Consider the following 71,698-nt stretch of genomic DNA (forward strand, 5'->3'; position numbering starts at 1 on the left):
GTTTCAAAGCTTCAAGGATTTGGGGAGTTCTCTTCCAATTTGGGAGTAGAGAAATGTATTTGTGAATTGGTTGATGCTTGATACCTTGATGGAGAAGCCTATTTATAGGCTTTGATCTTGAAGGAGGATTTGACGAAGAAACGAAGAGTGCTTTCTTGATCCTTCGGGATTTTCTTGAGAGCTTTAGGACTTTGAGGCTTCAAGGTTTTGGTGTGTAGAGAAATGTATTTGTGAATTGGTTTTGGTGTGTGTTGGCTTTTCTTGGGAATTTGGATGGTTGGAAGCTTTGGAGTTTCAAGGCTTCAAGGATTTGGGGAATTCTCTTCCAATTTGGGAGTAGAGAAATGTATTTGTGAATTGGTTGATGCTTGATACCTTGATGGAGAAGCCTATTTATAGGCTTTGAGAATGAATCACCACCACAAAATATTTTTTTCCTTTCCAAGCACCATTGCCTAATTTTCCCACTTAATGCAATATTGAAATTGAAGTGGTGTAACTTATGGCCTAATTTCCCACTTAATGCAATATTGAAATTGAAGTGGTGTAACTTATGGCCTAATTTCCCACTTAATACCATTTTAAACTTGAAGTGGTCTAACTTATGGCCTAATTTCCCACTTAACACCATTTTAAACTTGAAATGTGTATGCTTTGTCATTGCCCAAAATGAGAAGAACTTGCTTTGATCCGTAATGGATTGAAGTGTGCTTGCCTTGTCATTGCCCAACATGAGAAGAAAAACTTGTTTTGATCCTCAATGGATTGAAATGTACTTGCCTTGTCATTGCCCAAAATGAGAAGAAAAACTTGTTTAGTCCTTCAAGGGTATTTCTTCCTATTTTGTTGAGTCACACGCCATGTGTACAATTTGTACAACACGTGGCGTATGCCATGTATGCCTTGACACGTCAAAACTTTAATGCATTGGTGAGCATTTGTTTTACTGAAATTTCGATGTCTACAAATGCCCCCACTTCAAGGCGCGTCGTATACATGTGCTTGTCACGTGTAGAAGATGCGTTTTGAAGTCCCTTAATGTAGATGTCAACCCAAGGGCCGTCGAGGCTTGATCTTGAATTGGGCTGGAAATTTCTTCAAGGGCCATTGAGGCTTGATCTTGAGTTTGACTGGAAGATTTTCTGGTTTCCTTCAATCGTTGATTTTCCACAAGCTTAGTCTTGAACTGGGCTGGAAATTTCTTCAAAGGCCATCGAGGCTTGATCTTGAGTTCGACTGGAAGATTTTCTGGTTTCCTCCAATCGTTGATTTTCCTTTGTGCTACTCTTAAACTGGGCAGTAGGAAATTTCTTAAAGGGCCATCGAGGCTTGATCTTGAGTTCGACTGGAAGATTTTCTGGTTTCCTCCAATCGTTGATTTTCCTTTGTGCTACTCTTGAACTGGGCAGCAGGAAATTTCTTCAAGGGCCATCGAGGCTTGATCTTGAGTTCAACTGGAAGATATTCTGGTTTCCTCCAATCGTTGATTTTCCTTTGTGCTACTCTTGAACTGGGCAGCAGGAAATTTCTTCAAAGGCCATCGAGGCTTGATCTTGAGTTCGACTGGAAGATTTTCTGGTTTCCTCCAATCGTTGATTTTCCTTTGTGCTACTCTTAAACTGGGCAGTAGGAAATTTCTTCAAGGGCCATCGAGGCTTGATCTTGAGTTCGACTGGAAGATTTTCTGGTTTCCTCCAATCGTTGATTTTCCTTTGTGCTACTCTTGAACTGGGCAGCAGGAAATTTCTTCAAGGGCCATCGAGGCTTGATCTTGAGTTCAACTGGAAGATTTTCTGGTTTCCTCCAATCGTTGATTTTCCTTTGTGCTACTCTTGAACTGGGCAGCAGGAAATTTCTTCAAGGGCCATCGAGGCTTGATCTTGAGTTCGACTGGAAGATTTTCTGGTTTCCTCCAATAGTTGATTTTCCTTTGTGCTACTCTTGAACTGGGCAGCAAGATTCTTTTGGTCTCCCCCGAAGGTCTGAGCTTTACTCCTTTTTTCTGTTTCTTTGTTCAATCTCTCCAATTCGTATTGAAGAGGGTTAGAGGATAGCTCAGCATATGCAGTTGTTGCTTGTCTCCACATGCTTCAATGTATCATTTTCACTTGCCTTACTTGCTCCTCTTTGCATAAGTGGTCCCTTCTCTGGAAGTGTATCAACCGTTGAAGATGACTACTCGAGAGCAACGCTAAGTAAGCAACCAGGGAATAGATTCCAGGCAGTCGGTTCCAGATCGGAAGACTGACTCCAAGTGCCGGCTGATTGCTTCTTTCACTTTGCCATGCGAGTAAGAACAAGGACAAAGGAAAAGACAAGGAAAAAGCATGATATGAGATACCTTTGCTTTCGACCTTGATGATATGAGATACCTTTGCTTTTGAAGAAGCGGCGGAGGATCAGCACATGTATTTGTTGTGCTTGTCTCCACATACTTCAATCTACCGTTTCCTCCTGGGTCATATGTACTCCAGGCATCTGGTATCTTCTTTGGGGAAGAAGAAAAAATTGAGTATTTCGAAAGGCTTTGCTGGGAGTGCGCCCTCAGAGGTGAGGAAGAGTTGGGCATTTTTTTTTTTTCAGGTCTGCCTTGCCATAAAAGATGAAGGTCGACATATATAGGGATTTCCCAATAGCAAGTGGTGGTTATGTTCTTTTACCCTTGTCGACAAACGTCTCTTCGATTTTTTAACAAGCGTCTCTTCGATTTCTGAGCGAGCGCCTCTTCGAAAAAATAGTCACGGGTGCGGCTCTGTCACCACGCTTGTTGGCAAAGGCGCGTAGTTGGGATGATAAACTTCACGTGTTTTCAACTTTGTCAGAGATCTTTTGACAAAGTTGAACGCGTTATCTGAAAAGCCGCGAAAGCGTCGCCGAACTTCACGCAGGAAAATCCGATTTTTTGAATCGGTGGTCGTGTCGCCTTGGCTTTTTATAGAGGTATCGATTACCTCCAACATGCACACTTTGAAGATCGCCCGTTTGTGAAAATCGTCTTCGGCCCTTTCTGATTTTACTCCATCCACCTTTCTCTTTTAACCTTTTGACAATGGCTAACCCGTCTAACATTTGCTTAGATTTGAGTCTCAGCAGTGATCCGAGTGCGCCGCGTCAGGTAAATGTATGGTGCCCTTCTTTCTTATCTTCTAATGGCCCTTTGACAGGTGAAGATTCTGTGATGAAGGACGCAACAACAGCTACGATAGTAGCTAGGAACTTCCTCACTCCAAAAGATAGTAGGCTGCTTTCAGAACGGTCCGATGAGTTGGCCGTTCAAGAGTCCCTAACTCTCAGTGTTCAGTGCGCAGGCTCTGTATCCAACATGGGCCAACGCCTACTTGCTCGATCCCGCCAAGTGGAATCATTGATGGCGGAGGTGGAAACTCTTAAGCAAGAGATCAAACAGCTTAAGCACGAGAATAGAAGTTTGCATGTGCTTGCAAATAACTATTCGACGGGCATGAAGAGGAAGCTTGATGAGCTGCAAGAATCCAGTGGTCGAATTCAAAGTGACCGTCAAAGTGACCGTCAAAGGCTTGCTGCTTTTTTCCAGAGGCACCTTTTTCCTGGCTCATCTAGCGTTCCACCAAGTATTGAGGCCTCTTCTTTGATGCCTCCCGCTTCTGTAGTTTTCCCAAGTAGTGGGGCTTCACGTGAACAACCTTTATGAAAGCTCCATCTCTTTTTTTTTTTTTTTTTTTTTTTTTTTTTTGTACGCACTTGTAATTTCTCGGAGATCAATGAACATGCTTTACTTATTTAGTGTATTGTGCTAAATACAGATAAAACATATACATCACCAAGATGTGTTATTTCCTCTTTTTTTTTTTTTTTTTTTTTTTTTTTTTTTTTTTTTGATGATGTGACTGTACTTGAAGTTTTGAAGTTTCAAGTTGCCTACGTACCCTTGGTTGAGGAGGGATCAAGTCATGACGTAGTTCAAAATGAGTGATGATTTTTTTTTTTTTTTTTTTTTTTTGATGATTTTGCCGTACACAGTTTATGCTCTTGCGGGCCAGGAGCGTTTGGTGCCGTTTGCAGTTTCAGCTCGTGCAGGCAATGAGCGTTTTGGTGCCGTTTGCAGTTTCAGCTCGTGCAGGCAATGAGCGTTTTGGTGCCGTTTGCAGTTTCAGCTCGTGCAGGCAAGGAGCGTTTTGGTGCCGTTTGCAGTTTCAGCTCGTGCAGGCAAGGAGCGTTTGGTGTCACCTTTTAGGCTCGTGCGAACGAGGAGCTTGTGGTGTCGTTTGCAGTTTCAACTCGTGCAGACAAGGAGCTTTTGGTTGTCGCCTTTTAGGCTCGTGCGAACGAGGAGCATTGGTTGTCGCCTTTTATGCTCGTGCGAACGAGGAGCGTTGGTTGTCGCCTTTTATGCTCGTGCGAACGAGGAGCTTTTTTTTGAATTTGTCAAACGATCTTAGATAGGCATTCCTCACAATCTTCATAGGAAGGAGCCATGACCGAGTAATTGAAAAAGTCTTCTGGGAAGAGGTCGCACATTGTGATGGGGATGGACGATCTTTGTGTCGAAATTTCATCATCTCCAACACTTTCACATTGTTCTGGAGGTTGACAAGAGCTGTTTTGCCCCCTTTTCGACTGATAAACTTGTGGACAAGATGGTTGCTGCTTGTCCAATTTCTTCGAAGCGATCTTCGAACTGCATTCCTCACAATCTTCATAGCAAGGAGCCTTGATCGAGTAATTGAAGACGTCTTCGAGGAAGAAAAGATCCCGCATGAACGATCTTTGTGTTGTAATTTCATCATCCTCAACATTTTCATGTAGCTTTGAAGGTTGACAGTAGCTGCTTTGCTCCCTTTCCGATTGGTGCACTTGTGGAGAAGACATATGTTTCTCGTGCAGTTTCTTCGGAGTGACATGAGTCCATCCTTCAATTTCACTTGACTTGGAGCATGCCCCCAACAGTCGAGGTGAAGACTTTGAGTCGAAAGAGCCAGAAGTGACATCTTTCTTAGGGATTTCATCTTCAGTGCCGTTCTCTTGGGTTTGTTGGCATGAAGATTTGTCAGTGTGGACGATGATGCGCCTCTTTACCTTCAGTGGTCCTTTTGTGTCGACCTCCAGGATTGCTTGGCGCTTCATCCTTGAAGGAATCAAGCTTCGAACGTCGCCTTTTTCTGCTAACCCATCGAGCTTTTCTTCCTTTGGTGTTGTCTTCCTCTTTCCAAAAGGCTTCTCATTATCTTCAAATCTTTCCGAAGCTGATCGTCGCAGAGCAGAGATAGCTGTGTTGCTTTGTTTTTTAGGCTTTAACAACCTTTCAAAAACAGAGCTTTGGGATGTTGGCGCGTTAAGCCTCTTGAAGACGGAAGTTCGGTCTTGCCCACCAATACGATCAAGTGCCGAAATTCTGGGTTTTGAATGATTCAGCCTATCGAAGACTGACACTCGAATAGAAGGTTTAGGCTCCTCTTGATTTTGTTCAATGCTCACGCTGATGTGTTGAGCGCTAGCGTTTTTCGCTTTGCTTGAAATCTTCACGAGTGCATTTGGTGTGAAGCCAAGTCCAGCTTTGTTGTTGTCAACTCCGTAATCATGCTCCTTCAACTTCTTTTGAGTCTCGGTGAGGTCACGATCTTTGTCATTGACGGTGTTTGAAACCTTCTTTCCAAGATTTGAAGAGGAAGCAAAGTCATGCCTAGCCTTTGACATAAATTCGTAGGCATTTGGGTTAAAGCCTTCTTCGGTCTTCTTAGTTGGAAGAGAGCTTGGTTTCACTTTGACGCCATGCTGTGCCTCCAGACGGTTGATGAGTCCGGCGGTTTGCAAGTTTTTCTCCTCTGCAGTCTTTATCAGCCTTGCAACTGTTTCCTTCATCTGAACCAGCTGTTTTTCAATGGAGGTAGTGTCGATAGTCATGACTTGTTCTTTGTTTGAAGCCATGGACTGTGCTTGAATATCTTGAACGGAGACAGAGATGAGAGGTAGAGATTATCCCACCGGGCGTGCCAAATTTGTGAACACGAAAGATTCCTTGAAACAAGAAACCAGAATAACGTGTACAAAATAATATTTTTGTGTTTATTGATTTTGGGGTTACGATCTCTCTCAAATTTGGTCCTCTGATTCTATCTTCGTAGGGTGTAGGTTTGTGGATGAGTTGTTGATCCAAAGGGCCGTCGGGGCTTGATCTAAGGATGAACAGTTGATGAACGGATCTTCAAGGGGCGTTGGGCTTGATCTTGAAGAATGGGTGTATGGATTTCTTCAAGGGCTTTTGGGCTTGATCTTGAAGGTTGATGGATGAGCAGATCTTCAAGGGCTTTTGGGCTTAGTCTTGAAGAACGATTGGATGTGTGGATTTGTTTGTGCTGTTGATCCAAGGGGCCGTTAGGGCTTGATCTTAGGATGAACGATGAACACTTTCTTCAAGGGCCGTCGGGGCTTGATCTTGAATAATGGTTGTGTGGATTTCTTCAAGGGCTTTTGGGCTTGATCTTGAAGGTTGATGGATGAGCGGATCTTCAAGGGCTTTTGGGCTTAATCTTGAAGAACGATTGGATGTGTGGATTTGTTGAGGTTGTTGATCCAAAGGGCCGTTAGGGCTTGAGCTTAGGATGAACGGATGAACACTTTCTTCAAGGGCCGTCGGGGCTTGATCTTGAAAGAAGATTTAACGAAGAACGAAGAGAGCTTTCTTGATCCTTCGGGATTTGCTTGAAAGCTTTAGAGTTTCAAAGCTTCAAGGATTTGGGGAGTTCTCTTCCAATTTGGGAGTAGAGAAATGTATTTGTGAATTGGTTGATGCTTGATACCTTGATGGAGAAGCCTATTTATAGGCTTTGATCTTGAAGGAGGATTTGATGAAGAAACGAAGAGTGCTTTCTTGATCCTTCGGGATTTTCTTGAGAGCTTTAGGACTTTAAGGCTTCAAGGTTTTGGTGTGTAGAGAAATGTATTTGTGAATTGGTTTTGGTGTGTGTTGGCTTTTCTTGGGAATTTGGATGGTTGGAAGCTTTGGAGTTTCAAGGCTTCAAGGATTTGGGGAATTCTCTTCCAATTTGGGAGTAGAGAAATGTATTTGTGAATTGGTTGATGCTTGATACCTTGATGGAGAAGCCTATTTATAGGCTTTGAGAATGAATCACCACCACAAAATATTTTTTTCCTTTCCAAGCACCATTGCCTAATTTTCCCACTTAATGCAATATTGAAATTGAAGTGGTGTAACTTATGGCCTAATTTCCCACTTAATGCAATATTGAAATTGAAGTGGTGTAACTTATGGCCTAATTTCCCACTTAATACCATTTTAAACTTGAAGTGGTCTAACTTATGGCCTAATTTCCCACTTAACACCATTTTAAACTTGAAATGTGTATGCTTTGTCATTGCCCAAAATGAGAAGAACTTGCTTTGATCCGTAATGGATTGAAGTGTGCTTGCCTTGTCATTGCCCAACATGAGAAGAAAAACTTGTTTTGATCCTCAATGGATTGAAATGTACTTGCCTTGTCATTGCCCAAAATGAGAAGAAAAACTTGTTTAGTCCTTCAAGGGTATTTCTTCCTATTTTGTTGAGTCACACGCCATGTGTACAATTTGTACAACACGTGGCGTATGCCATGTATGCCTTGACACGTCAAAACTTTAATGCATTGGTGAGCATTTGTTTTACTGAAATTTCGATGTCTACACTAATCTTTGTAGGAACCATATTGTCGTCGTGATATATTGATCAATCGAGAAGTTTCCCTACCTCTACATCGCACAAAACGTCTTCTCGACATGTTCGAACCAAGCTTCAGCTAGTTCATGATCTCCATGTCATAGAAGTATTCTCGCTTAAAGACCAGTGGTGATATCCAAAGCATTCTTCCGAGAATGGTAGAAAGTCGTTTGGACGGCCTCAGCGATAGCTGCTCCGAGATGCCCAAATCAGGAAAAGCTAGCATGGTACATCCTCGGCAAGGTGGCATAGTTCTACATTTGACACCAAGAATGACTATCGCATAATATCACGTGTGTGATGATTGCAAGACTGCCTAAACCTATGCTTTGATACCAAACTAACACACTCCGACTCGGAAAGTCCACCTGAACATCCAACTCAATGTGTGTTAGTCAACACTTGAAAAGTAATGAAGGCATAAGTGAATGTGATATGAAAAAGTGCGAATAAATTAAAACCTAAAGGTCTAGAATTAATTTAACTAATAATGAGTCGGCAATAGTGGGAGGAACCATTATTATACATGTGATGTCAAAGCATAAGTAGTCAAACAGTAAAGTGAAGAATGTTTGTACATGAAGAAAACACTTCCTACGTTAACATCAGTGAATGTCAGCGTTGCCAATAATCTTCGTCGCCACAAGAGTACCATCACTAAGTTGTGGAGGGGCGAAAACAAAGGTGAGTGGACCAAAAAGTGAAGTTTGGTAAAAATCGTTGTTTTCGTAAAAGTTGTAACCCTTCGTTGAAAAACAAGTATAGTTTCCCAAACTAACTTATTATTCAAAAGTATATTGTATAGTACCCAATAGATGTAGTAATAAAAGAATACGGGTACAAAACATTAAAAGCAATAGTCATAACAGATTATCATTGCACATCAGGTCATGTAAGCACACAAATCATCCAAAAAGTTACTACACAAATAGGCTGGGTGTATAATTTACATTCTAATACTATAATCACGTGAAGCTGGCACTAAACGCTCACATACAAGTCTTAGTTGCCTAATGCAAAACTAGAGGCAGGCTAGCACCTACTCTAGATCCAAAGTGAATGTAAACGGTGCATGTGAACATACACATAAAGCTAGTCCTGGCCTACACAGTACAACTAAAAGTGACACCATGCATACATTTTAAAATGAGAAGATAAATGAGAAGTGTATACATGCCATAGTTTATACTCACAAAATAATAATAAAATAACCAAGTGTAGGTAATTATTATTTTCTAAGTTCAACATGACATGTCACACAAATAAACACAAGCACAAGTATAAAAACTAATATAATAATAATAAAAATACTTTTGAAGAAAAGATCCACTCCCAGTTATATTGTGGGGTCATAGTTGCCTTGCCTAGCTTATCCTTAGCATAAGTTTTTCTTAAATGAGAAATTATCGTACTGATTAATACTTTAATAGTAATGCAAAGAACCTAACTTTTTCCCTTTGTTTGCTTGTTTTGGGAATTAAAAGGGGTTGGAACGTGATTGGCATGATGTCACGTGACAAGACGTGTCACCATGCGGCGATCGAGGCCGCCACGCGCTGCTATGCGCAGGTCAAAGTCAGGCGAGTGTGCAAACATGCACCGGAGATGGAATATTTTGTCATTGGAGTGAATATTTCCTCATCGAGTAATATTTCACCGCCGGGCATAATATTCCATCACAATAACAATAACGTTAACTGTGACGTGAAGGGTTATAGTTAACGGAATTTACATTGGTTTGGCGGTATATGTTGACGTTGTTAACGTCATTAGGAACATTCCGTCAAGATTGATGAAATATTTTGCCTTCTTCTCTGGTGAGTCTAATTGTTGAGGCTGCTATGCACCGGAGGGAATCGCGCCAAATTTAAATTTTTTGCCTGGAAAAATCACAAAAGTATATCAGAGCCATTTTTCAACCAAAGTTCACATGAAATATAGGGTTGTGATTTTCACACACTCTTAACTACTTTTCCCACACCCTTCCATATTTTTTAATACTTAATTGGTATCCTATTATTTAATCTTCCATATATGCCCCTCTCTATTTAATCTTTCATTAATTACCATCAAAAAGTAGGAAGGGTATACATGGAAAATGGTCGAAAAACCATTGCCTGATTGGTTTCCTTCTCATCTGCCACATATTCAAGCATTCAAACTTCAAAGCTCGTATCTGAGTCTGGGGATGGTAAGGAGTTTGTTGGGGTTGGTAATCTCGTTCAGTTCGACCCCCATTGCCTTGGATATATTAATTTGGGTGCGTTAGGCTAATCTTTTTTTTTATTATTTTTTTTTATTTTTTTGTTTTGTTTTGTTTTTTTTTTATTTTTTTGATTTTTTTTTTATTTTTACATCTCTTCGATTTATTTTAAACTTAATGTTCTCTGATTGTTGAATGTTAATGCATAATGAAAATTTATAATAAACTTTATTGCACATGTGATATAATCTTATTAGGTGTTGGGTCCTACCTATGTTTTAGGAGGCGACCTATAAGTTCTAGGGAGAAGATATAGTACATAAGTCAAAGTGGAATAAATTTTTGAGTTTAGGGAGTAAACGGTAAAACGATGACTTTTGAGTTACAGGGGACAAAATGAGATCAAACTAGAGTTCCAAGGAGCGTAGCAAAAAATAAGCCTTTTTCTTTTATCAAAGTCACTTTTAGTTTGCTCGTCCAACAATCCCTTTAGAGCAACTCCATTGTTGCTTACTGCCTAGGGGGATAAGGCAACCCAATCCACTCCCCCTCCCCAAAACACTCTAGCCCCTTCGAGCAATTGGGTTCAAGGAGAGCCCGATGGAGAAGTTGGGCAATAATCACCTTGCCTAGCGTCCTGTCTGTGTGACGCAACACTGACGTCATCATGATGTCAGCCATAATTTAAATTATTAAAAAATTATTAAAAAACAATAAAAATTATTAAAAATTATTAAAAATTATAATTTTTTTTCTATAAACACCTAAATGTGTTCTTCCACTTTACACTACATTTCAATATATTCAAATATTTAAACCAATATTTTATTATTATCTGAAATTAAAAATAAAGTTATCTTTTATTATTTTATAAAGCAAAAAATGCTAATATTTTAATACGAATTGCTTGGACTATTCAGTTTAGGACTGGAGATGCACTTGAACAATTATTATTCATTACAAACAATTACTATTTATTTAAGGAGATTGAGTTGCCTATTGCTCCGAGAATCTTAGTACAGAGAAATTACAATCCAACCTCACAATTCAAAATGCAGGTCCGGCCCAATGCGAGAATTGATCGAAACTTGGGTCGTAAGCGCAAAGGAAACTGAAGTAGTCGTTGTTTCTACGTTCGCTTCCTGCCATCTGAAAATTCTGAACTCTTTCGAAGAGAAGTGGGAGAGAGAGAGAGCTGGTGGTAAGTACAGAGATTTTGTAGATCCGCAAAGAGGTGCATAGAATTCCAAGCGAAGAAGCACAGAGGAATCAGGAGAGAGAGATAGGAGAGAGAGAGAGAGAGAGAGAGAGAGGAAGATGTTGCCGACAACGTCGAGAGGGCGGTCGTCGTCCTCTTCATCTCGGACGAACCCCATGCCCATTCAGTACCTTCGGCGAATAATCAAGGTGCTTTCTTCGTCTCTAATTGTCTGGGCTTATACTTTTAGATCTGATCTGCGTACTAATTTGCTGCTTAAGCATTTCATAATTTGTGGGTTGGATCTAATTCGACGAATAATGTTGTAAAAACTCTGAATTCTGGAAGAATTAGTGCCTTTGATTGCTCTGGAATCTGGATGTGCAGCCGAATTTTGGGTTCTTTTTCGGTTTTCAAGTGGGTTCGGGGTTGTTGGTTGCTTAGAGGTTGTTAGGTAGGTGCTTTTATGGATTTAATCCTCATTTGTAATCAATTGTTTGAGCGGCTGGTAAGGTTTGTCGACATCGGTCTTGGAAGACTTTGAGAGTTCTTTGTTCAGTTGAATGTGGAGAACATCACATTTTTAGATGGGGAAGGTATTTTAGGGAAATGTGGTGCATTTGAGCTAGTTTCACGTGGAGAAGTTGCCCTAGGTTAAAACAGTGTGACTTTGGTATTCTTTTTTAAAAGAGATATCGGAGTGAAGTCGGTGTGATGCTTCGGTTCTGAAACATACAAAATGGCAAAACTAAAGTTTACACTGATGTTGCGAAATGGCTTAAGAAAGTAAGAGAACAGAGGAACTTTCCACCATGATGGGTTCAGAGCAACAATATAGAGATCCAGTAACTTAGCATTTTGGATAAAGCGGCTGATAGACCAAATAAATGATTTTATATGTTATTACTGGGAGGGGGTTGGAGATCGCGTCTATATATCTAATTCAATCATACTTTGAGCCTTTCATTTGATGTAACCCACACAACTTGATGTAAGTTTTTAGTCTCATTTGGAATCCTGGTTTTACAGTGCCTGCACATTAATTGAGACCCTGCTACATGTATATTAGTCTGCATTTTGTTAGGGCATCCAGATCTGCTAAATAAAGGCTGTGTACTGTGCAAATTACAAACTAAATATCAATATTGGCAACCAAGAAGTTTTCTTGGATGTGAAGCAAATTGAACATGAGTCGATGTATAATCATGTTATTTGGAATTCTAGTCCTATCTATTGCATAACCAGGTGTTGGGTATAGGTCTGAAATCTGGAGTTTTTTTCAGCACGTCTATGTCTGTTTTGTTGTCTCTTTGAAATCTCATTTAACTTTGGTTCTGGAAGCTAGAACATTTTCATCAGTAACAAGTTAGTATGCTACATCCAGTTTGTTATAATTTTGATTTTGTAGGCATGTACCAATGATGTTTCTTTTGATTTTTGTTGGTTTTTTAGTGGCAACAAATGGATGTTGAATATACTTTTTGGCAAATGCTTCACCTATGCACCTCACCGAAAGTTGTGTAAGTATTCACCTTTCCAGATCATCAGTATCCTCATTACTGTTGTGTTTTGTTGCTCATGATTTCCTTAATAATGAGTTTTGTATCTTGCATGTGGAACTGTGCGACTGATGCAGCTATCAGCACACTAAATATCACAAGCGTAAGTCCCTTTTCCATGAAAAATAAGAAGCAGATAATTTCTTTCCTTTTCCTTTTCTTTTGGAAAATATTCATAAGGTTGGCTTCTCCAAATTTTTTGATTTATTTGTGTGCCTTTGAAGTGATTACATGTCAAAATTGTGAAATATTTCTGCTACATCTGACGCAATTGAAAATTGGTTTACTTTCCTTTTGGTCTCAGAAACTAAGAATCAATGGGCACGCGATGATCCTGCTTTTGTTGTAATCTGCAGCGTTCTACTTGCAGTTGCAACTCTGGCTTATTGTGCTGCGTAAGTTTACTGTTCACTAATCCTACACTCTACATGTAATAGTTGCATTTTGGATTTAGTTGTTCATCTGAATTTGATATTGCTTTGCCTCAAAAGTTCTAGCCTAATTGCTGTTTATATTATTTATTTATTTATTTTTATAGCTTTAGACTGGTCTAAGAGTTCTGTGAGGAATCCTTTGCTGATTTATATATTATTTTTATTATTTCAGGTACGACCATAGTGCTGCACATGCTGTTTTTGTAGTTATTTCCGTTTTGCTTTTTCATTTTTTGTTCATCGGGATGCTTCTGGCTACATTTTGCTGGTAAGAACTAGTGCTCTCTAACACTAATGTGAACTCGTATTGTCCGATCCCTGAAATATGTTAGTTCTTAATTCTTATTCAGGCCCAATTGTTTCATGAAAAAATTTAAGGAACAGATAAGTTTTGTGGAACCAAATTTCTTGTGTTTTCTTACTCAATTTTTTAGATAAACAAAGCTATTTTCCATAGAAGTAGGAAAACATATTTGTTTGATATCACCTGTCGATGCCAAGCCACCTTGAGTTTCCTAGTCATTTAATCATTCAGTAAAAGGCTTCTATATAAGCTAATAGTGAGTATGAAATAATCTATCTAAAGACAAAGATCATGTTAGTTGCATGAACATATGAGAGTGAAATGTTTGATGATTTCATATGTTTTGGTGTAAACGTGAATCTGGGTCTTTTATAAATAGCTAGTTGCTGGTAACAACACGTTATTAATTTCTCAAAAGTCCAAGAAGGAAACTAATATTTGGAGAACTTTTAAATGTAAACATTTTAGTTCCGAGTCTCTTTTATAACTGTTTCAGTTCTCTGTCTCCTTATGTATAGAGTTCTCAATCTTCATTCATACTTAACACCTCAGTGTGAAGTATTGCTCGTCTAATGGCAAAGTCCACTTCTCAATGTTCATGCAGGTTTTTGACTAATTCTTACCTCCGTGAAGAGGCTCCGAATAGCCATGTTGTTGAGCAGCGTGTTGAATGGCGAGTCCATTATCCTTTATTTCCACTTTATTGGCAATATGATTGTTACTGAACAATTCAACTTAGTCTTTCTCCTGATCCTATATCATCAGCATGTACGTTCATGTGCATGTTATGTATGTGAATATGATTTTAGATTGATTGAATCTCCCAGAACTAGTAATTTAAATTATATAAGTGTATTTCTAACTTTTATTTCGATTCTTGTTTGATTACCTTCTGATCAATTATTTTGTTGTGATTTTGGTCAATTGAAGGCTGTACGCGTTTGATGTGCACTGCAACTCTTTCTTCCCGATGTTTGTTCTGCTTTATGGTAGTTAATACAAAAATATGTTTTCCTTATCATATTTTTATTCTCAAATGTGTGAACTAATGCTTTTGGTGTCTTGGTTCTGCAGTGATCCATTATTTTCTATCACCAATTTTGGTAGCTCATGGCTTCCTTCCTGTATTGCTATCAAATTTGATATTCATGGTGGCCACGTCATACTATCATTATCTCAACTTTTTAGGTTATGATGGTAAGCTAATGATTCTGTTCTGTGCTTGAAAATTTTCATTGAAATGTTTAGGTTCATTCGGTGTTTTGGATGTGGATACAAAGTAATGTTGCTTAAAGGCCAAGATTAATGAATTCAATCATATTTCTAAGGGAAATGTGCAATTGATTTGTCAAACAAAGACTAGTGAGTAGTAACCGTCTAAACGGTTCACCTATGCATTAATATGTAGAGCTTTCCACCACTTGCGGTGGAGATGAGAGGTGGCCAGCATTATAGATTTTTACATTTCAATTCTAGCATTCTCCTCTATAGTCAGTAATATTGAATTCTCTTCAAGTTCTGTTTTTCTTTTTGGAGTTCTCTTCCAATTAAGTTGGCTCATCAGCTTGTAATGTAACACAATGACTTTAGATTCGAATGCAACTTGTTGAGTTTTTTTCATTTCCATATACGAGAAGAACTCTATGAAACATACTTGTCAATGATATACTTCTTTGTTAGGAACTTGAGTTAGTTTGCCTTCGTGCGTCATACTGATTGCATGCCCTATGTTTTGCAGTACTGCCCTTTCTGGAGAGGACCACTTTCTTCTTATATCCAATCGGTGTTGTCATTGTCCTCTCTCCGATCTGTAAGTGTTGCATGAACTCTCTCTTTTGAGTTTGCTTTCCCATACACCTAGTGTCAAAATTGTTTGTTTCCCGTCTGCAGTGATTTTGAGTGGCTTCAGTCCTTCAAGATACTTTATGAACATGTACTTTAGTCAACGAGTATGGATTTAATTGAGGCAAACATTTAAGACAGCACATGTCATGCTTGGGTTACTAATTGAGAGGCCACAACTCGAGAAGGCATCAGTGGATTATTGAATGCTTATGCATGATATGATTATCAGCAGCAGGTCACATAGGAAAAAGCTTGTGTGGCTTCCCTTGTAGTCATTTTACCACTGTGAACGAAGATTGGACCAACAAAGATAGGGCATCAAGTGTGTTTTTTAGAGGTGAACATTGATCCCAGAGATGTATCGAATGCTACGATTTGTCTGCAAATCTATGCTTTTCATTTACATAAATTTTTGAAAAATTATAGTCGACTTGTTTTGAAGATTCTGTTCCCGTTGTACCAAAAAATGTTTTGGAGTCAATTGAATAGAATAGGTACGGTGAATTAGCAACTGAAGAGAGTTGAGCCATTTATTCCTTAATTATTTTTTGTTCTGCATACACTATAAAACAGATTCCTCAATAAACATGGACAGTGTTTCTTCATTTTATTGTTCGAAGCTTGCTACCGGCCACATCAACGACGAACCTGTACCTAACGTTGTTTTTCTCCAACCTCTCGAAAGCTGTGTTGATGTAGTCCATCTTAACCACTTGGATCATGGTTGTCAATCCTTTCTCTTCGCAGAACTGAAGCTCCCTGCGCATAATTGCACAGCACAGAGGTTATAACAATACATCAGTTACTAGTCTCGACTTGAAACCTAAAATCTAAACTCGTAAGATAATTATACACCTTAAAAATAAGCAACCCTACTGAGAGGGATTAAAGAGACGCTTTTCGCACACATTTTAATAAGGGCGTCCCATAAATAAGAGTGATGCACAAAGTGAAAAAAGGTGTGCAAATATCATTTCCCAACCGAAAATTTGATTAAACCGCTGCTGGTCGAAGGCGGTGACAGAAGATCGAACTCACCAAGCATGACCACTGGGGAGACGAATCGTAATGGGGCGTTAATAGCACCCATCAAGCTTCAACAAAGAGATGTACGGCTCGAGTGGGTGGCCAACAGGCACTGTGTCAATGATGTAAACCAAGGAGTCAGCGGCCTCCTGCATTTTTGTGGCATCTGAGCTGATCAAGTCTCGTCGGCCCCAATATGCTCCAAAGCCTCCTCTCTCTTCTTTTCTGAAGAGCTTATCACAGTCGCATGGTGCCCCATGTCCTTGGGCTATCTTCACTCCCATATGTCCTACACCTCCAAGTCCCAGTATTCCTCCTTTTAATCCACCCACATTCACGCCCAAGTGCCTCAGCGGGCTGTACACCGTCACCCCCGCGCAAAGCAGCGGCGCCGCCTGTTCTGGCACCATGCCCTCGGGTATCTTCACCGCAAACCTTAACCAAAATAAATAAATAAATACAAATCAGCTAAGATAACAAGGACAGAGATTCAAACTTTGGAATCTCTTTCAAAGGAAGAGAATTACAATCAGACAAAAATTAGTTAACAAGGTAATATTTGTTTAAACGTGCAGATTCTGGTTAACGGTGTGACGTAAAATATATGGCGAGGGCAAGACAACGTTATTTTAATGGATAATGCTTGCATTACCCTTGAAGACCATCTTTAACTCTTAGGTTAAAATCTAAACTTTTTAACCTAAAAAATTTAGATTTTAACCCAGAATACAATTTTGATCATTTTTTTTATTACTGTTAGATTTGATTATATTAAATCTTAGTCGTTAAATTCAATAAATTTACAAATATATATATAAAAAATATATTTGAATCTACACTGTGGGATGAACCAACAATCCAATGATCCAACACCGTCGGATGTAAGAAAAACCTGTTTGGCTCATAATGGTGGCATGCACCTCCACGTGCATCGGCCTTGCGCTGTAAGGCCATCTCTAACTGAGGGCTGGCCAGATGGCTCATTTTAGCCCTCTGGCTCTCCAAGATATTAATACTTTAATGAACAGTACATGACCATATTTGCCTCATTCTCCAACCAAGGGCCAAAGGACCATAGGGCCAAACATAATTTATTATTTAAAAACTACAACTTAAATTCAAATCTAATGGCTAAGTGACGTCAGCTAGCCGTTGGATTTGAATTTTTTTTTTTTTTTTGCTATAAATAGGGTGGATATTGGGCTATAATTCACACAACATTGAATTCAATCTATTTCAATTCAATCTTTTTCAATTCAAGTTTGCAATGAATTCCAACTTTGGATCCTCTTCGGATTCCAACTGGGGGTCCTTATCCAATTCCAAATTGGAAGCAAAATGGGCGCAAATGAGACAAGAAGATGAAAAGTATGATGAAGAAGTTCAAGTAAGGCGCAACAAACAAAACAGAGCAGCAGCCATGGTGTGTCAGCCAACTGAGGAACAACCTCAATGGGGTGGCTCTGTTGCTAGTCCCTCTTACAAACCACGAAACAAAGTGATGGCGCATGCCAATCTGATGAACAACTACTTCAACCCCAACTTGATGTACACAAAAGAGAATTTCAGACATCGCTTCCGGATGAGGCGTCATGTCTTTGAGTGTTTACCTCGTGATGTCCAGCAGGTCAATCCATACTTTCAATAGAAGCGGGACAGAGTAGGCCACCCTGGTTTCTCACCTCATTAGAAGGTTACTGTTGCACTCCGAATGATGGCCTATGGCTCCCCAGCTGATTCGATGGATGAAACCCATGATATGTCTGAGTCTACATGCCTTCATACTCGTGAATAATTCTGTGACACAATTGTTCAGGTTTACAAAGACGAGTACCTCTGCGAGCCAAATCAAGAAGATCTGAATCGGCTTCTTCGCAAAGCTAAAGACCGTAGGTTTCCAGGCATGATAGGGTTATTAGACTGCATGCATTGGGATTGGAAGAACTGTCTCACCGAATGGCAAGGAGGCCTTAGCAGAAGGTTGAGAAAGCCAACTGTTGTGTTAGACGCGGTTGCCTCATATGACACATGGATCTAGCATGCTTTCTTTGGAGTCCCTGGATCCCAAAATGACATTACAGTTCTTGGGTGTTCACCCCTTTTCAATAACTCGATGGAAGGTAAAGCACCTCAACTTGACTACTACATCAATAGCCGTCAATATAATATGGGGTATTACTTGGTAGATGACATCTACCCAAAGTGGGTGACACTTGTCCAAGCAATTCCAAACCCTAAGAATGACGCAGAAAAGTTGTTTACCTTACACCAAGAGGCATACCGAAAAGATGTTGAGAGAGCTTTCGGTATTTTACAAGCATGGTTGAAGATCATCAACGAACCGGTAAGAGGGTGGAGTCAAGAAAATTTGGACTCCATCATGATGTCTTGCATCATATTACACAATATGATAGTGGAGGATGAGCGAGATGGGTATACTGATGGAGAGTCCGATGATGACCAAGAAGATCCATATAGGTCAAGAATGGCTCGTGCAAAAATATATGATGGGCTTAATTTGCCTTTCAATCCAAGAACTGGTAGTTTCTCTATAAATGAGTACATGAGGCACTATAGAATGATACGTTCTCATGCCACAAATAAGTACCTACAACAGGATCTTGTTGCACATCTTTGGTCCAAAAGAAGCATGGAGTAGGCATTTAAGTTTTATGTTAAATGTTTTTTTTATGTTGTATAATTTGTATGTTGGTTAGTGTTATTTAATGTTGTTTCATATTATTTAATGTTGTTTTATGTTACTTAATTTAATTTAATGTTGTATAATGGCTTAGGAAGTTATAAGAAAAAAAATTAATTTAAAAAAAATATGAAACAAATTTTGTGAAATAGAAGTTATAGGAGACAAATTTTGTAAAATAAAAGTTATAGGAAAAAATGGAATTTAAAAAAAATATGAAACAAATTTTGTAAAATAAAAGTTATAGGAAAAAAATAGAATTTAAAAAAAAATATATATGAAAAATAGAAGTTATAGGAAAATTTTTGTAAATAAAAAATAATAATAAAACTGTAAAAAAAAAAAAAAAAAATTCAAATGCAACGGCTAGCTGATGTCAACTAGCCGTTGCATTTGATGCTTAATCAGCTAGCCGTTGCATTTGAAGCTTAAGCATTCTTGTCGGTTATAACCGACATGATTAATGTTTTTTTTTGGCCAGCCTCGCCCTGGCTGCATGCAGCTAGCCTTCCAACCCTTTGGCATTTTCAGATTCCGTGGGGCCCTCTTAGATTCCAAGAGCCCTCTGGCCTAGCCCTTGGTTGGAGACAGTTTTTGGGCTATTTTCAGCCCTCTAGACCCTTCGGTTGGTAATGGCCTAAGCGCCTCACACGTTGGTGGCATTGGGCGTGTTTGCGCTATGTGTGTGTTTGTGTAGGGCGTGTCCATACACACAAGTGAGCCAGGCCAACTAACCTAGTGTTGAATCCTGGCCCGAATATTCTCCAAAATTGAGTTTTGGGTTAAAACTCATTTTTTGGCCTAAGACTTGAAGCAACTTGAGTTGAGTTTAAAATCTAAAATTTGAATTTTATCCAACGGTTGGAGTAGGTCGAATAAGCTCATTTGTCCACTTAGTTATAATGAATCTCTAGAAAAAAAAAAAAAAGAAAAAAAAAAAGAAGAAGAATCAGATATGGGTAGTAATCTAAATGAATGAAATAAATCAATGGTTCATCATGAATATATTTCTTAGCACCTACATCTTTGATTTATTTGATATGTTGAATGATTAAGCAATATTAGATTTGAATGATTTTTCCTAGAGATGATCTTCAAATGAAGATTAAGAGATTAAACGGTTATGATTATAAATTTCTATGGTGAATATACATTATTTGTAAGTGAGGATAAGCTGATCCCATAAAATTAAGGGAGAATGCATGTATTACTTTTGGTCAACCACCATGGCACCGGAAAAGCCGCCTTGGGTAGGTTTGCCATAGGTGTAAACGTCAGCGTACGTCCAGATTTTCTTGTTGCAGTATTGCTCATTATCTGTGTTGCAAGGGTTGCAGTTTCTGCAGCAACCAACGAGACCAACTCCTACCACATCTCCTACTCTGAACTTGGTCACATCTGATCCAGCCTCCACCACCTTACCAACCACTTCATGCCTGTTCACGAGCAACACATTATAATTACTAAAATCATCAGTCGCACGTGTAGGCGAGCTGATTTTGACCATTCTTCATGCATGACTGTGGACCTCACAAAATAGGAATGGCCAGAATCGATCGTGTGGGGCTGATTTTAGCATTTCTCATGATAGAAACATATAGAAAAGGAAGAATGATTTATCATACCCAGGAACCGGGGGATAGTGTGACATGCCAAGTTGATTTTTTGCCTGGTGCGTATCAGTGTGGCAAACCCCACAGAATAGGACTTTGATGTAAACATCTTCTGGGCCTTGTTTCTGCATATGGTTTTAATAAAAAAGATTCAGCTACCACATAAAATAGATCACTACTACTCACTATCTTTATTTACCAAATTTAGTAGATAAACGAACATGTCGTAATACTTCAGTTCCAAATACGAGAGAGAACTGAGAAAATCATTTAGTAAACAAATTTAGCGAACATGTAGGTCGATCCCACAAGGATTGCTTTAACACAAATTTAACCGATTAATCACGCTAAAATTAATTAAACAAACAAATGACAGATTGAATTGAATAATTGATTAAGACTAAAATTAACAAGAAAATAAAAGACAATTAATTAAAACAAACACACGACACAAGAAGAAATTAAGAAACAATGGAAGTCTAAGGTTATGAATCCACCAACAACAATCCTATTTACTTTTCCTAGAGCCAACTACTATCTAATTACCATGCCAATGTTAAAGTTTGTTCTTTCTAAGGTATGAATTAATCCGTGGTCGGCATCAACTCTTGTATCTCTACATGATAGTTATATCCTATTGGTTAGACATACAATTAAACACATAAAAACCCATTAAGTGTAGAAGAATCATGTCAACCAAGTAGGACTAGCTTGATATTGGTCATCCTCACTAGTTTGTCTACTCTTCTTAATCTTAGTTCTAATAAACCTAATTGATTGGTCATCCTTACAGATTTATCTAAATATCTAGATGCAAAATTGCTAAAGGTGATCAGTCATTATAAACTCGAATCTAGAATAAATTACTCACAAAGATTAAGAATATAACATGACATATAATCGGATAATAATTAACAAAGTACTTCGCAAATATTCATGCCATGACTTCATCATAAACCATAGAAAATAACTTAGTTACACATATAAATAAAAATAAAAGAAAGATAGAACCCGAAATCCATGACAAAGCACGTCCCTAAGCTCTTCTTCACAAATTATGGAGATGGTGAATGGTGTATGGTGTGGTGGTATGGGTTATGCGGGGGTTGATGTTAGGGACCTTATTTATACTAGAAAAACCCTAAAAGGTCTGGGAGAAACTCTCCTAAAACAAAACAAACTCCTAAACAATTAATGACACAAACTAGGAAAGAATCCTTCTTGGCTTGGGAAACACGTCATCTATCTTGCACGCTAGTTTTGGGGTCAATTTATCTTCTGGAAAATTCTATAAAAATACGGGAAACGTAGCTTTATCTCTTATCTTTCCAAGCATATATCGCACGCCACTAGGAAAAATCAGAAAGTCTTCAAATCTTCATTCTCCCATTCTCCTACAGCCGCGCAATTCTGACGGGAAAACAACTTCTGGGGGATTGATTTGTGAAACTGGAATGAATGGCTTAATGGAAAATTATGAAATTTGGACACAATGATCTTCAGCCTCTGAGCTTCCTTTTTCAATTGGCCTTGCATCAAAACTCCTCCGGAAAGTCGAATTATCATTAGAAACGTCCTAAGTGCGCATATTGGCTGAAACTGAGAAAAGGAAAGTAATAAGGCTCTTTTAAGACCAATTCCTTAACAAAACTTGGGGATAATTAATATGAAAATATGGTAAATAATGCACCTATCATATGTCATACAGAAAGGAAGGGACATAAGGTTTTATTACCTAAGAGTGCAGGTCTAGGGTGAGAGAATGCCAGATGCGTCTCTTGCAGCCCATGCTGTGGTTGTTCTCTCTACTTCTAGGTTGCCCATTTGAATTTGTTTGAGAGAGAGAGAGAGAGAGAGAGAGAGAGAGAGAGAGAGAGAGAGAGAGAGAGAGAGAGAGAGAGAGGATGGGTTGGTGAGTCTTTGAGAGAAGAGAGGCCAAGTTTTTGGGTATTAAAAGAAGTACAAAGTAAGGTATTAAATAAAGATGGAAAGCCAAAGTTCGGTTAAGAAGATGGACACCTATGCTTGTCTACTGAAATGATGAGAAGAAAAGTTGGTTTTCTTTGGTATGGGGACATTTTTGAGGTCTATACTTTTGACACGTGCATTGCATTCTCCACGCTTTCATCCAACTGGCAAATAGAAATAGTAACACCTAGATTTTGGTACAATTTTTCAAACAAAACCAAATATGAAATTATTTTTTGGGTCAAATTATGAAATTGAATAAATGGTGAACCATGTTATTAAATTATACACTCAAATTTTGATGACGTTAATTGAAAGGTTGAAAGATTCTTGATTTGTTCAATTTTTTACAAAGTTAATATTCATAAGGTGAACTGTAAAAGAAGATCATAGTTATGTTCATATGCAACATTGCACAATTAGAGGAGGAATTGAGATGGTAGAACGAGAAGGTCCGACTGAGAATGTTCGTAACATCACCCATGAATATGTCAACACCAACTGATAGGAGCATATTCATGCGATTTAATTAGCTTGTTCTCGTGCATTTATGTTGTGTTTCCTTAGTTATTTTAGTGTTTAAAGTCACTTTTGTGTATTTTCAGATTATAAGGCCAAAGTGTGCAAGAAGATGCAAATTGGAGCCTTTTGGAGCAAAAGAGGAATGAATGAGTTGAAGACTTGAAGAAACGATGAATTCCTACCAAAACGAGGATTCCTACTCAAACAAGGATTCCTACTTGAAGTAGGAAAGTTAACCCTAGGTTTCCCGTTTTGGTAACCTTTCCTAATCTTAAACGTCCGTATTTTCTAGCCACTTTGAAGGCCTTGTAGGCACTTTAGGACACAAAACCAAGGCCTTAGCCCAATTACACAACCTTGCCGTGCCCTTTCGCTCTCTTCCCTTCCCTTGCCGTGCAAGGGGGGGGCAATTTTGTCCTAGGTTGTGCAATTAAACCCTAACCCTTTACCCTAGCCGCACCTATTAATCAAATCCCTTTTAATTTCTGAGTTTTTTCCTAATTCTAGCAGCCTTTAAATTAATTTGAGTTAATAAAAATAACTTAGGGTTTTATTTTCTTAAACCCTATATAAACCCTCTCTTTAGCCGTACCCTAGGTTCTCTTTTTTTCACTTTTTCATTCATTCTATTATTTCCTTCTCAGCCGCAAGCCCCATCACCCAAAAACCTATCAGCCACACCTTTTCCCATCAATTCCAGCAACCTCCCTTCTCAGCCGCAGCCACTCCACCCTTCCCCACTTCATTCCACACCTCCATACACCATCCACACTCCTTGCCGTGCCTCCACACCACCCAAAATCCATTCTACATCATCAAAACAGCCCAGAAACCATCATCATCCAATCTGCCGCAAGCAAAGGAAAGGAGACAGTTTCGCACAATTGTTTGGCTCTTCATTCTGAGTTGTTGAACAATTTTAGGTGTATTCTATCTTAAATTTCAATGTTTAATTCATGTAATCTTTGTTTTGCTTTGAGAGTGATTGGCTAAATTCGTTTTGGCTAAGGGTGTATTCGAAACCATGATTATATATGTGAATTAAGTTGATTACTTCCAGTTATCGTTGCATAAGTCTTGAATACAATTTGCTTAATCGTTTGATTTAGAACTTATTCTTGTATGTTGATTGAGAGTGCACGCTTAATTTGCATGCTTGAATTTGGTGCTAGGATATAAGTTTGTTTTACCTAATCGTTATGAATTTATATTCACAAGTAGTGAAGGTCGCTAGTCACGATCATGTTAAGTAGATTCCTGGCAAGAGTATCATGCTTTTCATAGTTACAAATGCCTTGTCGATGCTTATGATTTCCAAAGAACGTAATGATTCTAACTTATGTCTTTATCATGCTGTTCATATAGAGAATTTGTTAGGAATAATTTGTTTGCGATGCATATTCATCCAATTCCATGATTCTAGGGAAATCTGAAGGTTAATTTAAGCGGACCTAATTAACTCGGAGTGTCGAGGTTCATAACTTATTGAATTGATAATTGAAAATTGATTTACGTTGCATATATTTCATGTGTGGAGAAGAACCCCTTAGCTATTCCATCATCCATTGATTCATCACAATTTTGTCTTACAATCTGTTTTCTTTACAATCTGCCCATTTAGTTTAAATTCGTCCAACCACAATCCCCCCATATTTTGTTGAGTCTTAGTCATTCAAATCTGTTTTATTTTGTGTTTTTAAGCAATTGGAGTCATAAACACTTTCAAATTCGTCCAAATCAAGTTCTAGTTTCTGTTTGAGTTAATTTGATTGTTTTAGGCAGTTTTGAGTGTTTCAAATCTGTTTTGAGTCATAGTAGTCTTGTTAAGAGTCTTTAAGTTTAGTTTTTGTGTTTTTAAGTCAATTCAAATTAGATTAGCACCCCTAGTTAATCCCCGGTTAGAACGATCCCTACTTACATCATTACTACAATTGTCACAAATAGGGTTTAATTTGTGTGTCAACATAATTTACACATCAAATTTTGGCGCCGTTGCCGGGGATTAGCAAAGTTGCTAATCCCTTGTCTTGAATCTTGTTTACATTGTTTATTTTCTGTTTTGTTTTTTTTTTAAGTTTCCACCGTGTGTGTGTTTTGCTTTTGTGCCGTGTATAGGCACCTTATTTCCTTACTTGTGCCGAGTCTACTAGGTTGATTGCTAACCTTGTTTGCTCTTGTGTGGAGGTACTAGTTTATGACCCGTAGCTCACAACCTGTTCGTGAGCATATCTCCGACTTTGACGGTGATTTCGAGAGGACTTTGAGAAGGAAAAAGACATTGCAAGCGTCTAATCCTCCTAGTCCCGAACCTGAATTAGAAAAGCAAGAAGTTGAGGTTGAAGAGGAGGCCACGACAAGGTTTGAAGAGGAAGTACCAACCATGGCAGTGGACAATCGAACCATCAAGGAGCTTTCTGCCTCGGGTTTGGCCAATGCAGCCCCTCTTTGCATCCAATACCCTAGGGCAGACCCTGAGAAGACCGATGAATTTGAGTTGAAGTCCAGTTTGCTACATCATATACCCAAGTTCCATGGGTTATCAATGGAGGACCCCAATAAGCATTTAAAGGAGTTCGAAGTCGTATGCTCAAGTATGACACCGGTGAACGTGGACAGCAACATATTGAAGATGAAGGCTTTTCCTTTTTCTTTGTTGGAGAAGGCCAAGGATTGGTTGTATGAGTTGGCTCCCGGAACTGTCACATCATGGGAGAGTATGCAGCGAGCCTTCTTAGAGAAGTTCTTTCCGATATCACGAGTCATTCTTCTTCGCAAGAAGATTAGTGGAATTCAGCAAAGCCAAGGTGAATCTTTTCCAACTTATTATGAACGTTTTAAAACTCTTGTTGCTTCATGTCCACAGCACCAAATGAAGGAGGAGCTACTTCTTCAATATTTTTACGAAGGTCTTTTACCACTTGAACGGCAAATGTTGGATGCATCCGCAGGAGGAGCTCTAGTGGACAAGACACCTAGGGATGCCAAAACTCTCATTGCTAATCGAGCACTCAATGCACAACAATATGAAGATGTTGGGCAGAGAGACACCCCACGGCCACATCATGTAAATGAGGTAAGTTCTATTTCTGAGTTACAATCCCAAATGGCTAACCTTACGTCTATGTTATCGCAGTTTGTTGAAGGCCCCAAAACGTAAGGAACTACAATCTGTGGTGTATGCTCCATTCAAGGACACCAATCTGATCAATGCCCTCAATTAATTGAGAATGGAGGGTGGGTGATCCTTTCTCCAATACATACAATCAGGGATGGCGTGACCACCCCAATTTCAGATGGAGAGATGCACCACAATATGCCCAACAAAGTGGATTCCGACAACCCCCGGGTTTCTTTCCAAGGCCAATGGCACCACAACCACCTCCTCAAGCACAATCATCCCAAACCAACTCAGGTACGTCTATGAATGATGATAAAACATATCAGTTACTAACCATAATGGCGCAGGGAATGCAGAACCAAGCAAAGGAGGTTAATGAGCTAAAGAAGCAAATGGGCCAAATGGCCGAATTTTTGGGACAATTCCGTGAAAATGGTAAGTTACCAAGCACTACGGTGGTCAATCCCAAGGGTGGTTTCGAATCTGCAAAAGCTATCACACTAAGAAGTGGAAAAGAAGTGGGAAACAAGGAAGATGAGAAGATACAAATCGAAGAAGAGGAGCAAAATTACCCTACGGCAAGGGTGGCACCACCCATGCCGCAGCCATCTAAGACCTCCCATCCATCCACCTCAGGTAAGGTTGTCGCAAATGTTGTGATTTCGAACACTAATCTGCCCAATGTTCCTTTCCTTCGCAGATTTGCACAATCGAAGAAGGAAGAAAGCGAAAATGACATTTTGGATACCTTTCGAAAAGTCCAAGTAAACATTCCTTTACTTGATGCTATTAAGCAAGTGCCCAGGTATGCAAAGTTTTTAAAAGAGTTATGCACAACTAGGAAAAGAATTTCAAACAAAGAAGTTGTGAAAGTAAGTGAAAATGTATCCGCGGTTTTGCAACGAAAGTTACCTCCAAAGTGTAAGGATCCAGGGAGCTTTACTATCCCATGCATAATTGGAAACACTAGATTTGAGCAATGCATGTTAGATTTAGGTGCTTCTATTAATGTTATGCCATATTCCATTTATGCATCTATGAACCTTGGTGAGTTAAAACAAGATGGCGTTATAATTCAATTGGCCGATCGTTCTAACGCTTATCCCAAGGGAGTCCTTGAGGGTGTTTTAGAGCAGGTCAATCATCTTATCTTTCCTGCAGATTTTTATGTCTTAGAAATGGAGGATTCGAGCCATGCTCCATCATTGCCAATCTTGCTAGGCCGTCCATTCATGAAAACAGCGAGAACAAAGATAGATGTGTTTACGGGAACATTAACCATGGAATTTGATGGGGACATTATTCGTTTTAATCTTTTTGAAACCATTAAATATCCAATTGAGGACCATTCTTGTTTTGCTATTGACATTGTTGATTCTTTGGCACAAGTACATTTGAATCGAATGAATGAAGATGCACTTGAAGTAGCCTTAGTGCACGGCATAGGAGCAAGAAATGAGGGTGGGGGAATCCTTGCAATCCACGGCATGGAATCTGACCATATTGCCGTGCCCCCTTGTAGTGAAGTGTTTGAAATGGTCGCGGCCCTTGAGTCATTGCCCTCACACTCTGGTAAGTCTCCACTCTCAATTTTAGATTCGATTTTGACTAACAAGTTACTTCCATCAATTGTGCAGCCACCTACACTTGAGTTAAAGCCATTACCTAGTCACTTGAAGTATGTTTTCTTGGGAGAAGATCAGACACTACCTGTCATCATATCTAGCTCACTCATGACCCAAGAAGAAGACAAGTTGATAAGGGTGTTAAAGGAGCACAAATCTGCCATTGGATGGACCTTGGCGGATATCAAAGGCATTAGTCCCACCACGTGCATGCATCGCATCCTTTTGGAGGAGGGAGCCAAGCCATCTCGTGAAGCTCAACGTCGCCTTAATCCACCCATGTTGGAAGTAGTAAAAAAAGAGGTTATAAAATTGCTTGATTGTGGTGTTATATATCCTATTTCTGATAGTCGTTGGGTGTCACCCGTGCAGGTTGTTCCAAAGAAGTCCGGAGTCACGGTGGTGAAGAATGAAGAACAAGAGCTTGTACCCACTCGTGTTGTGACAGGTTGGCGTGTTTGTATTGATTACAGGAAGTTAAATGCCATGACAAGGAAGGATCACTTTCCATTGCCATTCCTGGACCAAATGCTAGAAAGGTTAGCCGGTTATAAATTTTATTGCTTTCTTGATGGATATTCCGGATATAACCAAATTGTGATAGCTCCGGAGGACCAAGAAAAGACAACCTTCACGTGCCCCTTTGGCACCTTTGCATATAGGCGTATGCCATTTGGTTTGTGCAATGCCCCTGCGACATTTCAACGATGCATGGTGAGTATATTTTCTGATTATGTGGAGAAGATTATTGAGATATTCATGGATGATTTTAGCGTGTTTGGTAATTCATTCGATCATTGCTTGAATAATCTGACCTTAATTTTGAAACGTTGTGTTGAAACGAATCTTGTGCTTAATTGGGAAAAATGTCACTTCATGGTTAAGCAAGGTATTGTTCTAGGACATTATTTCTGAAAAAGGCATTGAAGTGGATAAATCTAAGGTAGACCTTGTTCGTCACTTACCATCTCCAACTTCGGTTAGAGAGGTTTGTTCGTTTCTTGGTCACGTAGGTTTTTATAGGCGTTTCATAAAGGATTTCTCCAAGATTGCACAGCCACTATGCCGATTGCTTCAAAAAGAGGTGGCTTTCGAGTTTGATGATGCATGCTCCACGACATTCAAGCACTTAAAGGAGGCTCTCACTTCGGCTCCCATTATCACACCTCCAGATTGGAGCCTTCCATTCGAGTTGATGTGCGATGCTTCGGACTATGCGATTAGTGCTGTTTTGGGGCAGCGAACGAACAAACAACCTCATGTTATTTATTATGCATCTAGGACACTAAATGATGCTCAATTAAATTACTCAACCACTGAAAAAGAATTACTTGCTGTGGTATTTGCATTAGATAAGTTTCGGTCATACTTACTTGGTACTAAAGTTATTATTTTTACTGATCATGCAGCTCTCAAGTATTTGCTCACGAAAAAGGAGGCCAAGCCTAGACTAATTCGATGGCTGTTGCTTTTACAAGAGTTTGACATTGAGATTCGGGATAAGAAGGGCGTGGAGAATGTGGTGGCTAACCACCTAAGTCGAATGGTACATGAGGAAGCATCGCCAATTTCTGAAACCTTTCCCGATGAGCAATTAATGTCTATCCAGGTAAGTGAGCCTTGGTATGCAGATTTGGTGAACTTTTTGGTGTCTAAACATACCCCTAGCACACTTAATAGGAATCAACGTGATAAGCTTAAAAAGGATGCTAGGTTTTATGTTTGGGATGACCCATACCTTTGGAAATTTTGTCCTGATCAAATTGTACGACGTTGTGTGAATGAATCTGAGTTTCAATCTATTTTAACATTCTGCCATTCATATACATGTGGGGGACATTTTGGCACCCAACGCACTGCCCTTAAAGTCTTAGAATATGGGTTTTATTGGCCAACCATTTTTAGGGATGCTAGGACATTTTGCCTTACATGTGATCGTTGTCAACGAATGGGTAATATAAGTGTTAAGGATCAAATGCCACAAAACCCTATACTTTCTGTTGAAATATTTGATGTGTGGGGAATTGATTTTATGGGTCCCTTTCCTTCCTCACATGGTTTTCTCTATATCTTGTTGGCGGTGGATTATGTTTCCAAATGGGTGGAAGCAAAAGCCACCCGTACTAACGATTCCAAAGTGGTTGCAGATTTTGTGAAGTCTAACATTTTTGCTAGGTTTGGAATGCCTCGAGTCCTTATAAGTAATGGAGGTTCACATTTTTGTAATCGCACAATCGAGGCACTGCTCAAGAAGTACAACGTTACATATAGGGTTTCGACACCCTATCATCCTCAAACAAGCAGGCAAGCCGAGGTGTCAAATCGCGAGATAAAACAGATTCTTGAGAAGACGGTTGGCCCAACAAGAAAAGATTGGAGCTTGAGGTTAGAGGATGCATTGTGGGCTTATAGGACCGCTTACAAAACACCCATAGGAATGTCCCCCTTTCGGCTTGTGTATGGCAAACCCTGTCACTTACCTATGGAGTTGGAGCACAAGGCTCATTGGGCCGTGAGGAAGTTCAACATGGATGTAGATGAGGCGGGAATTCATCGTAAGCTTCAATTGAATGAACTTGAGGAAATACGAAATGAAGCTTACGAGAATGCTCGACTTTACAAGGAAAAGACAAAGGCCTTTCATGACAAGATGATTCGCACCAAGTCCTTCTCTGTTGGACAAAAAGTGTTGTTGTTTAATTCTCGTTTTCGTCTATTTCCGGGTAAGTTACGTTCACGTTGGATTGGACCCTTTGTTATTACTAATGTTTTTCCTCATGGTGCAGTCCAAGTTCGTAGTTTCAAAACAGGTCAAGAGTTCAAGGTGAATGGGCATCGCTTGAAGCCTTACTACGAGAGCTTTGTAGAACATGATGTGGAGGAGACAACCCACTATGCCGTGGGTTCCTATGAAGGTTGATCAATGTGGCATCGTCCGGCTGCAAGACGTAAAAGAAAGCGCTACTTGGGAGGTAACCCATGCAATCAACAAAGGAAGAACTTGGGAATCGCTCCACACTCAGATTTGCGTCCCTAAACCCTTTCCTTTGTTGCTTACTTTATGTTATGTGTAATGTGTTCAATTGTGTCTAAAACATTGAGGACAATGTTTAGTTTAAGTGTGGGGGGGGGGGGGGTAAAATTTTGTTTGAGATATTTTTGCATGAAATTCGTAGGGAATTACCACCTAACATGTCTAAACTTGTTTCCCACTGTTTTTGAGTGTTTTTAACATGTTTTGAAGTCTTTTTATGTGTTATTTTGAAAAATCCGAAAATCCCATAAAAATTTGAAAAAATTGTTTTGAAAAACCCAAAAAGAGTTGTTTTTGTGTGTTTGTTTGTGTCGTAGGTTACCTTCCAACACAATGATGAGGATTTGGTTTTTAATTGCATGATGGTTAAAGAAAGTTACAAACATGGATGGACGTTTGATATACTCTTTGGTTTATGCTTGTTTGTAGTTATAGTTTACGAATTCACATGAAATCATAAAGGAAAAATTAGTTTTTGTAACATGCTTGAAGGAATGAACTCAAACTAACGCTACATCCCTGTGAGACTTGTGCCTAAATGTTATTTGGAGAGTTAAAATCTGTGCATTATTGTTTTCTAAAGTCGTTGCATGATCTCATTATTCTTTGCTTGGTTACTACTTAGAAGGCGTTTCATCACTTAGTTCCAAATGCTAGAACTCATGCCCATTTCATTCAAAGCATGTTATTGATTTGCATAACACATAGTCAAGATGAAGTTGTGTAGTGACCACCATAAAAACCAAATAGCCGTGTGCCCTTCACTCATTTTGTGTTTAAGTTAACCCCATTGAGCCGTGTTAGCCATGTTCATTGTTAACCCATATCATCCTCACCTAGCCTAGATTAGGACCATCCGTACCCTTGTTCTTGAAGCATAGTAAGCATGAATGAATTCCTTTTGATTAATGTGTTGCAGAAAATAAGTGTGGGGGAAGGATTATTGATGTGAGTTATGTGCCATAGGCACGGCCAAAAAAAAAAAAACAAAAAAGAAAAAAGAAAAAAAAAAAAAAGAGAAAAAGAAGTGAAAAAGAGTTCCAAAGTATTGGTTGTTGAAGTAAGGGTCCAAAACAATGAATTAGGCCCTAAGAGTTGCTTGAATCCTCCCTATTTGTCTAAAAGTTGATTTCTGCATTCTAAGTGAATTCTAAGTCTTAACTTCATGACTTTGCTTGCTATTGCTTAAAGAACTTTTGTTTATCCCTATCTTTCCTTGTTAGCCAATACCCCAAGCCCCGTTACAACCCTTGACTTCTATCTTGAGTGTTGTGCATTTCAATTGTAGAGTTTGAATTTGGTATGAGCATATGGTGTCACTGGTTCTCGCATCTAAGTAGTAGCATTCCATTCATGAGATCATATCTAAACATGTTTAATTACTCCAGAAATTGCATTCTTTGTTATAACATATGTGAGTACTAGTCCTTCATGTTTACATCAATCTTCTCACATATAACTAGTGTAGGGTGTGTAGTCAGAAAATCTGAGTGAAAATTGAGTGCATAACTAGTGAGGAATTGAGGGAACTCTCTAAGGCATGTTACTACATTCAAAATGTGTTTTAATTGATTAAATGCGAACTAGTGAATGGTGACTATGATTAAGTATGTGCTCAAGGGGAAGGAAGACTAAAAGCTATGTGAGTAATGATCTTTGACATATCATGTTTCATTGGAAATCCCTGAGGCAAACGTTGGAAGGTTTAGGTTTTGTGTTGTTTGTTTTGCTTCGTCTTGTTTCTTTAGTTGTTTTGTTTTGCTCGAGGACTAGCAAAAGTTAAGTGTAGGGGAATTTGATAGGAGCATATTCATGCGATTTAATTAGCTTGTTCTCGTGCATTTATGTTGTGTTTCCTTAGTTATTTTAGTGTTTAAAGTCACTTTTGTGTATTTTCAGATTATAAGGCCAAAGTGTGCAAGAAGATGCAAATTGGAGCCTTTTGGAGCAAAAGAGGAATGAATGAGTTGAAGACTTGAAGAAACGATGAATTCCTACCAAAACGAGGATTCCTACTCAAACAAGGATTCCTACTTGAAGTAGGAAAGTTAACCCTAGGTTTCCCGTTTTGGTAACCTTTCCTAATCTTAAACGTCCGTATTTTCTAGCCACTTTGAAGGCCTTGTAGGCACTTTAGGACACAAAACCAAGGCCTTAGCCCAATTACACAACCTTGCCGTGCCCTTTCCCTCTCTTCCCTTCCCTTGCCGTGCAAGGGGGGGGGGCAATTTTGTCCTAGGTTGTGCAATTAAACCCTAACCCTTTACCCTAGCCGCACCTATTAATCAAATCCCTTTTAATTTCTGAGTTTTTTCCTAATTCTAGCAGCCTTTAAATTAATTTGAGTTAATAAAAATAACTTAGGGTTTTATTTTTTTAAACCCTATATAAACCCTCTCTTTAGCCGCACCCTAGGTTCTCTTTTTTTCACTTTTTCATTCATTCTATTATTTCCTTCTCAGCCGCAAGCCCCATCACCCAAAAACCTATCAGCCGCACCTTTTCCCATCAATTCCAGCAACCTCCCTTCTCAGCCGCAGCCACTCTACCCTTCCCCACTCCATTCCACACCTCCATACACCATCCACACTCCTTGCCGTGCCTCCACACGACCCAAAATCCATTCTACATCATCAAAACAGCCCAGAAACCATCATCATCCAATCTGCCGTAAGCAAAGGAAAAGAGACAGTTTCGCACAATTGTTTGGCTCTTCATTCTGAGTTGTTGAACAATTTTAGGTGTATTCTATCTTAAATTTCAATGTTTAATTCATTTAATCTTTGTTTTGCTTTGAGAATGATTGGCTAAATTCGTTTTGGCTAAGGGCGTATTCGAAACCATGATTATATATGTGAATTAAGTTGATTACTTCCAGTTATCGTTGCATAAGTCTTGAATACAATTTGCTTAATCGTTTGATTTAGAACTTATTCTTGTATGTTGATTGAGAGTGCACGCTTAATTTGCATGCTTGAATTTGGTGCTAGGATATAAGTTTGTTTCACCTAATCGTTATGAATTTATATTCACAAGTAGTGAAGGTCGCTAGTCACGATCATGTTAAGTAGATTCCTGGCAAGAGTATCATGCTTTTCATAGTTACAAATGCTTTGTCGATGCTTATGATTTCCAAAGAACGTAATGATTCTAACTTATGTCTTTATCATGCTGTTCATATAGAGAATTTGTTAGGAATAATTTGTTTGCGATGCATATTCATCCAATTCCATGATTCTAAGGAAATCTGAAGGTTAATTTAAGCGGACCTAATTAACTCGGAGTGTCGAGGTTCATAACTTATTGAATTGATAATTGGAAATTGATTTACGTTGCATATATTTCATGTGTGGAGAAGAACCCCTTATCTATTCCATCATCCATTGATTCATCACAATTTTGTCTTACAATCTGTTTTCTTTACAATCTGCCCATTTAGTTTAAATTCGTCCAACCACAATCCCCCCATATTTTGTTGAGTCTTAGTCATTCAAATCTGTTTTATTTTGTGTTTTTAAGCAATTGGAGTCATAAACACTTTCAAATTCGTCCAAATCAAGTTCTAGTTTCTGTTTGAGTTAATTTGATTGTTTTAGGCAGTTTTGAGTGTTTCAAATCTGTTTTGAGTCATAGTAGTCTTGTTAAGAGTCTTTAAGTTTAGTTTTTGTGTTTTTAAGTCAATTCAAATTAGATTAGCACCCCTAGTTAATCCCCGGTTAGAACGATCCCTACTTACATCATTACTACAATTGTCACAAATAGGGTTTAATTTGGGTGTCAACATAATTTACACATCACCAACAAAAGTAAAAAAGAAGAAACGAGGAAAAATAGTGACACTTAAACACAAATGAAAAGCCCGACTTCAATATTTTCCAGCCATATCGTTCATAAAATCCACGTTTTTGGAACGATCAACTCACAGGCTATTAGTTCTTGCTTTGAGGAGGGGCCCTTGGCACACGTATCATGCTTCTCTGATGCGATCTCATGCTCCCTTCCGCAGGCGGCACTGTTGGATTTCTTCCACTATCTTTTGGAAGCTTGCCCAAATTGAGTGTTTCTTTTGGATTAAACCAGTATGGCAGTTATACACCGTCGGTAGCTTCTTGTTATAAATAATTCAGGTCTCGAGCGAGTACGCTCAAATTTAAATGGAATTTTTCGCAGAGTAATTTTTACAATGGCATATAGCTCAAATAATCCATGTGATGAATTAATGGGTGGTTGGTTTACAAATAATATCCTTACCATCTAATTATGCTCCAATTTCATATCATATGACGTGGCAGGTGAGTTGGATAATCACCAATGTAGAATGGCTAGTAGAGACATTCATGGAGCAGCTTGACAATTCTTCATTTTATTGATCAAAGATTGCTACCGGCCACATCGACGACGAACCTGTACCTAACGTCGTTTTTCTCCAACCTCTCGAAAGCTGTGTTTATGTAGTCCATCTTAACCACTTCGATAATAGTTGTCAATCCTCTCTCTTTGCAGAACTGAAGCACCTCCTCTGTTTCCTTCATGCTCCCAACAAAGCTCCCTGTGATCGTCTTCCTCCCTATGCATAATTGCGAAGCAGAGAAAGTAAAACAATAGGTCAGTTAATAGTCTTAGAAACCTTAAGCAGTTAGGGAATAATATAACAATATACATACATATATATATATGAGTTCTTCATGTTTATCGCTTAGATTCTAAGTATACCACTTCTGAGTTCTAAAAGACCAAAAATCTCGACTTCAAAGCTAATTCTGCACCTTAAAAATAAGCAGCTCTCCTGAGAAAGGGATTAAAAAGAGAGACAATTTTTGCACACATTTTAACAAGGGTCATAAATAAGAGTGCTGCAGCAAGTGAAAAAAAGGTGTGCAAATATCATTTTCCGATCGAAATTTTGATTAAACTGCTGCCGGTTGAAGGCGGTGACAGAAGATCGGACTCACCAAGCATGACCATTGGGGAAAGAAATTGTAATGGGGTGTTAATAGCACCCATCAAGATCAATTTGCCATCAAGCTTCAACAAAGATAGGTACGGCTCGAGTGGGTGGCCGACGGGCACTGTGTCAATGATGTAGTCCAAGGAGTCAGCAGCCTCCTGCATTTTTGTGGAATCTGAGCTGATCAAGTACTCGTCGGCCCCAATATGCTCCAAAGCCTCCTCTCTCTTCTTTTCTGAAGAGCTTATCACAGTCACATGGTGCCCCATGGCTTTGGCTATCTTCACTCCCATGTGTCCTACACCCCCTAGTCCAAGTATTCCTCCTTTTAACCCACCCACATTCAGGCCAAAGTGCCTCAGCGGGCTGTACACCGTCACCCCCGCGCAAAGCAGCGGCGCCACCTGTTCTGGCACCATGCCCTCCGGTACCTTCACCACAAACCTTAACAAAAAAAATATAAATAAATAAATAAAATTAGCTAGGATAACAAGGACAATTTAGGTTTTAGCCAAGAAATAACATTTCTGTTCTAATCCTTTTGGCCTAAATTTTTTAGTTTGAGATTATTAAAAATTAAATTTAGGCTAATTTTTTCTTCTAAAGTAATTTAAAAAAAAATTATGTACACTATCATAATTTAATTTTATGAACATTTTAACCTAAAAATATTTAAATTCTGATAAATATTTAAAAAATCACAAAATTTGGGTGAATTTTGAGTTAAATCATTTTTAAAAATTATTTTAGCCATTGGATTTAAATTTGGGCTGTTAGATTTTTTATTTTTTTTTACCGTTAAATTTGATTATATTCAATTTCAGCCGTTGAATTCAATAAATCTTGGAGGACATGCCCATGTGGGTCTGCTGGTGGTGCCCACACCATTTTATGGGCTAAATCTTGGGGGGATTTTGACTTTTATTTGGCTTTTAGCTTTTAGCCCATACATTTAGCATGAGTTGGGTTGGGTTTGGGCCGGGGGGGGGGGAGGAATAAAACCTAAAAAATAGCATTTAGCCCAGGGTTAGGTTTGGTCTTAAGATCGTATCTAACTCTTGGATCAAAACTTAAAATTTTTAGCCTAAAATTATTAAAGAATGAATTTAGGTTAATATTTTTTTAAAGTAACTTTTTAAAAAATGTAGACTATCATAATTTAATTTTATGAACATTTTAACTTAAAAAATATTTAGATTCTGATAAATAGGTATTTATATATTTTTTGGGTGAATTTTGATTTATGGGCTCATAATGGTGGCCGACACACCCACGTGCGTGGGCCCCTGTGTTGTTAGTGCCTCACACATTGGTTATGTTGGGCCCGTCTGCGCTATGCATGTATGTTTGTGCTGGGCGCGTCCATGTGCATAGTTGGGCTAACGTACTAACCCAGTGTTAAATCCAAACAAAATTTGCCCCAAACTTGAGTTTTTCGGTTAAAACTCATTTTTGGCCCAAGGGTTGCAACAATTTAGGGTGAGTTTAAAACCTAAAATTTGATTTTTACTCCAAGAATTGGAGTAGGTCTAAGGATAAGCTTATTTCTCCACTTAGTTATAACAATTTTTACCATAAAATTTTCATAATCGGGACTGTTCTATCTTCTAATCTTCATTTGAAAATCATATCTACAAAAATAATAATTTGAATCAGATCGGTTAGTCATTTAAATGAATGAAATAAATCAACGGTCCATCATGAATATGCTACTTTGTAGCTACACCGTTTGATTTATTTAATATATTGAATGACTAAATGATAAATTTCTACGGTGAATATACGTTATTTGTATGTGAGAGAATAAGCTCATCCCATAAAATTAAGGGAGACTGCAAATATTATCCTATTTTTATTAGGCATATTATGCTTTGGTTCTTACTTTTGGTCAACCACCATGGCACCGGAAAAGCCGCCTTGGGTGGGTTTGCCATCGGTGTAAACGTCAGCGTATGTCCAGATTTTCTTGTTGCAGTATTGCTCATTGTCTGTGTTGCAAGGGTTGCAGTTTCTGCAGCAACCAACAACGAGGCCAACTCCTACCACATCTCCTACTCTGAACTTGGTCACATCTGATCCAGCCTCCACCACCTTACCAACCACTTCATGCCTGTTCATGAGCAACACACATTATAATTAATAAAATCGTAAGCTGCACGTGTACGCAAGCTGATTCCGACCATTCTTCATATGCGTGAATGTAGACCTCACAAAACAGGAGCGGCCAGAATCAGGTGTGAGCGTCTGGTTTTAGCACTTCGCGTGATAGAAACATAAAGAAAAGGAAGAATGATTTATCATACCCAGGAACCAGGGGATAGTGTGACATGCCAAGTTGATTTTTTGCCTGGTGCGTATCAGTGTGGCAAACTCCACAGAATAGGACTTTGATGTAAACATCTTCTGGGCCTGTGTTTCTGCATATGGTTTTAATAAAAAAGATTCAGCTGCCACATAAAATAGATCACTACTCCCCACTATCTTTATTTACCAAATTTAGTAGATAAACGAACATGTCGTACTACTTCAGTTTCAAATACGAGAGAGAACTAAGAAAATCATTTAGTAAACAAATTTAGCAAATCTGTATGTCATACAGAAAGGGAGGGACATAAGATTTTATTACCTAATAGTGTAGGTATAGGGTGAGAGAATGCCAGATGCGTCTCTTGCAGCCCATCCTGTGGTTGTTCTCTCCACTTCCGGGTTGCCCATTTGAATTTGTTTTGGAGAGAGAGAGAGAGAGAGGATGGGTTGGTTGGTGAGTCTTTGAGAGAAGAGAGGCCCAAGTTTTTGGGTATTAGAAGGAGCAAAGTAAGGTATTAAATAGAGAAGGAAAGCCAAAGTTAGGTTAAGAAGTTGGACACCTATGCTTTGTCTACTGAAATTAAGAGAAGAAAAAATTGGTTTCTTTGACATCGGGACATTTTTGACGTCTATACTTTTGACTCGTGCATTTCATCCTCATCGTTTTCATCCAACCGGCAAGTAGAAATAGTACCATTTAGATTTTGGTTCAATTCTCCAAACAAAACCCAACATGAAATTGTCTTTTGTTTTTGGTCAAAATATGAAATTGAATAAATGGTGAACCATGTTATTAAATTATACGTTCAAATTTTGATAACGTTAACTGAAAAGTTGTAAGATTCTTGATTTGGTCGATTTTTAACAAAGTTGATCTTCATAAGATGAACTGTAAAAGAAGATCATAGTTCTGATTATGTGCAACATTGCACAATTAGAGGTGGAAGTGAGATGGCAGAACGAGAAGGTCCGACTAAGAATGTTCGTAGCATCACCCATGAATACACCAACACCAACAAAAGTAAAAAAAAAAAAAAAAAACAGAAGAAACGAGGAAAAATAGTGACACTTGACACAAATGAAAAGCTCGACTTCAATATTTTCCTGCCATATCATAAAATCCACGTTTTTGTAACGATCAACTCACGGGCTATTAGTTCTTGCTTTTAGGAGGGGCCTTTGGCACATGTATCATGCTTCTCTGATGCGATCTCATGCTCCCTTCCGTGGGAGGCACTGTTGGATTTCTTTCACTATCTTTTGGAAACTTGCCCAACTTGAGTGTTTCTTTTGGATTCAACCAGTATGGCAGTAGTACACCATATCACATGATGTGGAAGGTGAGGTGAATAATCACTAATGTAGAACAGCTAGCAGACTTCAATCAACAACATGACTAGTCTCCAGTGTGTACAATCGATATGAAAATTTTCAAGTAACTTGATAATTTTTTGTTCGGAATTCAGACCCATATGCAAAGAGTGTTCTTTGTTTGTTTGTTATCTGGCTATTGAAGTAGTTGACTTCTCTCGTTTAGTTGCCGACTATTCTTATTTTATGGATGTGCTCGGGAAGCATATCGGGATTGGATATTGCTATTAAAGAGACAATGCTCGGCTCTGGAAGAGGAATTGGATGGGTTGTGTGGAACTCTGGCAGTCAATAAGCTCCAGTAAACTCTCCAAGTGAGTTTTAGAATTTAAGAAGAATTGGGAAAAAAAAAAAAATAATTTCAACTTCAATCATCCTTCTCGTAAGCTCCTAGTGACTCTATAATTAATACTAACTCTTTTAATATTATTCTAAACAAATAATTAATTCATATTGGCTAATAAGGGGCTCATAGTCATATTTAAAGTAGGGAGTATGTTTTTTTTTTTTTTTTTTTGTTTTGTTTTGTCAAGAAGTAAGGAGTATGTACGGTTTTAGAGCATCTTTAATCATGTTCTTTATCTTATAACAAAATTAAAAAGTAAGAAGTAAGGAGTATGTTTTATTTTATTTTAGAGAGCTTCTAAAATAACATTTTGATAGTTTTAGTTAAAATTTTGTTACAAGATAAAGAACATGATTAAAGATGCTCTAAAACCGCAACAGGTAAGATAATAAGAATAAAATTGCCCAACGGAAAAATAAGTCAATGGTGTAGAAGTATATGCGCAAGACGGAGAGAGAATGGATAGATTTAGACTTTAGAAACGTATAATCCCATCTCATTGGTGTCCACCAATTATCCCATTTCACTGGTGTCCACCAATTAATCCTCCACAAGTTACCAAAGCTAAGAAAAAAGGAATCCTCCACAAGTTGCCAAAGCTAAGAAAAAATGAAAAATTCCACAGAAGGAGGCCCCTGACGTACATATTGTGCTCTCTGTTACAGGAGGCCAATACAGTCAAAAGAAGAGCAGGTGGGGGTGAAGACTTGAGGGGGGTTTCACCGTTTCAGAAAAGCAACCATCTTGGGAGGACCATTGGCAAACGGGGCATGTCTTAATATTTTAGAGAACAGCTAAACTCACTCAATTGTCTTATTTTCTCACTCACGTCATATTTACATTTATTATAAAAAGTTAAAAAAATTAAAATGTTATTTCTTCACCCATTATTATTTTTTAAATAATCCTTATATATAAAATTATAAACTTGTCTCTTAAAAAAAGAATGGGTAAAGTACAAAAAGCTATCTTAATTATTAATGTCACGATACTTTCATACCTTATCTTTTAAAATTGACAATGTCATATCCTATCTTTAGAATTTGGTCCAATGTTATACCTTCCATTACTTGACTGTTTACTTTTCAGTTAAATGCTGACGTGGCTTGATTTGGAGCCCACTTTCTATTAAAAAATCATTAAAATATTATTAAAAACTAAAAAAAAATTATTTAATATTTTTTAAATATAAAAATAATAAAAAAAGTATTTTTTTTTTTAAAAAACCCTCATTTCGTCCGTCCCCTCCCCCTCCCCCTCCTCTCTCTTCTCCCCATCTTCATCTTCTTCCTCCACCTGCAAACCCCAAAAAAAGAAAATAAAAAAATAAAATAAAAAAATAAAAAATTCCAATTTGTCTTCCTCCACACCCACACTCAGTTTCCCCCCTCCCCACCCCCTCTTCTCCCTCCTACAACCCATAAAAAATAAAAAAAAATAAAAAAAATAAAAAAACCCAGATACTATCGGCGAGAAGATGGGTACGCAGAGAAGGTGGAGGATGGGTGCGGAAGAGGATGTGGAGAATGGATGAGAGGTGGATTTGGGGTTTGATGGGTTTTCAAATTTTTTTTTTTTTCTTCCTCCTCCTTTTTTTCCTCTTCTTCTTCTTCTACCTCCTTCTCCTTCTCCTTCTCCTTCTCCTTCTTCTTCTTCCGCAGAGGGGTTGATGGTTTTCAAATTTTTTTTTTCTTTTTTCTTCCTCCTTCTTCTTTTTTTTCCTCTTCTTCTTCTTCTTCCTCTGCAGGGGGGTTGATGGGTTTTCAAAATTTTATTTATTTATTTATTTTTTTTTTTTTTTTTGGGATTTGCAGGTGATGAGAAGAAGATGAAGATGGGGAGAAGAGAGAGATGAGGGGGGGAGGGGGAGGGGAGGGATGAACTGAGGGTTTTTTTTTATTTATTATTATTATTATTATTTTAATATTTTAAAAATATTAAATATTTTATATATATTTTTAATAATATTTTAATAGAAAGTGGGTTCCGAATTAAGCCACGTTAGCATTTAACTGAAAAGTGAATTGCCAAGTAACGGAAGGTATAACATTGGACCAAATTCTAAAGATGAGGTATGACATTGTCAATTTTAAAAGATGAGGTATGAAAGTGTCGTGACACCAATAGTTGAGGTAGTTTTTTGTACTTTCCCCAAAAAGAATATAAGTCACTTAATGCTACGGTCTAGTGGTATTCCTATTAACTTGTAAGTGAGAGGTCTTAGGTTCGATTCTTGCCAAGGACGATTTTGAACCACATTATTACTAGCCATTGTGAGGCTAAACCCAATCTCTCCCTTTAGTATAAATAATATTGTTTGTTAAACAAAAAAAAAAAGAATATAAACAAATAATATATATAAAAAAAAATTGTTTAATAGAGGGTGTGTCACGCCCCGATCCCGAAATATTTATTTTAGGGGATTATTTTTGTAATAGGCCCAAATTAAGATCATAGTCAATTTATTTTCTTAAATATCAAAAACATATCTTTAAAATGACAATTGAATTTCACTAACATTAGTCATCATTCTCCAAATAATTTCCTTCCTCCCAAGTGTAAATCATAAACATTATTCATTTACCAAAACCTACAATTTCACTTCCAATTTAGAACCATTTTCTTCTCTTAAGTCAAAATTCCATCTAAATATTAATTCTCTATCATTTAATCTCACTTATTTTATGGTTGCATCTAATGTCTTGTTAGACTGCCTACGTACCCTAAACAGGGATCAAGCCATTCGTAGTTCACAATTCCAAAATTCAAACCAAACCCAAATATATTCATTTAATCCAACATACACCACAATCGTATTAACATTCAACCCACAACAATGAGATCTCAAAAGCATAATTAGAATAACGAAAATTTGCATAAAAACACAATGTCGGCTCCCTGGCCGTGCACCGCTGCCACAGGTGGCGGTTGGCTGCCTGGGCTCGCCGGAAAACTCCATTATTTCTAAAAATTCTCAAAAATTACAGAAAGGAAGATATCAAAGAGTAGAGCAAAATTTATACCTGTGGCCAAGTCCAATTTGGCCTGGAAAGGCTCCAATTTGCCTCAAACCCGCCAGAAAACCCCATATGGGTGGCCTCAAAACCTCACCTCCGGTGCTCCGCTGCCCCTACCATTGTTTGAGCTTTGTTCTAGACCTCAAGTGAAGTCTAATGGTGGTGGAGATGGATGTATTTTGATTTAGATTTAGTCAATTCGAACCCACACCCGCCGCACCCCACCGTGTGGTTACTCCTGATTTAAAGTCCAAATCCCTATATTTTTGGGATGTAATAGGAAGAGGGAAGGCCGTGAAGAGGTTCCTAAGTGGTTGTTTGATGTAATTCACCGGAAAAAGGGGTGAAAACCCGTCGGAAATAGGTATGGATGCCGATCAAGTCGGGTCACCAAGACCCGGGTCCCGATCCTCCGTTTCTCTTTTCTCTCCTTTCTCCTCCCAGTTCTCTCTCCCCATTGGTCAAACCCAACCCCCCCGGGGGCCCAATCGCTTCCCCCTTTTTCCTAATTTCTATTCTTTTCTTTTAATCACAACCATCCATCATTTATTTTTCTCTTCAATCACAACCGCACATGTGGCACAACTCATGGCTCCAGATTTCTGGAGCCTTCTAAATATAAATAAAATTACCAAAATATCCCTGATTTTAAATGTCAATAACTTCTTCGTCATAACTCTGTTTCATGAACGGTTTGTGCCTACGCGTTTGTGAGATCGAGCTCTATTCAAAAATATAAATTGTGACCTTGAATAGTCTATTGATTTTAGATAATTAATTTCCAAACTTCAAACTTCTTAACTAGTTTAATTTAAAAACTAAACTCAAATGAATTAATATAAATTCTCAATTCTTTTCACATATTCATAATTATGAATATCCAATTCATATATTTAAATTTTCCAGGGTATTACAGGGTGAGAGTTATCACGCCAAAACTAAGTTCATTCTCGTTGCTTTCTCTGAATGAAAAGAGATGGGATGATGCGTTAGGGTTTAAAGGAGACAAATCGTCTAAACAGATTGTGAGAGTTATCATGCCCAAACTTGTTAGTCATTTTACAAATGGACAAATTTGTGATTAAAAAAATTCATTAAAAGGTAGGTAGGAAAATAACATATTGGGGTGGGAATAACAACACTCATATTTTAATGTAATAGCCATTGTCATCCATAAGATATCAGTTCAGAACTTTATAGATCTATTTCAATTATAAAAATTATTATTTGATGGTCAACTATAATTTATATGAATATATGTATTTAATACAATCATTATAATCATCATTTGACTGAGATGATGATTGTAATTGATTACATAGAGCCACATCTCAAAATTAAAACTGTGTTTCAACCAACTAAAGAATCATTAGCAAGGTCTACTGGTTTACTATTTACGCATCGTGCAGGGTTGATTGTAAATTATGCTAAACCCTTGAATCTTTAGAATTTCTTGTTAGGCCTAATTATAGAAATGATTCTTTAACTTTACCTCTAGTTTAATGTTGGTCCATCTCAAATTAGTTTCCTTAGTCCTTGAACTTAACTATATGTTGCACCATTGATCGTTTTTATAACACTGTCTTTCTTCCATTAAATTCAAGGATATATTAGGAACTTCAACTTAAAACTTCGAAGACAATAGAAGAAGCTAAAAAACAAATGAAAATTTACAAATTAAGATTTAAAACTTAAAGCAAAATGAAATTTGAACTATAAAAATACAAATTGAAAATGGTTAGATTTTAGCAACTTATAAATATTAGGCAGTGCGATTTCAAAACTTTTAAGAGATCGAACTATGGCTGGACTTAAACAACTAACAAATTACACATATTGAAAAACGAGAAAAAAAATTCCTATGTATTCAATTTTGTTACACATAAAAAAGAAAAAAAAAAAAAAAAAGAAAAAAAAAAAGGCCATGGTAGTGGCTAGGGTCGGTGGCAACCCCCTTCGTTTCTTTCCTTTTCTTCTACTTGCGCTTTCCCCTACTTTCCATCCCCAATCTCTTGTCCTCCATCCCTTCTTCCTGTCTTTTTTACCGGTCGATCTAGCCCCAATCTCCAGTTCCACTTCGATTCCTTCGTCTTCGTTTCCCACCACTTTGATTCCTCTATATTCATCTCCGACCACTTCGATTCCTCCTGTCCTCCATCCCTTCTTACCACTTTGATTCCTCCGACAATTTGCTCCATCATTTCACGATTCCACGATCTGCAACCACATTTCTTAAGCGCATTTTGTCTCAGATTTATAGGAAGGTGTTTAGAGCTCTGGCTCGGGCCTTCCACACCACCATCTTCCTCTTGTCTGCCTTTAATGGCTCTGTTGCTGGTGGGACGTGTTTTCCCATTGGTTTCTTGGTTTTATGGGTGTGGTTTTTGTGGTGTTGTTTGCAGGAAGATGGAGCACTGGTTTTCTTCATCCCTAGGGCTTTGATTGATTGGATTGCAGGCTGGATTGTGTTGTGGCTCTCGGGTTTTCCGACGACGGCGGGGGCTGCAAGTTTCTGGGTTTTCTTGTTTTGTCTTTTGTTTGTGCTGGGCTATGGTTTGTCACCTATTGCTCCATTTATTTGTTTGCTTTGTGTTTGAATTGTAATTGGGCCTATCCTTTTATACATTTTTTTTTTGTTGGTAATATATTTAATTTACGTTTCAGCCAAAATAAAATCTTTTTTTTTAAGGTTTTTTTTTTCTTTTTCATTACTTATTTTTTAAATTCGTATTTAGTGATGTAGGATTAAATTTCTAATATACCTCCAAATTTAACGAAACATTAGACATCGTTAGTGAAATGACCAATGGTACAACACATTATTTAGTTCGAAGATTAAAGAAACTAATATAAGAGTTGAATGACTAAAATTAAACTAAAGGTAAAATTCAAGACCATTGCTACAATTAAACCTTTCTTATTATACAATCCTTTCTGTTTTCACTACAAGCTCATTCTAGATGCTTGCGATGAAATTCGATTTTCTTGAACTAACCCAATTTCAAACCGTGCTTGTTGAGCAGAATTGACAAATAACTACTTCAATGACTTATTTAAATGGATGGAAAGCATCACGGTCATGGAGTGGATTAGACTTAAGTGTGAGAATGTGAGGATAAAGTTCCACATTCGTGAAAAACCAAATTATATAAGTACTTACAAGAAATTAGATTACTCTTCATATTGTCAATTAATTTTATAGTGAAACTTTATGGCCTGTTGGGTATCTAACTCAAAAAAGTTTATAATTCTTAAAAACAACCTGGATGAACTTCTCTCAAGAATAATTTTTTTTTTACAACCCAAAAACTTGTTTGGCATGAAATCATGTTGTCTTCAGATGGGTTTTGTTCACATATATGGTGGTGAGTTGCTAATTTTAAATGTTGCCATTGAAATTGAGCAAATTGGGGTTGAAATTAACCTTTGGTAATGGTGGAGAGGTGAGGTTGGGGCTTGTGGGTGATTAGAGTGTGAGGACGGTGGGTCGGGGATAGTGGGAAGAAAACATCTCAGTCGCTGGAATGGTCCATGTCACAGTCGTTGGAACATCTATTTCAGTTGTCGGAAACATATCTCTTATCACCGTCAGTTACTCTCAGTTGATGTTTGGTGTCATTGGCCTCGACGCCAAGGCCATGCAGATGTTGCAAAGAAGAAGAAAAAAAAGTAAAAACAGACTTTTGTTATGAGATTTTTGGCTAGTTTTTGAGTTGTTTTCAAGTTCAAGTTTCGCAAAACAAACGTACCAAATAAGTTTTTAAGTTGTGAATTGAGAAACAATTGTTTAGTTAAGAACCTTGAACTCAAATAGAATATTAAACGGCCTCTTACTTTTCTTCCTTTTGAGTTTTGAGAGTTCCACCAGCCAGAAGCCGAAAAGTCTTCGTTGGGAGGTCACGATTTTAGAAACTTTCAAACTAGATTGATATGGAGATGAAGTGGGACAAGTGACCCCTACCTAAACTCATGACAATGATTGAGTAAAAATATACCGACTAATTTTTTATTTTAAGAGAAAGAATGCATTATATATATTTTTTTTGAGTTTAGCGTACGATATTCATTTGTAAAGGAATTTGAAATTCATACATTACATGGAGGATATGGTGCAAAATAAAGGACCTCGATAAAAACCTGGAGCACACAAAGGGAATGGATTTCAGAAAAAAAATCTTATTCGGGTAAAATCGTATGAGAATTTCAACACCCAAGAAAAAAAAAAAAAATCATATGAGAAAAACACTGGTGAAGAAAAAAAACAAAGCATACGTGCCATAAAATACTTTCAACCCAACCAATTAAACTGAGGTTGCATAACAGATTGCGAGTTAGAATGGTCATTTCGTATTAACTCATAAGCCATGGATGTCCTTCCTCGATTCAAAATATATACTGAGCAATCCGATGTGCCATTTAATACTTTTGAATTCCAATCATATGACTTTTTCGAATTTTTCTACATAAGTTCATTAATATTCGATGGTGCCTATTTAATAATATCAAGAATTCCCAAATATTTTTCGTTTCTTCGGGGACATCCGATTAAACTCTCAATTATTTTTCAATTGCAGACTTATCAGGTATTTGCAAAATGATAATATTTGGTACTCATAAGTGAATACTCACCTTTTGGTTTTGTCCAATAATATTTAGCACGTGTTATTATGACCCGTACCTTAAATAATTATATTTAATTGCTAAAAGTGTGAAATGACTAAAATGCTCCGATAAGGCTTGTATTGAATAATTATGGACAATTGAGTTTAAATTCGTTTTTCTCGTGTTTTCTAATTTTTTTTCAATTAGTTTTCGTACCAACGAATGCATGGGTGAAAACATATTAAAAAAATGACTTATGAAAATACAAAGACAAAGTTTTGTTCTTGGTTAATGATGGGCAAACTAGTAAATTCACGCGGAAATTTTTTTTGAGTGGTTTAAGACCACTCTCGGTAACACACCCCGATCTGGAAGATCCACCTGGACTCCTAATCGAGCTGTGTTGGGTGACATCGGGAAGGTGACGAAGCCAATAATGTGTAGTGATCTGGAAAATGTGCATAAATTAAACCTAAAAGTGACTAAATACAATAGTGCGCATGTGAGCGGGATTGAACCCTAATGTCAGAGTATAAGTAAAGTACAATAAAATTGGAATAAGAATTAAACCATCATAAGTAATCTCCTATATCAACTTTTGTCATAAATCCTCGTCAACACAAGAGCTTTGCCACTAAAACCTGGAGGGATAAAAAACAAGGGTGAGTGGGCCTGAAAATAAAGTTTTGTAGAACTTTTTTGAAAATGTATAACCCCTCATCGTAAAACAAGTATAGTTTTCAAATATATATACTACATATAGTATGAAACACTTACCATAATCAGTAATATTTCAGAAATACAATAAATCACAATATTTCACACATAAAACATATAGCATCCGGTAATTACAATATCTTGCATAAACAAACATATCATATCGGGTGTTCATCGATAAATGCTGACACACAATCTCATGCACAGATATTCTGACATGAACAAGATTAGGTGTAATAATGATTTACGCTATAGTACTATAATCACGTTAAGACTGGCACTATGCGCATCACACACGAGTTCTAATTGCCTATAGCAATCTAGGACAGGACTGACACCTACAATAGATCCAAAGTGAGCGTATTGGTGAGATGTGAACATACACGTGAAGGCTGGCTTTGGCCTGGGCGAGTATTAACATCGGTGTAGCATACGATGAACAATTAACATAAATATGATCATACAATGGTAATTCGATAATTCTAGTAAATAAAATACTATTCATGGCCGTAAATATAATTAAGGTGTACCATAATATTACGCATACTTGTGCATCCCCTAGGACGTAGAATAATTTCATAAATTCCGTCAATACGCTAATTCTTATAAACATTATTCTAATCTAGGCCGGTGTAACGTAGAAAATATTTATCAATATATATATATATATATATATGGATGGAGACTAAATAAATATATAATATTTAAAAGTAAAGACCCACTCATAGTCATGTTCGTCGGGTCGAACCTACCTTGCGAGGATCGAAGATCCTTACGATGTGTTTCATCTAGAAACGAACCATTAACGTGGATATATAATGTATTAACACAACTACGCATTTTCGTAAAAAAATATGGCTAATAAAGAAACTATTTTAAAACAATCGAATTTCGAAAAACAGAGGGTGGATTCTGGTTTGTTACTTCAAGAAACATGAGAAGGGACCTTAGGTTCCTCCATGTGTTGCCGTATGCATCACCACAAGGTGGCTGCACAGGCAACTGTGCACTGCACGCGCTGGAGAAATTTGGCTTCCCACGCGGGCCTCACACGCCGTGAGTGCAATCGTACTCGCCATCTTCACGAAGGTCTGCGGATTTAAGGTTGCAGGTTCAACTTTCAGAGCTCCAACCGACCTCATTTCTCAACCAAAATCAATATTCAAAAACCTAAATAAAGTTAGAAATGCAGGGAATAGATCTATATCAAAGTGAGGCCGAGTTATGGTCGGCGTTGGCCGAAAAAATGATCAAAAAATGGCTTGGTGGCCACGGTTTTCCTCACCAGTTTTCTGGGAAATCTTGCCCAAGGTTTTTTTTCTGCACTACTTCACCCCCAATCACACTTTTAAGGTTAAAAACATTATTAGGAGTTCAAAATAAGAAGGATTTGAGGTTGAGGGGTCTCGAGGCTCACCATGGTGGAGTTATTGCGAATTTGCCAGAAAACATGGCGCTGGTGATCGTTACTGGGCTCTGGGAAGGACGTGTGAGACATGGTGATGATCTGAGTGGTATGAGATCGACGGTGAAACGGCGGCTCAGCCGCTCTAGTGCCTACATGGACAAAGAAGAAGGACGGGAGAGTGTGAAGTGAAGTAGCTCATCTTAGCGTCTCTATGATTCACAGAGAAAAATAGAGTTTAGAGAGAAAGTGCAGAGTTTGAGTGAGAAAGGAAGTGTGGAGAGAGAGGCCGAGAAAATGGGCAGAAAGAGAAGAGAAGGAGATAACTCAGAGGGAGACCAAGAGAGTTAGAGAGCTTGAGACAGTGAGGAAATCACCGAGGGGACACGGGAGAGAGGGAAAGAGTTGGGTGTGGGCCCCACTGGCTCACAAAAGAAGGCTACACATAGAAAGACAGAAAATATCTCCCGCGCAATGTAAAATTACCAAATTGCCCTAAATGTTCCATATTTCGTAAAATCTTCATTGTAAGTCTAAATTTGGTTCTACTTGCACCCACGCGCTCGTATCGTCAAGTACTACGATAATATGTGTGTGTGTCATTAGGTCATGACCAAATAATAATTAATTAGGCATGAGGCCTAATTAATAAAATACTAATGTAGATTGACCTACTTAGGTAACGAACCTAATAAATAAATCATTGATATTACAGTCCTCAACCAGCAATACCAATAACTCACTTCTGTCTTTATAAATAAGTAAAAAATTCCCAAGAGTGTAAATTACCATTTTGCTCCTCATTGGAAAACGTGTATAAATCGTCCGATTTACGCCTTGTTCATGCTACTCATGTGTTCGTAAGGAAACGTGCCACCTAGAAATATGTGCAAAGGAACAAGGAGTGATAAGGACTCGAATATCCACGAAGGATTTTCACCTGTCCAGGGCATTTTCATTGCACATATTTCTAGGTGCACGTGTTCTTACAAACATATGAGCACGAACAAAGCCTAAATCGGATGATTTATGCACGTTTTCCAATGAGAGGCAAAATGATAATTTCTCTGAGTTAAGGAATAAAATAATATTAAATTCGAGATGGGATGTCAACCTCACGCTCTCTTCTTCCTCATTTCCTCCCCAACACCCCTTTCTCACCTTTGCACCTCTCTCCCCCTCACTTTCCAACAAGAGCCAACCACCCACACCACCACTATCAATTCTGACCAAATCGCCACTCCAAACCACCATGATCCTAACCAGTATTGTTTCTGGAAAAAAAAAGAGGTTTTTTTTTTTGGTTTTTTCTTCCTTTTTTTTTTTTATCTTATTCACACAAAATCAATTCACCAGAATTATAGTAGCAGTAATATAATATAATTGCGAACAATAATTTGGGTAGAATATATAATTCGGCAATAAAAAATGAGGGTTCATGCTCAATATGAATGTTTCATGCAATCAAGCTGAAAAGCTATCGACAATTAAGACCGTGTTTAGAAGAACATGGATTGTGATGATGAGTCTTGTGAACCGGTTTGTAGTAGAAAAACCTTAAGTTCCTTAACGTAGCGACAAGAGTGTGCTGACATGTTGTGGCCTATTTTCTTTGAGTGGTGAGGTAAAGTAGAGAGAAAGAGAATTGAGGAACTTCAGGGATGTGTATTTCCCTTTGCTTGTGGGGTGTAGTCAAATTAGGATTTAATAGAATTTGATAGGATTTAATAAACTTTAAAATCAGAGTGTAGTCAGTTAGGTTTTTAAAAGAGGAATCAGTGTAGTCAAATTAGGATTTAAGAGGATTTTAAAAATACATCAAATTCATGAGTAGTCAATTGAGATTTTAACGGATATTTTTAGAGTGATCATAAATCAAGGTATACTAAAAAAAATCAAAGATTTGGCAGTATTGCATTAAGTTGTGTATTTTATTAGATTTGTGAGTCTAAATACATATAGCCAAGATAAAAAAGAATCCCACCTCAACTCATAGGATTTCAAATCCAGCTCATGTTCTCATTGTATCACTCCCTTCCTTCCTCGCTAGCTCGCTTCTCTTCCTAGCGGGTTGCTACAAAATCTCACAAAACTTTCGTCATCCATGTATATCAAGGAGGATGTCCGATTGTTACGACTTGATTCCACATAAGATAATGGGTTGTTAATCCATACGAAGCAAAGCCGGAAGTAGAGGATGAGAATAAGATGGAAGATAAAGGGAAGGAGAAGGAAATCCTGAATCCAGAAGAACAACATGATGACATGGAATTAGATAAGAAGAGGCACTTGAATGTTGTCTTATTGGCCATGTACACATTCAGGGCTTTTCAAGGTCCTTACCTCAAAGAGTTTAGGGCCGGGTCTTCAATTTGACCATAAGCATTCTTACGATTTTTAAAACGGAGAGCAGGTCTAACAACTCTTGTTTGACCATCAGTATCCTACCTCATATGAATATTCTTATTACTCGTGAGACAGATAATCTTCTGCTCAATGACATTCCCAATTTTTTTTTTTTTTTTTAATTCCCGATTCTCTCTCTTTTGTAATTTTCATCTTTTTACACAAAAACTATTTTGATTCCCTGCCAAAATTTATGTAGAACTGAAATCACTTGACTTGAAGATTTTTGAGTGATGCTTAATTGCCTTCCCTACTTGCCAAGTTCACAATGCAACAAGCTGGGACAGAGAATATGGAGTAGAATTTGTTTGATACATGTTCAAATATATAGCAGACATGAAAATAATTAAACATCCAAATATTCTTAGATCAAAACATTTGTAAAGCAGGACAAAAGATTTCATTTATTTCGCGAAGTATCTGTATATTTGGTTCGATTAAATATCTCAAAGAAATTCATTCTATGTTGATTTGGTCATGTTTGTATTGGTTTGGTGATGCTTAGAAATTCATAAAAAAAATCCATACAAATCCATTGAAATCTACAATAGAAATTCATATAAATTTGTCAAAATCCATATAAAATTGAAGAGTATTAAAATCCATTGAAATCTGTCACTTAAATTTTTTTTAGTAAAATCCTATGAAATCCAAATTGATTACACCCCCTAATAGTAAATGATGAGGAAAGAGAAATAAAGAGTAAACTAAATCAACCAAGGATTTACAGTGTTAGAATTTATGTCACCACTTATAAAATAGATTAATTACTAGAATAGGGCATTTTAGTAATCACATTGACTTTTATTCATATTTATATGGTTTAGTACTATTTCTACTCTGATTCCTCAAAATGTTAGTAAACAATTTCAATGAGAATCTGGTTTTGATTTCACCTCATTTCAATTCCTCCTTAATTCAATAACTCTCATTCTAATTACGAATTAGTAAACAAACTACAAACGTTATCATTTTTCAATTTGGTGACACACACTCTCACAAGGCCATCCATATTAGTGAAATCATGATTAGCCAAAACAGTTGACCAACCACATGTGTTTTGGTATATATGTGTGTGTATGTGTGTATGTGTGTGTGTGTGTATGTGTGTGTATAACATCTCTCTCGCCTAGGTTTGGTACCTTCAAAAGTCATCATCCACACCAAGTAAAATAAGCCCCATCACCTCAATCACAATGCACTAAAACATCTCGATTAAAAGTAAACTTAAAGACGAAACAAACATCCAATAATATGAAAATACTATATCGTATTTCATTATTTGTTATAATACAAAACAGCTAACTCATACAAAGTCATGATTCTGTGTTTTTTTTCTCCTTTCTTCTTTATTAAATAAGATTGCTGCCGGCCACATCGACGACGAACCTGTACCTAACATCGTTCTTCTCCAACCTCTCAAACGCTGTGTTGACGTAATCCATCTTAACCACTTCAATCATTGATGTTAATCCTTTCTCTTTGCAAAATTCAAGCATCTCCTCAGTTTCCTTCATGCTTCCCACAAAGCTCCCGGTGATTTTCTTCCTCCCTACATACAAAATTACGTACCCAATATGATCAGAAACAACAATCCAAGTTTTTTGAAGCCACAATTTCTAACTAATCCAGTAAAATGAACAACTTAAAGGAGAATCAACGAACGAGAGATGAAAAGGAGAACGCAGAAATCACTCCCCACTACACAAGGAGAGATTAGATAGTGATGGAAGTGAGTGGAGTGGGCTTACCAAGCATGACCATTGGGGAGACAAATTGTAATGGGGTGTTAATAACACCCATCAAGATCAATTTCCCATCAAGCTTCAACAAAGAGAGGTAAGGCTCAAGTGGGTGGCCAACAGGCACTGTGTCAATGATGTAATCCAATGAATCCGCAGCCTCCTGCATTTTTGTGGCATCTGAGCTGACCAAGAAAGCATCAGCCCCGACATGCTCCAAAGCCTCCTCTCTTTTCTTATCTGATGAGCTTATCACAGTCACATGGTGTCCCATGGCCTTGGCTATCTTCACCCCCATGTGTCCCACACCTCCAAGCCCTAATATTCCTCCTGTTAACCCACTCACATTCAGGCCGAAGTGCCTCAGCGGGCTGTATACTGTCACCCCGGCGCACAGCAGCGGCGCCGCCTGTTCCGGCACCATTCCCTCCGGTATCTTCACCACAAACCTTAACCAAACAAATCAACAAATCAGTAAAAAACAGGACTGGTTTAATTACTAGGTAATCTAAAATCAACAAATCAGTATATATATGGTGATAGCTAGTCTTCAGTTTGTCAGATGTAAGTTCTGAATTCAAATCTCATGAATCAAAGTTATTGAATAAAAAAGCATTCGCAAATGATCCGAAACTTGCAATTATTAAGAGTTGGCCAGAAAATGTACAAATTTTTGTGCTCGTGAATTCTATGTGAGAAAAGTTATTTAGGGTTTGGTGATCATTACTTTTGATCAGCGACGAGGGCACCGGCAAAGCCGCCTTGGGTGGTTTTGCCGTCGGTGTAAGTGTCGTTGTAAGACCAGATTTTCTTGTTGCAGTACTGTTCGTTGTCCGTTTTGCATGGGCTGCAGTTTCTGCAGCAACCAACAAGGAGGCCAACTCCAACCACGTCTCCTGCTCTGAACTTTGTCACATCTGATCCCACCTCCACCACCTCACCAACCACCTCATGCCTGGTTAATATTCGAAGATTTTGTAAACAATTAGTACAAACATATATAAGGAAATGACATTAAGAAAATAATTCGTGGGATTAGGTATGGAAAATCTTATATATTAATCGTACCCGGGAACCATGGGATAGTTTGACATGCCAAGGTCATTTTTGATCTGGTGAAGATCCGAGTGGCAAACTCCACAGCATAGAACCTTGACGTAAACGTCCTCTGGCCCTGTGTTCCTGCAATTTTTATTTTTTGTGTTAGGATTAAAAATCAGTAGACAAAAGGATAACTACATATATAATATAAACACTGATCCACTCGGCAAATTTATTTATCAAATGAACAATGTTTTTCGTGTTAATACGTGCGTATTGATGCGCTATTTGGTGAATAAATTTAGTGGTTGTAAACAATCAAAGATTTGAGATATAATGTTTTGGTTTACCTAATATTGTAGGTGTAGGGTGAGAGTATTCCAGATGAGTCTCTTGCAGCCCATCCTGTAGTCTTTCTCTCCACTTCAAGGCTGACCATTTTTCCTTCTGAATGTGTTTTGGGGAGAGGGAGCGAGAGAGAGGGAGGAGAAAATAAGTGGTGGTGGTGTGGGAGGAAGGGAGAGGATGAGTTGGTGAGAGTATTGGGTAAGTGGGTTTTGGCTTTGGGAAATCAGAAACGCAAATAAAGCATATAAATATACACAAGGAAAAACAAAGGCCAACTCAGAAGCTTGACACATCACCGGTATGTGGTAGGTGAACCTGGTATAGGATCCTATCCTCTTCGTCAGGGTTCTAAAAATCAATTCATCCTATTCGTTTATTAGTTATCCTATGGTCAGAAATTACTTTGAATTTTTTATTTAAAATTGAATGGGCACATGACACCTGGGTTTCTTCTTTTTATATTGCATATGTTGGCACTTGAGTTACCATCTTCCTATTTAGTCCCTAATACTCAACTTTTCAGAAAATAATAATAAAAAAAAACAGAAAAAGTTAAATAAAACACAGAACCCAGATTCTCATTCTGGCTCTTCAACCTCCACCACACCCCACCCATCTCTCCCTCACCTGTCTCTCTTTTTCCCTTCCTCTTCCTATTTTTAATTCTAATCCTCCCTTACGCCGGAGAAGGATCTTAGAAATTGCCAACGACACCCTTACACTTCGATCGGAGATCGGTGACTTAGATCTAAAGGTTGGAGTTGTTGTCAATCTGGGTACCATGTAAAGCTAAGAATGGAAGAGGAGAAAGGAAAAAGTAGGAAGCGAGAGAATTTGATGGGGTTTCTCCGATGAAAATATTTGCTTCGATGGAGGTGCGCGGTGGTTGGGTGAGTTCTTGGCGGCGCAGGGTGGGTTATGCTGTGAGAGAGGGTGATTATTTTTCAATTTTTGTTTCACTTAAGGGTAAATTAGGAGTTCTGATTGACAAAAAAGTATACTAGTTGACATTTTCTTAATTAAAAAACTAGGTAATTAGGTGTCTGGCTAACACCAACTCAACTGGTGTACTTGGTACCCAGAAAAATTTCTCGATCATTGACACCCTCCTAAATTTGGACAGTGTTGAAATGCTTGTGACCTATATTTTTGGTGAAAGAATATTTTGTAATCATTTGTTGCGTCATTTGTACGTCACAATCCAGAACCAATTATGGCGGAGTTGGTGAACTAGACGAGATGACTTTTTATGAAACTCTAAAGAGTAGACCTGGCAATTTCTAATACGACCCGTTAACACGATACGAAAATAACGGGTTTCGGGTCAACACGATTATGGCGGAGTTGGTGAACTAGACGAGATGACTTTTTATGAAACTCTAAAGAGTAGACCTGCCAATTTCTTACACGACTCGTTAACACGACACGTAAACGACACGAAAATAACGGGTTTCGGGTCAACACGATAACTAATCGGGTCATTATCGGGTCACACGATAATAACCCGTTAATAACGGGTCCTTAACAGGTTTACATGAGAGTGACACGCAGGTAACCTGTTTCGACACGATAAGAAAAATGCTATTTTGATGATTTTAATTTTTTAAACTACTAAAAAAAAACTTACTATAAAATGCAATAGATATAATGAATATGTATATATTGTTTATTAATTATTATTCTATTATTATCCATATAAATTTTAAATTTTAAGTTTTATTTATTTATTTATTTTTATAATATATTATATCAAAGATTGAGAATAAAAATCATAAAACACAATAAAAATAAAAATATCAAGTAATTTTAAAATACCAAACACATAAATAAATTATAATAATTAATTTCCCGCCTAATATTTCAAGAGTTTCATCCATTTCCCGCCTAATGTTTGGGAAATTTTGCAGCCTATATCCATCCATTTCCCGCCTAATATTTAACCCAAAGAAACTCTAAGTGTTAGTTAATGTATCGTTTTGATGGGATACGCATCCTATGAATATAATTTCAATGATCCAACCGTCAAACTTGTTTATATATGCTTCGAGATCGCATACGCCAAGATTTGCAAAAAACAAACATTCAGAGATCAAGTAACGAGACAAAACTTTTTGACGGTTATAAACGAAAAATCACAATTTAACGGTTATTTTAACTCTAATTTTGAAAATTTTTTACGGCTACACTCCTTGACCCTATATGAATACAATGAATGAATTCGATCTTCAATTTAAAATATTTACACTAGTGGATACCACAAAATCTTATGTTATTCTTGATGAAAGTATAAATAAACTCTTAAGTGTTAGTGAATCTATCATTTTGATGGGATACGCATCCTACAAAACTAATTTCAATGATCCAACCGTCAAACTTGTTTATATATGCTTCGAGATTGCATACAGTAAAAATTGCAAAAAACAAACATTCAAAGATCAAGTAACGAGACAAAACTTTTCGATGGTTATAAACGAAAAATCACGATTTAACGGTTATTTTAACTCCGATTTTGATGATTTTTTACAACTACACTCCTTGACCCTATATGAATACAATGAATGAATTTGATCTTCAATTTAAAATATTTACACTAGTGGATACCACAAAATCTTATGTTATACTTGATGAAAGTATAAATAAACTCTTTAAGTGTTAGTGAATCTATCGTTTTGATGGGATAGGCATCCTACGAAACTAATCGATCCAACCATCAAACTTGTTTATAAACGCTTCGAGATCACATACACCAAAAATTGCAAAAAACAAACATTCAGAGATCAAGTAATGAGATAAAACTTTTCAACGGTTATAAACGAAAAATCACAATTTAACGGTTATTTTAACTCCGATTTTGATGATTTTTTACAGCTACACTCCTTGACCTTATATGAATACAATGAATGAATTCGATCTTCAATTTAAAATATTTACACTAGTGAATACCACAAAATCTTAAGTTATACTTGATGAAAGTATAAATAAACTCTTAAGTGTTAGTGAATCTATCGTTTTGATGGGATACACATCCTATGAAACTAAATTCAACGATCCAACCGTCAAACTTGTTTATATATGCTTCGAGATCGCATACGCTAAAAATTGCAAAAAACAAACATTCAAAGATCAAGCAACGAGACAAAACTTTTCGACGGTTATAAACGAAAAATCACGATTTAACGGTTATTTTAACTCCGATTTTGATGATTTTTTACAGCTACACTCCTTGACCCTATATGAATACAATGAATGAATTCGATCTTCAATTTAAAATATTTACACTAGTGGATACCACAAATCTTATGTTATACTTGATGAAAGTATAAATAAACTCTTTTAAGTGTTAGTGAATCTATTGTTTTGATGGGATACGCATCCTACGAAACTAATTTCAACGATCCAACCATCAAACTTGTTTATATATGCTTCGAAATCACATACACCAAAAATTGCAAAAAACAAACATTCAGAGATCAAGTAATGAGACAAAACTTTTCGATGGTTATAAACGAAAAATCACGATTTAACGGTTATTTTAACTCCGATTTTGATGATTTTTTACAACTACGCTTCTTGACCTTATATGAATACAATGAATGAATTCGATCTTCAATTTAAAATATTTACACTAGTAAATACCACAAAATCTTATGTTATATTTGATGAAAGTATAAATAAACTCTTAAGTGTTAGTGAATCTATCGTTTTGATGGGATACACATCCTACGAAACTAAATTCAACGATCCAACCGTCAAACTTGTTTATATGTGCTTCGAGATCGCATACACTAAAAATTGCAAAAAACAAACATTCAAAGATCAAGTAACAAGACAAACCTTTTCGACGGTTATAAACGAAAAATCACGATTTAACGGTTATTTCCGATTTTGATGATTTTTTACAGCTACACTCCTTGACCCTATATGAATACGATGAATGAATTTGATCTTCAATTTAAAATATTTACACTAGTGGATACCACAAAATCTTATGTTATACTTGATGAAAGTATAAATAAACTCTTAAGTGTTAGTGAATCTATCGTTTTGATGGGATACGCATCCTACGAAACTAATTTCAACGATCAAACCATCGAACTTGTTTATATATGCTTCGAGATCACATACACCAAAAATTGCAAAAAAACAAACATTCAGAGATCAAGTAATGTGACAAAACTTTTCGATGGTTATAAACGAAAAATCACGATTTAACGGTTATTTTAACTCCGATTTTGATGATTTTTTACAGCTACGCACCTTGACCTTATATGAATACAATGAATGAATTCAATCTTCAATTTAAAATATTTACACTAGTGAATACCACAAAATCTTATGTTATACTTGATGAAAGTATAAATAAACTCTTAAGTGTTAGTGAATCTATCGTTTTGATGGGATACACATCCTACGAAACTAAATTCAATGATCCAACCATCAAACTTGTTTATATATACTTCGAGATCGCATACGCTAAAAATTGCAAAAAACAAACATTCAAAGATCAAGTAACGAGACAAAACTTTTCGACAGCTATAAACGAAAAATCATGATTTAACGGTTATTTTAACTCCGATTTTGATGATTTTTTACAGCTACACTCCTTGACCCTATATGAATACAATGAATGAATTCGATCTTCAATTTAAAATATTTACACTATACCACAAAATCTTATGTTATACTTGATGAAAGTATAAATAAACTCTCAAGTGTTAGTGAATCTATCGTTTTGATGGGATACGCATCCTACGAAACTAATTTCAACGATCCAACCATCAAATTTGTTTATATATGCTTCGAGATCACATACACCAAAATATGTAAAAAACAAACATTCAGAGATCAAGTAATGAGACAAAACTTTTCGACGGTTATAAACAAAAAATCACGATTTAACGGTTATTTTAACTCCGATTTTGATAATTTTTTACAGCTACACTCCTTGACCTTATATGAATACAATGAATGAATTTGATCTTTAAGTTAAAATATTTACACTAGTGGATTATGTTATACTTAATGAAAGTATAAACAAACAAGTGTTAGTTAATGTATCATTTTGATGGGATACGCATCTTATGAAATTAATTTCAATGATCCAACCGTCAAACTTGTTTATAAATGCTTTGAGATCGCATAAGCCAAAAATTGCAAAAAACAAACATTTAGAGATCAAGTAACGAGACAAAACTTTTCGATGGTTATAAACGAAAAATCACGATTTAACTGTTATTTTAACTCTGATTTTGATGATTTTTTTACAGCTACACTCCTTGATCCTATATGAATACAATGAACTAATTTGATCGTCAATTTAAAATATTTATAGAAGTGGATAGCACAAAATCTTATATCATGATAATCTATGAAAATTGAGGATTTTGTAAAACGAATAACATGTAAGCTTTGAGTTCCATTGGTAAGGTTACATGGTCGTTTAGATTTTTAAAACCCTCCAAATCTCATGAACAATGTTATTTATTTGAGTGAAAAATTAATAAAATTAAGAATAATTATTGTAGAAGTGTGAAAATTGTAATCACTCGTAATGAAAAGCTTTATAAGTTTCATTAAGGGGTCAACTCCGAAATTTAGTATGTATATACTAATTTAGTATTATGATTTACATTTTTTTTTGCGTCAAATTTTGTTTTTCATTTTCATTTTTATTGATTTAAAATATATTTTTCTTAACGGGTAACGGGTCGGGTCATATTACCTAAAAATATTAATGGGTTGATTTCGGGTTGGGTCATATTACCCGTTTACTTTAACAGGTATTACACGACACGACCTGTTAAGCTATCGGGTATGACACGAAAACGACACGAACACAAGAAACACGACACGAATGCCAGGTCTACTAAAGAGTATCAGATGCTATAGGGTTTTTTACGGTAAAATGATTAGTTAAAAACAAAAAAATAATTAAAATAAATTGAAATATTATAAAATTCAGAGTATTGTACACCTTTTTATTAGGGGAGCTGAACTTTTTAGTTTTGATTGAGCTACATTATTGGACCACTGAAAAAAGGGTGAAATATCATATAATTTTTGTTAGTTGATATTAACTCTATAGCACTTTGTTAGTGGTTCAGAACTGGTGACTCTCCTTAGTGTGGTGGTTTTATCGGCGAAATTTGGTTGGAGATGGTTTTGTGTTATGGGTTGATATTTTTTTAGCTACCATACATTCGCTGAATTCAACATGGAGTTGGTTTTCTTAGGACGCTACCTTTGTGGTTGCTAATGTGGTGGCACTGGCGTATGTGTTTTGCCTTTGTGGGATATAGATTAGGTTTTTTTTTTTTTTTTTTTTGTTGTTGTTGTTGTTGTTTTATCTTGCTACTTGATGGGTTTTGACTATCTCCAGTTTTCATTGAGCTTGTTTGATATAACCTATAATGAGTTTTTCTCGGTCAATGCTTATGCTTTTTCGGAAAAAATAGAAAGTTATTTGATGGAATGACTGCCCCGTTCGACTTGCATGTATTGACTTGTGTGATATTTCTCGTTAATTTTGGGATTCCTAGTTTAGGTTGTAAATTGATTGTAATTATTCTTTCCTTATTGTAGTAAAATTGTACATGATTATATATACCTCAGAATGAGAAGAATACACTTAACACATTCAAAGCATTCTCTTCTTGGCACCAGAGCCAAGTCGTAAAAAAAGGAAAGAAAGTTTTGAACCCTAATAGGGTTTGTTGCCGTGCCGTACCTAGCACCACCGTTGTCACATCACGACCCAGGCTGGACCACTTCCTGGGCCCAACTCCACCGTAGCATGATATTGTCCGCTTTGGGCCCCCAGCACACCCTCACGGTTTTGTTTTTGGGAACTCACACGAGAACTTCCCAATGGGTCACCCATCCTGGGAGTGCTCTCATACGTTACTCGCTTAACTTCGAAGTTCCCATGGAACCCGAAGCCATTGAGCTCCCAAAAGGCCTCGTGCTAGGTAGGGATGGGAATATACATATAAGGATCACTCCCCTGGGCGATGTGGGATGTCACAATCCACCCCCTTAGGGGCCCGACATCCTCGTCGGCACACTCACGACCAGGGTTAGGCTCTGATACCAAATTGTCACATCCCGACCTGGGCGGGACCACTTCCCCGGGCCCGACTCCACCGTAGCACGATATTGTCCGCTTTGGGCCCCCAGCACACCTTCACGGTTTTGTTTTTGGGAACTCACATGAGAACTTCCCAATGGGTCACCCATCCTGGGAGTGCTTTCATGCGCTACTCGCTTAACTTCGGAGTTCCCATGGAACCCGAAGCCACTGAGCTCCCAAAAGGCCTCGTGCTAGGTAGGGATGGGAATATACATATAAGGATCACTCCCCTGGGCGATGTGGGATGTCACAATCAAACTGACACACCCCGACTGAGATCAGGGCATGCTGGCCGTCACGTGGAAGTGACGGAACCATGTGCACAGTGTGGAAGCTAAGAAATAATAATAAAGTACGAATAAATAAAAATCCAACTATACACAGCGTAAGTGTGAAATACAAAGTTTAGAGCACGGAAGACCTAATGCAGTCCAGGAGAAACAACACTAAATAAACACACCCAAAGGTGGTCCTACACTGGTGATAATCTGTCAGAAAAGCCGGGAAATCCTTGGGGGAGCCGGCTTCACCACATCTCGGGCCCGCTCCACCACCGTAGCACGATATTATCCGTTTTGGGCTTACCATTCCCTCACGGTTTTGTTTTTGGGAACTCACGAGCAACTTCCCAGTGGGTCACTTATCATGGGATTGCTCTAGCCCCATTCTCGCTTAACTTCGGAGTTCCTATGGAACCCGAAGCCAGTGAGCTCCCAAAAGGCTTCGTGCTAAGTAGAGATGCGAATATACATATAAAGATCACTCCCCTGGGCAATGTGGGATGTCACAATCTACCCCTTTTAGGGGCCCGACGTCCTTGTCGACACACACGCGGCCAAGGTTAGGCTTTGATACCAAATTGTCACATCTCGACCCGGGGAGGACCACTTCCCAGGCCCGCTTCACCACTGTAGCACGATATTGTCCGCTTTGGGCCCCACCACGCCCTCACGGTTTTGTTTTTGGGAACTCACGAGAACTTCTCAATGGGTCACCCATCCTAGGAGTGCTCTCGTGCGCTACTTGCTTAACTTCGGAGTTCCCATGGAACTCGAAGCCACTGAGCTCCCAAAAGGCCTCGTGCTAGGTAGGGATGAGAATATACATATAAGGATCACTCCCCTGGGTTATGTGGGATGTCACAACCGTGGTGCCTCTGACGAACAGTGAGCCACATGAAGTTGTTGCTGTGTCTCAATCTTTTGCCCCGAATTCTGGTGAGCAACATGTGTTGTTGCTGCCCCAAGTACTTTTTCCGCTGCATAGGTTTCGTGTTCTTCATGAAGGATTTTTGTCGAGAACAACCAAATCGTTTCTGGTACTGCTCCGATCATGATTCAGCCGAATAACTCAAGCTTCAACATTGGGATGTTTTTGGATGACAAAAACTATGATTTATGGGCTCCTCTTATTCAAATTCATATTGCTGAAAGGAAGAAGATGAGATATCTTCGTGGGTCCATTAAGGCCTTTGGAAAGGATGATCCCAAATATGATGATTGGTTCTCTGAAGATCAGAGAATTAAGAGTTGGCTCTTGTCGGCAATGAAGCTGGAGATCATGAAACGTTATATTCGATTGGTAACTTCTAAAAAGATTTGGGATGCTTTTAAGACTGCTTATTTTGATGAGAATGATGAGGCTAGAATTTATTCATTAGATCAGAAAGCTTCACGTCTTAGACAAAATGGGTGGCCTTTGGCTTGTTACTTTGGAGAATTGATAGAGATTTTCCAGGAATTAGACCACTTTAACAAAGTGGCCATGGCATGTGAAAAAGATGTTCTGATTTTCCAGAAGACAACCGAGTGATAAAGGTTGTATTTGTTTCTTGGTGGGCTTGATGATGGGTTTAATCAGGTTTGTGGAGAAATACTGCGCAAATACCCACCATTTGGACTTCAGGCTGTTTATACGTATGTTCGTCGTGAAGCAGATTGCAAGGAAACTATGAAGATGGAGGGCCAAAGATCAAAGCTAGCTGCAATGGCAGCCAAGGCCAGCGACCCCTTCAATCGCACCGACCAAGGTGGATCCGAGAATAAAAGTGGATAGTCAAGAACCGGCTAACCCGGTCATGATCGTCCTCAGGGTAAATGTCCCCATTGTGGTATGACGGGACATTCCAAAAGCCGGTGCTTCAAGCTAATTAGGTATCCCGAGAATTGGGATAATACACGTGACCTTCGCTTCAACAAACCTCGAGCTTCTATTGCAGAAACCAAGGATGATTAAGAGGATGTAGCAAGCAAAGCATCAACTCTGATTGTCACGGCAGGTACCAATGGTAAGACACTTAATGTCTCTACTTCTGTTATGAATAATACATGGATAATTGATTCTGGAGCTACTGAACATATGACTTGTGATTCTAGACAGGTTTCCTCACTAAAAAACTTTACTCACATAGAGGTTAATATGGCTAATGGTGATGCCGCCCCAATTCTTGGGAAATGTACGGTTTCTCTTTTTGATACCATGAAACTTGATACTGTTCTTATGGTTCCCTCATTGAATTATAATTTATTATCAGTTGCCCAAATAACCCTTGCCTTACATTGTTTGGTGGTGTTTTGGCCTTATTTTTGTTTATTTAAGGACATCTGGACGCGGAAGACGATTGGTTATGGTATTAGATGAGGGAAGCTGTAATACCTCGAGTTGAACTCCAGTAGCTCGGGATTGCTCACTTGAGCACTGTCTGTGAATGAGACTCCAGCCGAGAATAATAAAGGGTACGATGTGTGGATGTGGCACCGTCGTCTTGGCCATGCTTCGTTTGGTTATTTGCTTAAGTTATTTCCTAGTTTGTTTGTGAAAAACGATGTTTCTTAGTTTAAGTGTGATGTGTGTGAAATGGCTAAGAGCCATCGAACTTCTTTTCCTCTAAGTTTATATAAGAGTTCTGTTCCTTTTATGATTGTGCACTCGGATGTTTGGGGCCTTTCCAAAATTGCCTCTCTTGGTAGAGCTTATTGGTTTGTCACATTTATTGATGATTGTATGAGAATGACTTAGGTTACTTTGCTAAACTAAAAAGCGATGTGAGTATGGCTTTCAAAAATTTCACAAAAATGGTTTCGATATAATACACTATAAACATTTAGGTGGTTTGAAGTGATAATGGAGGCGAGTATGTTAATACTGAACTCCGTTCTTTCTTTGATGCTCATGGTATTGTTCATCAGACCACATGTCTGTATACTCCTCAGTAGAATAGGGTGGCTGAATGGAAGAATCGACACTTGTTAGAAATGGTTCATGTTTTTCTTATTGAGGCATGTCTCCCCTTGTATTATTGGGGTGAGGCCCTTACATCTGCTTCTTACCTTATTAATTGGCTTCCCTCTCGTACCCTCGAGTTTCAGACACCATTTTAGACACTTATGTCTCTACTCAACTGCTTGCCAGTCCCTAACCTTTCCCCTTGAGTTCTCGGTTGCGTGGCTTTTATCTACATGCATCCTTCACAACGGCAAAACAAACTTGAACCTCGAGCTCTTCGATGTGTGTTTATGGGGTATGCTACCACTCAGAAGGGCTACCAGTGCTATTACCCTCCCGCTAGAAAATGTTTGTTACTACTGATGTCATTTTTCATGAAACAGAGATGTATTTTGGTTCCTCTGGGTCCTCATTTCAGAGGGAGTTTCAAGGCGATGAAGTTTGTATGTTTGACTATGGAATCGAGTAGCAAGTTATTGTGCAACCACCCACCACTGAACGACAGACCACTCCATAGCAGCCTGCCACCTCACAGCAAGTTATGGTGCATCAGCCAGCCATCGAGCAGTAAGCCACAGCGTAGTAACCTACCACCAAACTTGTGTCGACTGCATGACAGCCAAGTTCAAAGCAGAGTCCAAGATAGTATAAGACATGGCCCTCTCGGCCCCTTTGCAGGTGGAACACGGGTTGTAGAAGATACAATACATGCCGATTCGTCTCTCAGTGATTCTCATAACCGATCATCTTGTATGTCAGATAGACCACTGCTCCATAGTCTTGCGGAAAGAATTAATCAAGGTATTCCTAAACCCACTTATGAGGCAAACCCTTAGTGTAAAACTAAGTATTCAGTGAGCGAACTAACCCATAACTCAAGAGTGAGGTACCCATTAAACAACTATGTGTCCATCTGTCACCTGTTTGAATCAAATAAGTCGTTTGTGAATCAATTGTCTACTGTATATATTCCTAACAGTGTGCAGGAAACCTTAGTCGATCCTAGATGGAAAGAAGTAATAAATGAGGAACTAAGGTTGCTGAAGAAGAATGCTACCTGGGAACTATCGGACTTGCCAATAGGTAAGAAACCTGTGGGATGTAAATGGGTTTATACAATGAAATACAAAGTAGATGGAATGGTTAATCGATTTAAAGCAAGACTAGTAGCAAAGGGGTACACTAAGAAGTATGGCATATATTACACATACACCTTTGTGTCAGTAGCCAAGATCAATACTGTCCGAGTTCTTTTGTCCATGGTAGTGAACCTAGATTGGCCATTTCAACAGTTCGATGTCAAAAATGCATTCCTACATGGAGATTTAACTGAAGAAATTTATATAGAGCTTCCACTGGGATGTGCTAGAATAGACTTAAGCAAGAGTAAGGTATGTAAGCTAAAGAAGTCATTATATGGATTAAAGTAATCACCAAGGGGATGGTTCGGCAGGTTCACTAAATCAATGAAGGCCTTCAGGTATAACCAGAGCAATTAGGATCACACCTTGTTCTTGAAACGAAAGAATAAAAAGATTACAACACTCATTGTATATGTGGATGACATAGTGATTATCGGGAATGACCCAGTGGAACAATTGGCTCTAAAGAAGTATTTGTCTACGAAGTTCGAAAGGGAAGATCTTGGATCTCTGAAATACTTTCTTGGGATTGAGGTATCAAGAGGTAAGTCTGGGATATTCTTGTCCCAAAGAAAGTATATCATTGATTTGTTAAAGAATACTAGGATGTCAGCCTGTAAACCTGTAGTAACTCCGTTGGCTAAAGGAACGAATTTAAGCCTCGACAAGAATCAAGTGCCGGTATACAAAGGAAGATATCAAAGGTTAGTTGGGAGATTGATGTATTTGGCACATACAAGACCTCATTTTGCTCATGCCTTGAGTGTAGTCAGTTAGTGTATGCATAATCCGGGAGAACAACATATGAGTACGGTGATGATTGATAGGAGCATATTTATGCTACTTAGTTATGTTGTTTCCTTGCATTTATGAAGTTAATTACTATTTATTTCAGTCTTTTAAGTTATTTTCGTATGTTTTTAGGTCCTAATGGCAAAAGGAGCAAGAAAATGCATTTTGAGGCTATTTGGAGCATTTTTGGGCATGGATTGGATAGCTTAACCATGGAGCAAAGAGGATGGACGAAATTGAAGTCAAGAAGGGCTAGGAAAGGCTACAAATCTGGTGGAAGAAGTCCTAATGCAATGAAGATAAGGAAGAAGCAAGAAACAAGGAACCCTATCCAACCTTATCTTATCCTATCCTAGAAACCTCATCCTATCCTAACTCTAACATTATCCTATTCTATCCTATCCAAATCAGGTTAGGATTTAAACTTAGCTACTTAGAGGGAATTAATTACACATTTAAACACATATTTCAGTTTCTAGAAGCCTTATCCGTTTAAATGCCGCAAGAACTCCATTCCTTGTAGGTTTAGGAATTGCAATCCTCCTTCTACACAAATATCATGTGTCCTTGGCCCTTTAGGTTTAGGAATCTGCCCTAAACACTCATTCTAGAACACCTTATCTTCACCCATGTGTGTGCCGCACCAAAACCTTCTAGAATTCCCTAAATCCTAGCCGCACTACATATTCCAATTCCCATTTGATTTCTGCCTTGAATTAACCCTTTTTCAATGGGATTGTGCAATCCTTTTCCTTCACTAAGTGTGCCTAATTAGCCTATATAAGCAGCCCTATGCCGCACCATTCATTCATGCACTCACTCATTCATTCATTCATACTTTCATCCATCAAACACCACAATCCATTCTACACCACCCTAGTGCCGCAAGCAAGGAAGCAAGGAGAGGAGGACTTGTGCAATCTGCCATCCAAGGGAGTGCCGTGCATGCCATTGGAGTGTGGAGCATTTTTCTTGGTTCTTTCTATCCTTAGTCTTAGTTCAATGTTTAAATTTAATTATCTTTGTTTTGCGAACATGAGGAACTAACTTCTTTTTAGTTAGAGGAGAATTTGAAGCCATGATTATATGTTTTATATGAATTAATTACGTCCGGTTATTATTTCTTAAGACATGAATGTGATTTGCTTATCTAAGTTATTAAAACTGGTTTATGTATGTGGGTTGGGGGTTAACACTTAAGTTGCATGCATAAACTTGATGCTAGAGTATAGGAGGGTTTCACGTAATTGTTATTCACTTATATTCACAAGTAGTGGAGGTTGCTAGTCACAATCGCGTTAAGTAAATCCTTGGTATGAATCTCATGCGTTTCATAGTGATGAGTGCCTTGTCAACGCTTATAGTTTTCACAAAGCTTAATGACTTTTGATATGTATCTTTGTTATGCATCTCATATAAAGAACTTGAAAAAGATAATTTGGTTGTAATGCGTTTTCATTCAATTCAATGAAATAAGGAAAACATGAGGGTTAGTTGTGCGATGCAACTAATTTGGGGCGTTGTCATTCATAGTCTAAAGGAGTAATAACTGGACATTGGTTCGTATGCATATATCATGTGTGGAGAAGGACCCTCTAACTAGCCTTTTACCCATTTATTTTACCTAAATTCGTTTTTCAAAGGTGTTTTCTACTAAAGTTTTTGTTTTGAGTCTAAAATTCGTCAAAAACAATCCCCATGTTATTTAGTCTTCACATTTGAGTCAAAACTTGTTTTCCTTGTGTCTTTTGAGTCAAGTCAAGTCCTATTTTCGTCCAAAACCTTTATTGAGTCTAAAAGTGAGTCTTTTTGAGTATTGGTTGCTGTTTTAAGTGTCTAAAGTTAGTTTTGAGTCCATAGAGTCTAGTTTAGTGTTTTTGAGTCTTATTTACATAGATTAGCATCCCTAGTTAATCCCCGGTCTAGAACGATCCCTACTTACATATCTACTACAATTGTCACAAATAGGGTTTAATTTGTGTGTCAAGTTAATTTTCACATCAATGATGATAGTGTGTTACTTGAAGGGAAGTCCATGTAAAGGAATTCTGTTTAAGAAAAATGAGCATTTCAGAATCGAAGGGTATACCAATGCTGATTGGGTGGGTTCGGTAGATGATTGACGCTCAACATCAGGATATTTCACTTTTGTTGGTGGTAATCTAGTAACATGGAGAAGTAAAAAGCAGAATGTAGAAGCTCGTTCAAGTGCATAAGCGGAATATAAAGGTATGGCCCTTGGTATTTGTTAACTCTTGTGGCTTAAGTTTCTATTACGAGATTTGAGGGTCAACCATAGTTTGTTGATGAAGTTATTTTGTGACAACAAAGATGCTAGGGATATCGCTTATAATCCGATACAACATGATAGGACAAAGCATGTGGAAATTCTTCATTAAAGAGAAATTGGAGAAAAAAAATTGAATTGCCCCCGATTAGGATCGAGGATCAAGTGGTTGATATACTCACAAAGGCTGGTTCGAGTGATAAGTTCTCAAGCATCTTGGACAAGTTGGGTATGTGTGACATACATGCACCAATTTGATGGGGAATGTTGACTTGTGTGATATTTCTAGTTAATTTTGGGATTCCTAAAATTTTGGGTTTCCTAGTTTAGGTTGTGAATTGATTGTAATTATTCTTTCCTTATTGTAGTAGGATTGTACATGATTACATATACCTCAGAATGAGAAGAATACAATTAACACATTCAAAGCATTCTCTTTTGCATGTGTTAAGCAATGCCACCAACATTCATTCTGAGCCAAGATTGAACTCTCCATGACATTCATAATTGCATTACTTATAGCTTCCTCCTTAGAGAAGACTGAGTTCATATTTTAGTGATGCCAAGCCTCCTGAATGTTATATCGTGCAAACATGATATTGTAAATTAATGATACTTTTCTATATTATAAGTGGCATAATTCGGATTCAAGTCACCTAACAAGTGAGTTTGACACCTAATTAATTACTATTAAACTAAATATTCGTCTTTGTAGAGCAGAATATATGATTGCACAAAAAGTTCAATCAATCAGATAGGCTTTGCGATAATTAGTGCCACCATCTTTTAATTTTAAGTTACAGAAAAGAACATCATGTCTTCTGTCTATTGGTTTTGCTTCCAAGATTCTTTCAGTTTAATTTCCCACTTGATTTTGACAATTCGTGAAGAATAGGGTTTCAATCTGAGGCCATGCGCAACTAATCACTTGTCAATTTAGAAGAATAATCCAATTTTCCTAGATTTATAAAACTTGCCATATTTGCAAAATTGCAAGTGACGTTGTGAACCCCAAAAACTGCTTCACTTTGAAGTTAAGTAATAAATAGTGTTTGGTAAAAATAAAACAGTATGCTTATTTTTAAAACAATAGCCTCCAAACAGCAACTTTTGAAAATAGTCTGTAAGTTGCTTTTATAAAAAGCAGAGTTAAGCCTTTAATAAATATTTTTAATTCATGTTATACTCTCATTAATTTTTAAAAACAACATTATTTATCCTTGTATGTACATTTTACCCATAGAGAAGAAAGTGACCACATACCACTATAACGACTAACCTTATATCACCACTGCCATTACATCACAATTGTTGCCACCACACTACCACCACCAAAACCACAATCACAACCGCCACCACTAGCACTACAATCACAACTACCATTACCACCACCATCGTCGTTGTTATTGTCGTCATAATTGCAATCACTATTGCCGCCATCACTACCACCACAACCATCAACGCTGCTGCCACTGCCTCTACCACCGTTATAACCTCTGCACCCCAACCACCACACTCCACTATTGGCACCACCATCATACCCTTACAATTGTTGCTTCCATCAACATCACCATCGCCATTGCTACTATCATTGCCACCGCCACCATTGTTGTCGCCACCACATACGACTGCAACCATCGACATGACACAATTGCCACCGCCAACAATGCGCAATCGTCACCACTACCCCTGCCATCACTACTACCTTTACACCCCAATAAGCACACCCTATTATTGGCACCACCACCATACCCACACCATTGTTGTTGTCATCACCGCTACTACCCTCGACACTGTTGTCATTGCCACCACCCTATGTCTATATTTGTCATTACATACAATTGTATCACTTTTACGTTGAAATTTGCTAAACGCTTTTACACCGCTTTTCCTACTCAAACACTTTTAAAAATACAGTTTATCAAACGCCCAATTACTTTATTTTATAGATGATTATTCTTCAAGCACAACTAAAAACACAACAATCCCAAATTGACCCTAAGTGCAACGGGCAATAAATGTTAGCGCCACAA

The 71,698-nt window shown here is 37.8% G+C and overlaps 4 protein-coding genes and 2 pseudogenes across 5 annotated transcripts; 3 read left to right on the forward strand and 3 right to left on the reverse strand.

Annotated features, from left to right (window-relative positions):
- Positions 1-10,911: 10,911 nt before the first annotated feature.
- On the forward strand, positions 10,912-15,838 carry LOC137728700 (uncharacterized). The gene is made up of 10 exons (XM_068467439.2): positions 10,912-11,300; positions 12,544-12,611; positions 12,728-12,753; positions 12,955-13,045; positions 13,257-13,352; positions 13,993-14,061; positions 14,319-14,377; positions 14,463-14,585; positions 15,127-15,198; positions 15,279-15,838. The coding sequence occupies exons 1-10, from the start codon at positions 11,211-11,213 to the stop codon at positions 15,347-15,349; spliced, it is 765 nt and encodes a 254-aa protein (XP_068323540.2). The 5' UTR covers positions 10,912-11,210; the 3' UTR covers positions 15,350-15,838.
- Positions 15,738-22,469, reverse strand: LOC137728162 (putative cinnamyl alcohol dehydrogenase 1; annotated as a pseudogene). Its single transcript, XR_015952743.1, has 6 exons — positions 22,309-22,469; position 21,735; positions 20,586-20,698; positions 20,172-20,396; positions 16,216-16,694; positions 15,738-15,988 (listed from the first exon to the last, which is right to left on the reverse strand). The product of XR_015952743.1 is annotated as a putative cinnamyl alcohol dehydrogenase 1 (transcript).
- A 3,857-nt stretch (positions 22,470-26,326) lies between these two features.
- LOC148693549 (uncharacterized) lies at positions 26,327-32,931 on the forward strand. The gene is made up of 2 exons (XM_088677588.1): positions 26,327-27,139; positions 32,738-32,931. Exons 1-2 carry the CDS (start codon positions 26,427-26,429, stop codon positions 32,817-32,819), a joined length of 795 nt encoding a protein of 264 aa, XP_088533714.1. The 5' UTR covers positions 26,327-26,426; the 3' UTR covers positions 32,820-32,931.
- A 1,658-nt stretch (positions 32,932-34,589) lies between these two features.
- Positions 34,590-38,580, reverse strand: LOC137729471 (putative cinnamyl alcohol dehydrogenase 1). The gene is made up of 5 exons (XM_068468432.2): positions 38,415-38,580; positions 38,092-38,205; positions 37,671-37,898; positions 35,793-36,232; positions 34,590-35,407 (listed from the first exon to the last, which is right to left on the reverse strand). The coding sequence occupies exons 1-5, from the start codon at positions 38,501-38,503 to the stop codon at positions 35,211-35,213; spliced, it is 1,068 nt and encodes a 355-aa protein (XP_068324533.2). The 5' UTR covers positions 38,504-38,580; the 3' UTR covers positions 34,590-35,210.
- Positions 38,581-53,209: 14,629 nt separating this feature from the next.
- On the reverse strand, positions 53,210-55,301 carry LOC137729899 (cinnamyl alcohol dehydrogenase 1). Its single transcript, XM_068468950.2, has 5 exons — positions 55,093-55,301; positions 54,770-54,883; positions 54,429-54,656; positions 53,711-54,150; positions 53,210-53,511 (listed from the first exon to the last, which is right to left on the reverse strand). The coding sequence occupies exons 1-5, from the start codon at positions 55,179-55,181 to the stop codon at positions 53,312-53,314; spliced, it is 1,071 nt and encodes a 356-aa protein (XP_068325051.2). The 5' UTR covers positions 55,182-55,301; the 3' UTR covers positions 53,210-53,311.
- An 8,047-nt stretch (positions 55,302-63,348) lies between these two features.
- LOC148693550 (uncharacterized) lies at positions 63,349-64,855 on the forward strand (annotated as a pseudogene).
- Positions 64,856-71,698: the final 6,843 nt, after the last annotated feature.

This window comes from Pyrus communis, chromosome 10 (genome assembly GCF_041283825.1).
Source record: "Pyrus communis isolate YQ-2024b chromosome 10, ASM4128382v1, whole genome shotgun sequence".
In the NCBI taxonomy this organism is placed as follows: Eukaryota; Viridiplantae; Streptophyta; class Magnoliopsida; order Rosales; family Rosaceae; genus Pyrus; species Pyrus communis.

What these genes read in the sequence shown, in the direction of transcription:
- LOC137729899 (XM_068468950.2), bottom strand. Translation starts at nt 55,181, where the DNA reads ATGGTCAGCCTTGAAGTGGAGAGAAAGACTACAGGATGGGCTGCAAGA. An exon ending in GCCCTCGTCGCTGATCAAAA is followed by an intron (nt 54,151 to 54,428) that starts GTAATGATCACC and finishes TGTTTGGTTAAG; the next exon opens with GTTTGTGGTGAAGATACCGG. An exon ending in CTCCCCAATGGTCATGCTTG is followed by an intron (nt 53,512 to 53,710) that starts GTAAGCCCACTC and finishes TTTTGTATGTAG; the next exon opens with GGAGGAAGAAAATCACCGGG.
- LOC137728700 (XM_068467439.2), top strand. Translation starts at nt 11,211, where the DNA reads ATGTTGCCGACAACGTCGAGAGGGCGGTCGTCGTCCTCTTCATCTCGG. An exon ending in ACTCTGGCTTATTGTGCTGC is followed by an intron (nt 13,046 to 13,256) that starts GTAAGTTTACTG and finishes TTATTATTTCAG; the next exon opens with GTACGACCATAGTGCTGCAC. An exon ending in CATTGTCCTCTCTCCGATCT is followed by an intron (nt 15,199 to 15,278) that starts GTAAGTGTTGCA and finishes TCCCGTCTGCAG; the next exon opens with TGATTTTGAGTGGCTTCAGT.
- LOC148693549 (XM_088677588.1), top strand. Translation starts at nt 26,427, where the DNA reads ATGGCACCACAACCACCTCCTCAAGCACAATCATCCCAAACCAACTCA. An exon ending in TTTACTATCCCATGCATAAT is followed by an intron (nt 27,140 to 32,737) that starts TGGAAACACTAG and finishes TTGTGTATTTTC; the next exon opens with AGATTATAAGGCCAAAGTGT.
- LOC137729471 (XM_068468432.2), bottom strand. Translation starts at nt 38,503, where the DNA reads ATGGGCAACCCGGAAGTGGAGAGAACAACCACAGGATGGGCTGCAAGA. An exon ending in CCCTATACCTACACTATTAG is followed by an intron (nt 38,206 to 38,414) that starts GTAATAAAATCT and finishes AACCATATGCAG; the next exon opens with AAACACAGGCCCAGAAGATG. An exon ending in GCCATGGTGGTTGACCAAAA is followed by an intron (nt 36,233 to 37,670) that starts GTAAGAACCAAA and finishes TTTTTTGTTAAG; the next exon opens with GTTTGTGGTGAAGGTACCGG.